Source organism: Podarcis bocagei, assembly GCF_964188305.1.
Source record: "Podarcis bocagei genome assembly, chromosome: 4".
Lineage (NCBI taxonomy): Eukaryota > Metazoa > Chordata > Lepidosauria > Squamata > Lacertidae > Podarcis > Podarcis bocagei.
This window is the reverse complement of record NC_138128.1, coordinates 609,375-679,134: the sequence shown is the minus strand read 5'-3', so window position 1 is coordinate 679,134 and position 69,760 is coordinate 609,375. Positions and strand designations below refer to the sequence as shown.

The 69,760-nt window shown below is 52.2% G+C and overlaps 3 protein-coding genes across 3 annotated transcripts; all 3 read right to left on the bottom strand.

The window, feature by feature from the left end:
* Positions 1-37,530: 37,530 nt before the first annotated feature.
* LOC308584875 (uncharacterized protein) lies at positions 37,531-44,386 on the bottom strand. Its single transcript, XM_081190126.1, has 2 exons — positions 44,283-44,386; positions 37,531-40,679 (listed from the first exon to the last, which is right to left on the bottom strand). The coding sequence occupies exons 1-2, from the start codon at positions 44,300-44,302 to the stop codon at positions 38,057-38,059; spliced, it is 2,643 nt and encodes an 880-aa protein (XP_081046252.1). The 5' UTR covers positions 44,303-44,386; the 3' UTR covers positions 37,531-38,056.
* A 2,065-nt stretch (positions 44,387-46,451) lies between these two features.
* CPN2 (carboxypeptidase N subunit 2) lies at positions 46,452-50,186 on the bottom strand. Its single transcript, XM_081190323.1, has 2 exons — positions 50,085-50,186; positions 46,452-48,511 (listed from the first exon to the last, which is right to left on the bottom strand). Exons 1-2 carry the CDS (start codon positions 50,115-50,117, stop codon positions 46,841-46,843), a joined length of 1,704 nt encoding a protein of 567 aa, XP_081046449.1. The 5' UTR covers positions 50,118-50,186; the 3' UTR covers positions 46,452-46,840.
* Positions 50,187-54,836: 4,650 nt separating this feature from the next.
* Positions 54,837-59,802, bottom strand: LRRC15 (leucine rich repeat containing 15). Its single transcript, XM_081190318.1, has 2 exons — positions 59,697-59,802; positions 54,837-56,666 (listed from the first exon to the last, which is right to left on the bottom strand). Exon 2 carries the CDS (start codon positions 56,659-56,661, stop codon positions 54,892-54,894), a length of 1,770 nt encoding a protein of 589 aa, XP_081046444.1. The 5' UTR covers positions 56,662-56,666; positions 59,697-59,802; the 3' UTR covers positions 54,837-54,891.
* Positions 59,803-69,760: the final 9,958 nt, after the last annotated feature.

Below are 69,760 nucleotides of genomic sequence, written 5' to 3'. Positions count from 1 at the left end.
GCCCACCTCAAAGGGAGCCGTGCTCCTGGCCCTTAACCTCTCCTCGGGAGTTTGCAAATCATCCATTAAGGCAGGAGCCCCCCCCCTGGATGCAGACAAATCGGCCGCCAGCTCACTCACATGCACATCCATCACACCCAGCAGGGCTTTGTGGCCTCGCTTTTAACGCGTGGAAGTTCCCGGGGCTGGGGAATGTCTGCTCTGCAGGGAGGTCGGGCCAGAGTCACCCACACGAAGGAGGCCTGCTCTGCGGGGCAGTTCAAGGCTTTCACGGTCTCTTTCCATTGCTGCCTCGTTGGTGCCGTTTATACAAATGCTAAAAGGACTTAGGAGAAAGATTTCTGCTCCTACGGAAGGAATGTCAGGTTAGCTTGGCCATGCGAATGGGTCCACAACTCCTGTTGTAAATAAAAAATATGCCCTTTTCCCTTATGGGGTATCCAAGAGCCCATATAGAGTCCTTACATAGGTTCCCTATTGGTAGGAGAAAATAACAGAGGCCAACCAGAGAATATTGAGAAGCAAAGCAGCTAGTAAGCTTGATCTTTATTGATCTGTTGCAACAGGGTACTCCCCTCACACGCAGGAGAGGAAGAGGACCCAGAACAATGGCCTGCAAGGCCTTATAAAGACTTTTGAAATTCCCCTTCTCTAGATCAGGACCACCCCCAGAAACATTATGCATACATCACAGAAGGGGTGTAACCTAAGACCACCCCTCAGATACATCCCACCTACATCACAGAAATTTAAATGTTGTTTTTCTTGGCCTGGCCATTCTTTTGTAGTGCTAAAATACTTATTTCCTGGGCCAGGTCACAGGCTCACACCTTATTCAAACACAGATTAAAGGAAGAGACAATGGGGAGGCTTTTCCATTTTTAACCTTGCAGAGAAAGGATTTGGTCAGTTTAGGAATCAAAATGGTTCCTGTGCTGATCTATGTATGTGCAGTTATGAACATTACTATATATCTAAAACCATAAAATTCCTATCACAATATTCCCCCCTTTGGGGCTAGAATTTTTCTTAAAAATTTTTGCCCCACAAATAATAACATCGTATGTTGTAAATGGATGTGTTTGTATAAATATATCATAAAAATAACACATGTTGCGTTTTGCTACTAAATTACTTGTGGCATTCTAACACTTTGGGAGAGACCATTTACTCAATAGTGTTCTATGCTTTACACCTAGCAGGAAGGTAAGGTCCACTAATGACTGAAAAGTGCAGTTTGCTTCCCCCCCGCCATTTTAGTGTTCTCAGGTGTCAAGGTAGCTCTTCTGTGGTCTCACACTGACATAGTGCTACAGCAACACATCCCTTCTGTTGAATCCCCTCAGGGCTTTCATTTGACCATGTCGCCTGGCATTCACCATAGCTGGCACAGGTTTTGGGCATCTCGTGAGGGAGAGGTCTTCGCCTTGGCCTTTAGCTATGGGATTTTATTATAGGCTGTGGTCTTGCACTCGCACAATGGGAAGTTGCTCACTTGCACTTAAAGGACCAAAAGCTAATTGCAGCCTGGATACACTTGCCCAATTCGAACTGAGTCCAATTTGAATTTATCTTGCCCCATGGTTCTCAACTCTTCAAACCAATCTGTTAAAAGAAAACCATTCTTAACAAGGGCAGTTGTCCAAATAAGTCAATTTAAGTCTATAAGGGATCATTCCTGCTAAACCAAAGCATATCCACCTTCATGTTTCTTAGAAGCTTCTCCTTGGTAAAGCAAGTTTTAGCACATTTTTTTAAAATGGGTAGGGAAGGTTGGCATAGTGCCAGGTGGGACAACGAATTGTGGTTATCTAAACATTGGACTACACAATAGTGTGAGCTATTGGAAAGTATAAAATGCATGAGAATTCTCCACTGGTGTGTAAGGAATAAGACATTAAACATAAAAACAGTTACACACAAAAATTGCCCCCCCCCCCTTTGTGGAAATCACACTGTCAGACTCATTTCAACATTCTTACATGATAACACATAATACAAAACAAAATAATTAAATATCTGTTGCATATCTGGACACAATTGTGATCTTTTACGTATGTATCTTTTGAATCCTGGAGCAGAGGCTTGAGGTTCAAGTGAAAAAATGTCCTTGCAATTTAACTCCTCCCCCCTTTGTCAGGTCCACTCCCCCCTTTGGCAGTCTATATCCTTTGAAAGAGATAACTGTGGGCACTTTGAAAACTCTGGTGTTGCAGGTCTTGTGAGTTGAGGGGTTGTTGCTGCTTTTCATCATTGCACATCTGTAGAAGTGATATCCTGTAAGGGGGCAGGGTTTTGGGAAGACTTAAAAACACAGTTACACAAGAAAGGGGCAAAAGGCAAAAAGGATGTCCTCCAGTTTCCATGGGAAGCTGCAAATATCACATTTCCATATAATTACAGTTATTATCTGCTAAGTTTGTTTGCTTTCCTTCACTTAATTTTTGTTGTTGTTGTTCTTTTCATATTATAAAATAAAAAATTACTCCACATGTATAGAAAGAGAACTGTAAAAAATACAAAGGTTAAAAAATAAAAAGGAAAGCAAAAAATTAGATTACCAGTTAGATGAAAACAAACTTGACACAAAAACATCAGATTCAGAAAAGAACTATTATTAAATATATTATCAAAACCACGCAGATTACTACTAGACTGAAAAAAAAATACAAAGGTTAAAAAATACAAAAGAAAGCAAAAAATTAGAATACCAGTTAGATGAAAACAGACTTGACACAAAGACATCAGATTTAGAAAAGAATTATTATTAAATAATACAAAGATATTATCAAAAACCGCACAGATTACTACTGGACTGAAAAAATGGGAAAACAATGGGGAAAAACTTAAAATTCACCATATGCTATCTGATAAAAGAACTTCATGAAACTGACTTTCAACATGTGATGAACATGTCCCCAAAGTAAAACACACACACACAAAATGAGCTATGAGGAACCAAAAATAAATAAATGCTAAGACACACAATTAATAAGCAACCTGAAGTAACCTGAAGTAATCTGTTTTGGCATTCTAACATCCCAAATGAAAATAAAAGTGTTTCTTGATGTGACATCATCAGCTGTAATGTTAATACTGGGAAATGAGTTAATACCAAGAAAAATGAATGGCAATTTAAAGTTGTGCAGGTACCTTGCACTAGCCAAAATGACAGAATAAGAAATGCTCAGGCAAAAAAGGTAAACAAATACCATTCCGCAAACAATGTTTGGTTGTGCTTCGATTAATTTCATATATATAATGGAAGAACTGATAAAACGAACTTAATAAACGAAAACAGATTATTTGTAACCTAAAAAAAATGTCAAAGCCACAAAGAGAAAGAACTCAACCAATATAGCAGGGATTCAGACTTGTTTTGCTGAACAGAAAGAAAGTGACTGTTTGGCTTTAAGTGAAGAAAGACAAAAGGAAAAACAAATGCATTTACTTTTTATAGAGTATTTAAATCACTGTTTGCATCCCTTCATTATCATTTGTGCTGTGGGAGAAAAGAAAGGTCACTCTGTTAAAAGGGAAAATTATTTCATGTGAGAGGTCTGTCAGGAAATGCTGTTCCTAAAATGCATAGGCATATACACACCTGTTGAAAGGGAAAATTATTTCATGTGAGAGGTCTGTCAGGAAATGCTGTTCCTAAAATGCATAGGCATATACACATACACACACACACACACACACACACACAAAAAAAAAAAAAACTTATGAAATTTAAATCCCATTGGGGGGGGGGAGAAACTACTCAAGAGAGGAACTCACAGTGGGAGTGCTTTGATATTTACCTGTGAAAAGAATTTGGCATGTCCAGTACTTAACTATTGTCTTCCTGGAGCAAAACACATTAAGGATGATTTCCCTTAATGGTTCCAAGTTTTACATTTGAAAGAAACCTCTTCTCCCCCCTTACAGTTCCCCCCTTCCTCTTTCTCTCTTCTTTAGCTGATCTAGCCTCTGTGCATGTGCAGAGTTCATGTCTCAGCAAACCTTTTATACCATTGAAAATGTTGCATCTTTTGGCTCAATTAGAATAAGGAAGGGAAAGGTAAGGAGTAGATTTTAAAAATAGGGTTAGATTTTAAAACAAAAAAGAGAAACTCAGCAATTCAAGTATTCACCATTCAGCCCAAGCAAACTGAGACTGCTTCCTTTATGTACAGGAAAGGGCTAATATCCCTCTGGCCATTCGCGGAACAATCAACCGCTCTCTTATTTATGAGTAAAAATGGCCAGGCAAGGAGTAGATTTTAAAAATAGGGTTAGATTTTAAAACAAAAAAGAGAAACTCAAAGCTAGCAATTTCAGCCCAAGCAAACTGAGACTGCTTCCTTTATGTACAGGAAAGGGCTAATATCCCTCTGGCCATTCGCGGAACAATCAACCGCTCTCTTATTTATGAGTAAAAATGGCCAGAGAGTTAGAATTCATAGGATTTTTTATTTTTTTATTTTTTAACATTCTCAGTCATGGTCAAGGCTAATTCTACTTAACTATATTGTCAGAGCTGCTTCAAGATCCTAGCTCACAGAGGATCACGCTAGCCAGCGGTCATTAAGTAAAAGTCTTTATTGAATTACAGTTTCCATTCTCACGCTGCTGTCTGCAACTCTACGTCTACTAGCTAGATCGGCGAGGCTCCGTCTGAGTCTCCGCCCCGTGCGCACCAACTTAATATCCTAGCCTTGCTCCACCTTTTCCTCCTGACTGTCCTCCTCTGGGTCCCTCTACCCCCCGGGGCTTCTTCCTTCCGGGATTCTTCTGACGCTGACCCGGACCCTTCTGCCTCCTTGCGCCGGGCTTTAGGACCTGGTTCCCTTTCGGGGCTGCTCACTGCGCCGCCTTCCTCTGCATTTGAACTTGGCGCGCGCGCCCAACCTTCCACTTTCCTCTTAACCGTTTCTTCGCTCCCCGATGGAGGTGTGGCCACTCCTGACTCCTGCCCTCCCTCCTGTGGTGAGCTGCCAGCGCTTCCCCCCTGGCTCCTTTCCTCTTCCCTGCTTCCTGGCGGTGACGCTGGTCCCGATTTCCAGCTGCTCCCCCCTGAGTCTCCTCTGGCTCTATCTTCCTGGGGTGCCTCTCTAGATTCCCCCCTTGCCCTGGCCACTGGTGCTCCTTTCTGTGAATCCTCTGATTCACTGGAAAGACTGGGAGATCTCGGGTCGTCGTCATCACTCATCCTTTCCTCTGTCTCCTCCCCTTCGCTCTCTGTTTCCTCCCTTGCCCGTGCCTCTGTACCTAAACCCCTGACATATATGAATTTTTATGTGCTTAAACTTTTAATAGACTTTTAAGTTTGATTTTTTTTTTTTAATAGTAGACAAAATGATAAATACTGTAATCACTCAACTGCCTGATATCACCAGTTCTGCTTCAAACATCATGGCTTCACCTCACACCTTTTAAAAAAACAAAGAGCAAATCTGGGCTGAATTTCAACTCATCAGCCACAAATTGGGAAAGTTGAAAGGGACCTGGGGTCATCTAGTCCAACCCTAAAATACAGGTTTCATAGCAAGATTTGAGCAAATCTGGGCTGAATTTCAACACATCAGCCACAAATTGGGAAAGTTGAAAGGGACCTGGGGTCATCTAGTCCAACCCTAAAATACAGGGTTTATAGCAAGATTTGTACTACCAGAAACACACACATTCACCTCTCACCTTTAAAAACAAAGAGCAAATCTGGGCTGGATTTCAACTCATCAGCCACAAATTGGGAAAGTTGAAAGGGACCTGGGGTCATCTAGTCCAACCCTAAAATACAGGGTTCATAGCAAGATTTGTACTACCAGAAACACACACATTCACCTCTCACCTTTAAAAACAAAGAGCAAATCTAGGCTGGATTTCAACTCATCAGCCACAAATTGGGAAAGTTGAAAGGGACCTGGGGTCATCTAGTCCAACCCTAAAATACAGGGTTCATAGCAAGATTTGTACTACCAGAGAGACACACACATACTTATGTACACAGACACAACTGGGGAAGAGACCACAAGCCATGCGCCTATCATGTACTAAGGAAGAGGAAAATAAAAGTACCCAACCCTTTTAGCAGATCTTGAAGCTAGTTTGAGTGAGTGTTTACTTCCTTAGACTAAAGAGTGCAAGTTCCTATATAAATTATCTTTAAAGACTGAAGTGAACATTTTTCCTAAGATAGGGAGAGGATCTCTTATAAAGCATAGTTAAAACAGCCATAGATTTGATTTAAAAGGAATACAAAAGTGGCAATTTTTCCTGAACTTGCAGAGGAATAGTAAGCCTAATCTATGCCCCCCCCCCTTTGCAGTTTCCTTTAAAGGAAGCTTACTCGGGAGTAAATTTACCTGGCACAGAATAAGAAGGAGAAGGGAAAAAAAACAAAAAAAACCTGAAAGAGACAGAATGAAACTAGGGGGGGCATTTTCTAAGAAAAGAGGCCAGGACGTATCAGGAGCCTTACAATAACTCTTCTGTCCAACCAAATCAAAGTTAAAACTGGACTCACATATTTTTCTTAGAAGGAACACCATACTTTCATAGGCATATGCTTAATGAAGTACATACAAGGAGGAAGACTCTTTTGAGCCTCTCTCAAATAACAAACATTTGCACACTTCATTCTCATTTTTTGTCTTTTTTAAGATTGATAAGGCCCAACATGGCTTTCTTAGATTTAAAATTTTGAAGCAAGCTTGCATTTTTATTTTAGATGGCACATTTAAGATAAGCAGCTGCTGGATGTTACCTAAGTACAATTTAAACACTGGAAAAACGCTTCTTAAACACAAATTGAAGGGGACTGTCAGAGTCCAGGCGGGAAGTAAGCACCAACTGGGCTTCTTTCCCATCAGGAGTCTGTGGGTTCATTTCTTTTGATTGAGGTGCACCCATTTTAAGAATTTTTTTTAATAGCGCTAGCTTTTACTGCAGTCAGGGTTTTATCCCCACTTTTCAGGAAACACAATAAATAACCCACAGTACACTCAATTTGGACAACTCCGAGAATTAGTACTGTGACACACCGCCGTTCGTCTGGCCTGACTTACTAGGCTGGTACAGCTGTTGGCCTTTCCTGGCTACTAAGCTAACAGTGCGGTCAGCGATCTCAACCCCCCCCCCTTTGGTCATTACTCAGCCAGGGAGCCCACAGCAACCTCCTGCCTTTTACAATCTAACCTGAGAGTTCCCTACTGGACGCTTGCGTAGCGCAGTGCCAGATTGGGACTCAGAAATGACAAAGAAGGAAAGGAATCAGGTGCCCTTGCTTTCTCTGCTCACAGGTCATCTCTAACAAAGATCGCCATGGCAGAGGTGCGGCTGCACCTGGGAGTTATAGTTTTGGGAATTATAGTTTTCAGTGCAGAAGAAATTGCACAACCTTTCTGGGCAAAACTCCGAAGGAATAGGTTGGCATACAGAATTAAGTGGAAGAAATCACACACAACCTTTGCCTGGGCATACTCCGAAGGGCTAGGGCTGGTGTTGAGATCGAGGGGACAGAAAGAAGAAGGCAATTTTTAGATGAGGAAAAAAGTAGAAATTTTAGATTTGAAGGGAAAAGGAAGAATTAAAGAATTTTGGTTGCTGTGGTTTAGAGACCCCAACCCACTACCCGTGTTTCCTACTTAATACTCACTTCCGCATGCGCTGTTCCTGGTGATCCCACGATGTCTTGACTGGTTGTTGAAGGCCGGCCTGATCAAGATTTGCTTCCTCTGGTTAGCCCCGCTGACTCCAAGTTATTGCCAGACCCTGGGACCGATGGAAGACTGGTTATTCCTCCTGGCAAACTGCCTGGTGCGCGCTGGATAACCAGTCCTTCCTCGTTTCCAGAATCCGGGTAACCAAAAGTCCCTTCGTGCGTGGTCGCCATCTGTTGTAAATAAAAAATATGCCCTTTTCCCTTATGGGGTATCCAAGAGCCCATATAGAGTCCTTACATAGGTTCCCTATTGGTAGGAGAAAATAACAGAGGCCAACCAGAGAATATTGAGAAGCAAAGCAGCTAGTAAGCTTGATCTTTATTGATCTGTTGCAACAGGGTACTCCCCTCACACGCAGGAGAGGAAGAGGACCCAGAACAATGGCCTGCAAGGCCTTATAAAGACTTTTGAAATTCCCCTTCTCTAGATCAGGACCACCCCCAGAAACATTATGCATACATCACAGAAGGGGTGTAACCTAAGACCACCCCTCAGATACATCCCACCTACATCACAGAAATTTAAATGTTGTTTTTCTTGGCCTGGCCATTCTTTTGTAGTGCTAAAATACTTATTTCCTGGGCCAGGTCACAGGCTCACACCTTATTCAAACACAGATTAAAGGAAGAGACAATGGGGAGGCTTTTCCATTTTTAACCTTGCAGAGAAAGGATTTGGTCAGTTTAGGAATCAAAATGGTTCCTGTGCTGATCTATGTATGTGCAGTTATGAACATTACTATATATCTAAAACCATAAAATTCCTATCACACTCCCTCCCGCCCCATTAGAATCTCCAACTTCTTTAAGGTTCCGTTTTCATTACTGACCATTCAAAAATAGCCTTGTTCTCATCAGGATTCAGAAAAGGTGACTGAGCTGGAGCCAAGGGCGGGCGAGGGGGCCACCCCAAGGAAGACCCTGTCTCCCCTTTCCAAGATGAAAAGGCTGTGGGGGGAGAGATGGCATACAGGACTTGAGAGGGGGCAGCACAGGGCAGGGGGGCAAGGAAGGAGGTTCCAGGGTCTGCGTAACTGTGGGCTGGTGCATTTATTGTTTTAATGAATTGCTACTTCATTGCATTTTGTATTCCACATTCGATTGGACAAAGAGAGGCAGTACGTAAGTATTTCAAACCAATAAACATTTTTAGGGGGGCATATGGATCACAGTTTTGCTTTGGAAATATGAGAGCAACCCTGTGGGATCAGGCCCACCTAGTCCAGCCTCCTGCTCTCCTGGAGGACCACCGGATGCCTCTAGGGAATCCCACAACAGGACCCCCAGTCCCACTGGGATGGCTCTGCTCTGCCCTTCCCAGATGGAGCCAACGCTGCTTCTGAACACCAGAGACTGGTGGAAACCATGGGGGGAGGGGGCTTGGATCCTGCGTGGACGTTTCCACAGGGATCTGGTTGGTCACTGTGAGAAGAGGATGCTGGACTAGATGGCCCTGGGCCGGATCCAGCAGGGATCCTCTTACGTTCTGAATCTCTCTGAGCACCATCAGCCTTGGGAACAGCCTCACACGAAGGAGCCGTGACTTGGGAGAACTTGCCCAGAACAACCTGAGGCTCGGGTCTCATCCAGACTTCCTTCTGAGCTGTGTTTCTAGGCACACGTCCAGCCTTCAATGCCGCTCCGTTTCTGAGAACCCCTTTCCCCCCGCTTTGCCACTTGCCCATGAAATTTCCCCATGAAAGCCTGCTCTTTACCACTGAATTAGAGCAAAGAGCATTTGGACATGGGACTTCAAAGCTCAGACCTGCGTCTAGAAGGTAAAGGTAAAGGGACCCCGACCATTAGGTCTAGTTGTGGACAACTCTGGGTTGCAGCACTCATCTCGCTTTATTGGCCGAGGGAGCCGGCGTACAGCTTCCGGGTCATATGGGCAGCATGACTAAGCCACTTCTGGCGAACCAGAGCAGTGCACAGAAACGCCGTTTACCTTCCCGCCGGAGCGGTACCTATTTATCTACTTGAACTTTGATGTGCTTTCGAACTGCTAGGTGGGCAGGAGCAGGGACCGAGCTACAGGAGCTCACCCCGTTGCGGGAATTCAAACCGCCGACCTTCTGATCGGCAAGTCCTAGGCTCTGTGGTTTAACCCACAGCGTCACCTGCTTCCCTTGTGTCTAGAAAGTGCTGGGCAAAAGGTAAGTGTGGATGTGTCCTCTGTTCTGCCTTGTCCAAGACCTGCTTTCCACAGCTGCTTCCACCCAGCGCGACTGTTCTCTGGGTGCGAGAGGCTGAAGCGGGTCCTGTGAGCTCAGGGGAGCAGGGAGGTAATGAACGCAGCACCCAGCTGTGACTCTCAGCTGGGCATGGCTGCACGGCTGCCCTGGTCAGAAGCCTCTGCTCTGAGAACTCCCCCCCCCCTTGCCAAAATCAGGTTCCAGTCACAAAACACCAGTCTGGGGCTGGAATGATTTACGGAGTTCAGCCAGGAGTGGAGTCAATTAAGGTCACATTTCTGTGTTGCTAAACAACAGGCCCCATTCTGAGCTCAGAGTGGGCGGCTGAAAAGACGCCAAAGCATGCCCCCCCCTTGGAACGGGCCTTTTGAGGCGGCTCAAAGAGGACAAAACAAAAGGCGGGTTCTGCGGTGTCTCCCTTCTCCCACCATTGTCCCCTCCCTGGAAAGCAAAGGGGCTTCTAATGTGGCTGGGGGGGCTTTTTAATTGTCGCCTGCAAACAATGTGGCCTCACTGAGGTTGCTGTCATTCCAGGGGTCTCCAAAACACTGCAGGAGAAGAATGCCCCTCAAGAAGCACCCAGAGCAGGGGCAGGACCCCATGGGCCTCAGGGTGTCCTCCTCTCCTCAAGGGACAAAATCCCCACCCACCAGTGGAAGAAGTCCCCTGCAATGCCAGCTTCGCAGGCCCGGCCCTGCCATCTGGCAGACTACGGCAGCTGCCTCAGGTGGCCAATTCTGAGGGGTGGGCAGTGTCTGCGGCCCCAGGAGAGCTTGCTGCCCTGGCATGGCTGGCGTACCAATGAGGCGACCTGAGGAAACCCGCCTCGAGCGGCATGCTCCTCCCACCCCACCAGGGCATGGCCCGTATCTGTGGGTGGGAAGAAACATCCATCGCATATCTTGCCTCAGGTGCCAAAAGACCAGAGGCTGGCCCTGCAACTCCACCCTAACATAAGAACATCAGAAGGGCCAACTGGATCAGGCCAATGACCCCACAAGTCCAGCATCCTGTTCTCACAGTGGCCAAGCAGATGGCCCAGTTGGTCAGACCCCTCCTGGAATACCGTGTCCAGTTCTGGGCTCCACAATTTAAGAAGGATATTGACACGCTGGAAGGTGTGAGGAGGAGGGCAGCCAAGAAGATCAAGGGTCTGGAAATCAAGTTGAAAGAGCTGGTTATGTTTAGCCTGGAAGAGAGGAGACTGAGAGGAGATACGAGAGCCATCTTCCAATTCCTCAAGGGCTGTCCCATGGAAGAGGGAGCAAGTTTGTTTTCTCCTGCTCCAGAGGGGAGGACCCAAACCAACAGCTCCACGTTGCAAGAGAGGAGATTCAAACTGAACATCAGGAAGAACTTTCTCACAGTGGAAAGGTCTCCTGCAGGAGAAGAGAAGAAGAAGAAGAGTTTGGATTTGATATCCCACTTTATCACTACCCTAGGTAAAGGTACCCCTGCCCGTACGGGCCAGTCTTGACAGACTCTAGGGTTGTGCACCCATCTCACTTAAGAGGCCGGGGGCCAGCGCTGTCCACAGACACTTCCGGGTCACGTGGCCAGCGTGGCAAAGCTGCATCTGGCAAGCCAGCGCAGCACACGGAAACGCCGTTTACCTTCCCGCCAGTAAGCGGTCCCTATTTATCTACTTGCACCCGGGGGTGCTTTCGAACTGCTAGGTTGGCAGGTGCTGGGACCGAGCAACGGGAGTGCACCCCGCCGCGGGGATTCGAACCGCCGACCTTTTGATCGGCAAGCCCTAGGCGCTGAGGCTTTTACCCACAGCGCCACCCGCGTCCCTTTATCACTACCCGAAGGAGTCTCAAAGCGGCTAACATTCTCCTTTCCCTTCCTCCCCCACAACAAACACTCTGTGAGGTGAGTGAGGCTGAGAGACTTCAGAGAAGTGTGACTGGCCCAAGGTCACCCAGCAGCTGCAGGTGGAGGAGCGGGGAATCGAACCCGGTTCACCAAATTATGAGTCTACCACTCTTAACCACTACACCACACTGATGGACTCTCCTTCCTTGGAGGTTTTTAAGCAGAGGTTGGATGGTTCGTAAGAGACCCCAGCCAGATGGAAATGTAGAGCCCATTTCAATAGTCTTTACCAAAGGGCCCCCCTTTGCCTCTACCAGGGGGCTCAAAGTAGGCCCCCTCAAAATTGGGGGTCCATGCCAAGTGGCCCACCTTCCTGCCCTCTCTTCTGGCTTGTCAGGGATTCTCCAGCTGTGATTCCTGCATTGCAGGGGGCTGGGCTGGATGACCCCTGGCCTGCAGTTCTCTGATTCTGTGAGTCTTCTTTTGGAGGGAGGGTGCCATCCTGTTGTGAAGCTTAGAGACCTCACCAGCAGTGGAGGCAAAGGCTCAGAGGGCCATCTAGTCCCACCCCTGCATTGCAGGAATCCCAAGTAAAGCATCCCTGACAGGCGGCCGTCCAACCTCTGCTTAAAACCTCCCAGGAAGGAGAGGGGTCAGCAGCAGCAGTGGCAGCAAGTTCCCAGCTGTTCCTCCCGGGCTCAGATGGAAATCTAATTGGGCGGGATGTGCAAGTCAGGCAGGCAGGCAGGCAGCTCCTTCCCTCCGAGGAGGCGAGAGGAGGCAGGCTGAGCTCTGCATCTGGAAGCGATTACAAGGCAAAGGCAAGCTCTCTCCCAGGACTTCGCTTTGATGCTTCCCCCCCCCCCCCCGTTGCGTCTTCTGCTCAGCACATGGCAGCCCAAAGCTCTTCTGGGCCTGGCAGGAGAAGCAAGGCATTCCCCACCTCCCTCTGCACTGGCCGCCCTGCAGGCCCACCCCGGGGGGGGGGGGTCTCAGGCAGCCTGTGAAGACCCCGCCAACGTTTTCTAAAAGCTGTGGCTTTGCAGATCTGAGCCAAAGTCTGTCCACACGCAATACCTCCTGACGCATTAAACTGCGGAACTGTCTGCCGCAGGAGCAACCTGGGTGGCTTTAAAAGAAGACCGGACAAATTCATGGAGGAGGAGAGGCCCATTGACGGCTCCTAGTCAGAAGGGCTCTGCTCTGCCTGAGGCAGGAATGCTTCTGAGTGCCAGGAGAGGAGAGGCTTGCTCCTGTGTTCGAATCCTGCTTGCTGCTTTCCCATAGGGACATCTGGTTGGCCACTCTGAGAACGGGATGCTGGACTAGATGGTCCATTGGCCAGATCCAGCAGATTCCTCTTAGGATGTTAGGATTCCCCCCCCCCGCCCCACCCCAGGATGTGTGGAGTAGCCTTGATCCCAAGACAGGTCAGAGCATTCACAGGACCACTTCAGAGCACGGAAATCCACTGGATAAACAGCCTACAGGAAAGGAACAAGAGTTGCAGCTGCGGAACTGTCCCCCCACCCTGCCCCCCCCGGCAGAGAGGCAGTGCAGCCCCTGGGACCTTGACAGCTCCCTGAGAGGAGCATTGGATCTCGCCCACTCTTGACCATGGCACTTGGGTGCTCCTTGAAAATGCCCAGAATCTCCCAGAGGCTGTGAGTTACACCTTTGCATTGCAAGAGGTCAAATCACCAAACAACCAGGTCGTGGCACCACAGCAAGGACAACCGACAGCCAGAATCGTGCTGTGCAAAGCAGTCATGGGTGTGTGTGTGTACACCTTTTGGGTTATCTGTTCCCAGAGGTCTGGGCAAAGACAGGAAATGGAGTTTTTTTAAAAAATCGTGATAAGAGGTGCAGACAGATGACATTTTTTGTCACCAATATAACATGACTGATTGCCAGAGAGGGCACCCACACTGAATAGGAATTTGGTCACTGGGGGGCCACGGCGGCAGCAGCAGCAGCAGACCACCCCCCTGGACCTTCACCCCAGAGCAGGAGAGATCTGAGCGGGAGGGATGGGCTGGCCTGACTCACTCCCATCCTCCTCACCTCGCGCTGCCTTGTTCTCATTCCCCTCCTGCTCCCGTGCGGCCTGAAAGGATTAGAGACCCTCAAATGCCTCTCCCAGAGTTGCTCTGTTTTCACTTGCTGCGTACTTCTCAGCTGCCCCAGTCAGCTTTATAGCATTCCCAGCAATTCCGTAGCAGCAACTGTATCGGTGTGCAAAGAATTTTTGTCTTTATCTCCTGGTGTTTGTCCCCACGGCAAACATCTGAGAAGGGTTAGCCTGAGAGAGAGAGAAAGAGAGAGGGTTTTTTGGGTGGCCACCCAGGGAGCTTCATCCCAACACCCTCCACGCACGGCCACAGGCAGCCCATGGGTGCCCCTGCGGGGGTGTCCAAGGAGCACATCTGGAAGACTGCGATGCCCAAAGCGCTGGCACCCGCCTACGGGAGGGTCAGGAGGAGGGGGATGGCAGAGAAGCGGAGCAAATCCTTTGCATCAGGCTTCACCATAGGGAAGGAGGCAAAGGCTTGTGGTGCCAACACAGAGAAGCCCCAGGAAGCCCCAAAATGGCAGGCATGCCACGTAAGACCTAGTCATGGGGGAAGGAAGATGATATTAAAAGGTACCTGCATTGGGCAAATGGGTCCGACTTCTGGGTTTGCTGACTGCTGAACAACTGAGTGTAACAGACATTGACTTATTTATTTACTTACTTCATTCCTGAAGAGCGGCGGAGAGGGGCTGCTGCTTCTTCCCATGGCGACGGCGATCCAGATCTCGCACATGCGCGCCTGCGCCGCTTCACTGCAGTCCTCAGGAGCAGAGAAGGCTGTACTTACTTCATTCATATGCCGCCTTGGTTCTCCCTTCCCCGTTCTCCCACACAACCCTGGGAGGTGGTGACTGTCCCAAGGACACCGAGTGAGCTTCGTGGCAGAGTGGAGATTCGAACCCAGGTCCTAGCCCAGCACTCAAACCTCTACTACATCATTCTGACTCCACAATCTAAAGATGCCTGGCTCCACCCCCCTCCCTGGCCAGGGATGTGCCTGTGGCTCAGCCTCTCCTCAGGCGGCTTCCAAGGTCCTGGGGTTCTGACCCCCTGCGCCCCCCCTCACCCTCGGAGAAGCTGTCCCCAAACAGCCACAAAGCCCATTGGAGGGAGCCCATTCTGGGGGACGGCGTTCCTGTTTCTCCAGCCCACTGGGCTGCTTTCGGTCCCTTTGCTCGGTCATTTCCTTTTCAATTCCTCTTCTGTGAGAAGGGGATATAAAATATGTTATTGCAGGTGCTGGGGACAGTCGGGTGTGGGTGTGTCCAGGAGTGTGTGATGGACTCCTGGCTAATTAAGCCCCGAGGAACTATGTTTGCTTTCTGCAATTTTTTCCTTTTAATGCCAGGAGGGTCTGCCTTGTGCCACACTTTCTGAACACAGTTTGGGAAGGGTGTTTTTAAAAGCATACCAGCCCAGGCAGCACACGGGAGACTCTGTCCAAGCTGCCACTTCAAATGTGTGCACAGAAATTGAAATGAAATTGAAATACTTTATTGTCACTTGTACAGTGAGATTACACGAGCACCCCCCACTCAGCTCTCTTAGTCTTAATTCCCCTCGTTCACTGACGCACACCCACCAAACCCGAAAGTCCGTTGCCCTGTTGTTATCTTTTCATTCAGCAGCCTAACAGCCCACGGATAGAAGCTGTTCTTTACCCTGTTGGTGCAACTAGTCATGCTTCTATATCTTCTGCCCAAGGGCAGAAGATCAAGAAAGTGCCGGCCAGGGTGTGAATCATCCCTGAGAATTTTCCTTACTCTCCTGAGGCAATGTTCTTCCACGATGTCATCCAGCAGATTCACGGGACAGCCCATAATATCTTGTGCTGTATTCACCACCCTCTGTAGGCACTTCCTATCAGATGATGTCAAACCAGCGTCCCACGCCGTGATGCAGTATGTTCTGCAGAAGTGGCAGAACATGAGGCGAGCCCGCAGGATCAGGCCCAAGGCCCCTTTAGTGCAGCACCTTCTTCTCAAAGTAGCCAAGCTGTGTGAAACCCACAAGCAGGAGCTGAGTGCGAGAGCTGCTCTCCCCTTCTGTGCTTCTAGCAGAGCCATCCCAGATAGAAGATATCCTGAGGCCTCCACACCACGAATGTGTCTCACCCTCCTGGATCCCTGCCCAGCTCGGCTGTTCTAGGATTCCAGGTAGCCCAAAGCTCTACCACATCAGGGTCCATTCCAAAGTCTACCCCCCCCCCCTTTAAATGGGAAGTGTGAGCTGCGCAACTTCCCAATCTCCCCCCCCCCCCCGCCTTGCCCTGGCGTGGCTACCACCTTCCCCTCCGAGCACACAAATCCGAAACACATGCTGTGGCCGCTCGCTGCGCTGCGCCAAGGCTGGCTGTGAGCCAGTGGCTCTCGCGCCTTGTCAGCTCCTCCTCGGTTTCCACAGCGGATGTTCCCTGGCTGGAGAACAGCTGGGCTGCAGTCCCAAAGGCAGCAGCCAAGACACATGAGCAGGAGATTTGCACTCGCTCACTCTTTCACACACACACACACACCCCATCCTGGACCCCCTTCTCCCCCACAGCCTTTCCAGAGGGTGACACCTCTCTCTCTCTCCTCCTAAGAACATCAGAAGAGGCTGCAGGATCTGGCCAAGGGCCCATCCAGGCCAGCATTCTGTTCTCACAGGGGCCCACCAGATGCCTCTTCCAGGAAACCCAAAAGCAGGATTTGAGAACAAGAGCAAGCAGCCCCTCTCCACCTGTGCTGTTAAGCCACTGATAGCAGTGATGTGTGGAAGTGAGAGCTGGACCATAAAGAAGGCCAGAGAATTGATGCTTTTGAATTCTGGTGCTGGAGGAGACTCTTGAGAGTCCCATGGACTGCAAGAAGATCAAGCCTCTCCATTCTTAAGGAAATCAGCCCCGAGTGCTCACTGGAAGGACAGATCCTGAAGCTGAGGCTCCAAGACTTTGGCCACCTCAGGAGAAGAGAAGACTCCCTGGAAAAGACCCTGATGTTGGGAAAGATAGAGGGCACAAGGAGAAGGGGACGACAGAGGACGAGATGGTTGGACAGTGTTCTTGAAGCTACCAGCATGAGTTTGACCAAACTGCGGGAGGCAGTGGAAGACAGGAGTGCCTGGCGTGCTCTGGTCCAGGGGGTCACGAAGAGGCGGACACGACTAAACAACTAAACAACAACAACATCAGGAACATTGTTGTCCCTGACTGTGGAGACAGAGCAGAGCCATCAGGGCTAATGGCCATTGAGAGCCCTCTCCTCCTCCAAAACTTTGCCAAATCCTCTTTTAAAGCCATCCAAATTGGTGATGATCTTTGCCTCCTGGGGGAAGGAGTTCCATAGTTTGACTATGAGCTGCATCAAGAAGGACTTGTTTCATCTAACCCAAATCCTTCAGAATGACCTTGTCCAATTCTGCCATTTCATGGATCTGCAGACCTTTTCTCCAGCGACTGCTTCATGGTCCTGTGGAGAGAAAACCTGAGGGCTGCGTCAAGAGGAAGCTCCCATCTGCAGAAGCCCAGGAGTGTCCCACTCAGGCTGGAAATGAGCCTCTGTGAGAACAGTGGACTAGGTGGGCCATTGGCCTGATCTAGCACTGGCTCTCCTCATGTTCTCATGTATACTTTCCTTCCTTCTGAGCCACCACACCCTTCCTCTTGCAGCCTGCGCTCGGGGTCCAGTTCGACTACATCTGGGAGAAGCCAAGCATCTGGTGAGCAAAGATATCAGAAGCCAACACACACACATGGGTGGGAGAGAGAGAGAGGGGGAGAGAGGAGGAGGAGGAGCTGCTGCAGCCCATTCACAATCCTCCAAACAGAACTTGAATTTCTCTTGAACATCCCAGCTCCCAGGACCTAGCAGGGAGGAAGCCACCAGACAGCCACATGTGACCTCACTTTGCTCCTGGCCGCCTTGCGGGGAGGAAACCAAGCCCAGCAGCAGGCCAGGCTCTGAGGGCCTGTCCTCCTGCAGCCAGGAAGCACATCTGGGTTCCCTCTGGCTGGCCAGAAAGTGTGAGAACCCAGGACAGCAGAATCTCCCTCGAGGTGGTTTCAAGAGATTCAGGCTGGGGCAGAAGGAGGCTCCCTTTAGCCACCACAGAAAACAACTTGATGGACTCTTCCTCCAGGAGTCTCCCCACTTGCAGGAAGTTTTTAATGCTTGATGTTCTTCTGTGTTCTGTTGTCCCAGAGGGGCTGGGGCAACCCAGTCAGATGCGCGGGGCACAAGGGGAGGTGGTGGACTCTCAGCTTTTGGTGAGGAACATCAGAAGAGGGTGTGGGATCAGGCCAAAGGGGCCCATCTGTTCTTGCAGGGGCCAGCCAAATGCTTATTGTGAGAAACAGGCAAGCAGAACCCAAATGCGAGAGCCCTCTGCCCTCCTGGTGGCCATCACTGCCTCCGATGGGAGCAAATGCCACAGCTTAGCTGAGTGAAGAAGCCCTCCCTTTTACCTGTAGTGAATCTTCACTGGAAGAAAAATCAGCAACTGAGGAAATCCTTCTTGGACGGAATAGATCTTTCTGGCTCCTTCCTTCCCAGCTGTTCTCAGTGGCTACAACCAGAAGCGTTTCCTCATTTGTCCAGGGCGGCTCTTTCCCTCCCTCTTCTTACTGAAGTTCATTGTTGATTTTTCCGTCAGGAAAGGAGCACGGAGAATCGAGCAAATTAAATTTCATCTGCAAACAGGTGGGTGTGAAATTGTAGCAGCCCCAGGCTGTGGGGCCGCCATACCCATAGAAGAACTCACGAGGGTGGGGGTGTGTGCATGGGGGGGGTGTTACAAATTGCCAGACATGCTCACCGGAGCAACTGCTCCCCCCCCCCGTCCCCCATCCCACAAAACCAATATTGAGGGCCTCCCCCTCTGACTTGTGGTTGCCTTGAGGATTTCCCTGTGAGCAAAAGAGTAGATTTGATTAAGCCAGAACGTAAAGCCTCAAAAGGAGCTCCTCAGGGGGCCCCAATCCCTCCAGCCAACTCATCTCGGCTTAATTCTCAGCTTGCTGGGCCTCCACACTCTTTGAAGCTGGATTTCAGGACTCCAGGCCTGGTCAGGAACAACAGGGCAGGTGGAACCATTGATGACCTGGTGGGTGATTGCAGCTCAGGTAATAAACAGGATGATGCCCTGAGATGAAGGAAGAATAGTTGGAGCAGCGCATAACACACACAGGGGCTGGGATGGGGGCCAGTGGCAATCATTTGCTTCCACTTGATACTTTCAATATTTGTGTCTCACAACCCGACACTCCATACATTCCTACCATTTGAATCATAGAACTGTAGAGTTAAAAGGGCCCCAAAGGTCATTAGTCCAAGCCCTGAAATGCAGGAATCACACCTAAATCGTCCCTGACATTTGACCATCCAACCTCTGCTTCAAAACCTCCAAGGAAGGAGAGCCCACCAACAGCGGCAGAACATATGCCCTCGCTGCCCAGGGCAGGTGCGCTCCCAAGGGGCCGCTCCCAGGCGCGGGATAGCAGCTTGGGGGCCCAGAGTGGGGGGCAGCCGGGGGCAGAGCGAGCCGCCGATGGTGGACATTTGGCGTGCCCAACACTCCCAAGCCTCCATCAAGCTGTCAAAATGAAGGGGGTGGGGGGAATGCCGCCGGCAAAGCGGCGCAGCTCCCCCCTTACCCCAACAGCTCGTGGTGGGCTTGAGAGTCGCAGGGTGGCGGCGCACCAAATGTCACTCCCCTCAGTGAGGGCACCTGGGGCAACCCGCCCCCACCGCCCCTCCTTCCTAGGCCCTTGTCCACCCCCTCTTGTGGGAGTCTGTTCCACTGTCAAACAGCTCCTACTGTCAGAAAGTTCTTCCTGATGTCGAGTCGGAATCTCCTTTCTTGTAACTTGAAGCCACGGGTTCAGGTCCTGCCCTCCGGAGCAGGAGAAAGCAAGCTTGTTCCATCTTCCACGTGACAACCCTTGAGATATTTGAAGATGGCTCTCATATCTTCTTTCAGTCTCTTCTTTTCCAGGCTGACACATAACCAGCTCCGTCAAGCGCTCCTCATAAGGCTTGGTTTCCAGACCTTGATCTTCTTGGTCTGCTTCGATGGCATAGCCGGGGGGGGGGGGGGAGGCAGGGAGACAGCAGCCCCCTAAATCAAGTAAATTAATAAAACACTAACTGAGGTTATGCCCCCTAACATAAAGCATGCCTTGCCCTAACCTAAATCCTACAAGGTCTTCCTCCTCTGCCCACCTTCCAGCTTCTCAACATCTTTCTAAAATTGTGGTGCCTAGAACAGTGTGCAGGACTCCAGGTGATGCCTGGGGTGGGACTGTGACTTCCCTTGGTCTAAGGGCTCATCCACACTTCTGCTTGTCTCTTGTTTTTTCACCTGTGCTCAGGTGTTACCTGTTGGCTTCCCATAATGGCCACTGTGAGAGCAAGATGCTGAGCTAGACAGGCCCTTATTCTGTTGGAAGTGCAAGACGAAAAGGGACCAGCTGTGAGAAACAGAGGTGGCCGTTCATCCTGGAAACTTGGGTGGGTGATGTAGGAGCTCCCCCCCCCTTCCCAGTGTGAAAAATCAGTGGCTTAAGGACCCCCTTGGGGAGAGGCAGCCCCTGCATTAAAGCCAGGCCTGCCCCACCCCGAAATGGCTTTTAAAAAGAAACGGATGGGCCTGCCTCCATCGGAGTTCAAGATCAAAACAGAGAACTTTTGCCTTTTGATGGCGCATGTTGGACAAAGTCTCCATTACACTCGCATTAGGTGCCCCTGTTTTGTAACAACACCCCCGGCAGTGGGGCTAAGCGGATTAGAGATATTGGCCTGCCCTTCTCTTTGCAAATGGGCTGTCAAAAGAAACTCTTGTTCCGCAGCCTTCCCTCTGAAGCCCGTGGCGTCCTTTCCTTCGGACGAGGCAGGGTGTCCCGAGACCCTCCAGCTCTTTGGCCACTGCTCCCCCCCCCCCGCCTTCTGCTCCCAGTTCTTTAATAAAGAAGGATGGAGGGGGGAGCATGATTAGCACTCGGTCCCGCAGTGCTGGGGAAAGGCCAGGATACAGGGACGCGGACTTAGAAAAAATATTGGGGGGGCCCGGGAAAGCTCATGAATAATAAATAAGCTCATGAATATGCAAATAAAGTGGCTCCGGCCCTAAATAGGGCAAGCCACGCCCCCCCAGCCAGCCGATTGGCTGGCTGGGAGGTGTGGCCAGTCGGGATTCCCCTGTTCTCGCGGGATTTCCGGCAGTGCCTCCGATTAGGGTGCGCGGCTGGCTGGCTGGCGAAGGAGCAGGTGAGGAGGAGGCGGGGGACGGCGGCGGCGCTCTGCTGGAAGGGCGCCCACCCGAGATTATTGGGGGGGCTGAGCCCCCCCAAAAAAATTTTTGAGGGGGCTCAAGCCCCCTCAAGCCCCATGGAGTCGGCACCTATGCCAGGATACCATCTTTTGCCTCTTCCCCTCCTGCCTTTGGGAAGGAGAATTGACTCCTTACAGCTGTGCCTGCTTTCTGCAGAAGCCCAGAGACGCACAGATGTTGGCATTTTCCCTGGGTTAAGACGTCTTCCAAAGCCCTTTCTTTGCGTTTGTTACTTCTTTATTATCCCGGGGGGGGGGGTTGTCTTCCCTTCTGAAGAAACCGGCCTGGGATAATGAAGAGAGCGGCCGTTGCCAGGCGCACGATGATGTGGGGCCTCCTTTCTCACCCTCCCCAGAACGAGGTCTCCTTTGTGGCAGAGCAGCAGGTAGCCGCGGCCGGCAAGGTCACTGCCCCGTCCAGCCCTGGGGGGCTCCCTTTGTGCTGCCTCCTCTCACTTGCTGCACATTTGTCCAGAGATGCGAAAGGTCAGCCGCATGCCGTGGCGCCATACCTGGGCCTTTGTCTCCCGAGCTGGAGAGATCTTACAGAAATAATTTGCTGGAAAGCAGTTGCTGGGGCAGGAGGGAAGGAGGGAAGGAGGGAAGGAGCCTTGCTTGTAACATCTGCATGGAGAGGGAGGGAGAGGAGGGAGGGAGGGGAGCAGAGAGCCAAGAGCTCAGGAGGATCACGGCAGCAGCGCTGCTTCCCCCCATTTCTGAGGTTGTGCAGGAGTTGGAAGATGTGCAAACAGGAGGTGGGAGCAGCCAGGGGCTCTTCTCCTGACATTTGGAATTAGAATCATGGAATCAGAGTCAGAGGTGTCCCCCAAAGGACATCTAGTCCAGCCCCCTGCAATGCAGGAATCTCAGCTAAAGCATCCATGGCAGGTGGCCATCCAAGCTCTTCCGGGTCATGTGGCCAGCATGACTAAGCCGCTTCTGGCGAACCAGAGCAGCACACAGAAACGCCGTTTACGTTCCCGCTGGAGTGGTACCTATTTATCTACTTGCACTTTGTGCTTTCGAACTGCTAGGTTGACAGGCGCTGAGACTGCTCTGCTTAGAAACCTCCAATTGGTTCCTAGTTCTTGACCTGGGTTTTTCTGCATCCTCTGATGTGAAGGCCCAAGGACCATTGAAATGATGCCCTAAGATCTTAATAAACTGGCACCTCAAAAGAGTTCTGGATCACCCAGTCTGAAGTCTAGAGGCAGTAGAAAGCAGGCCTGAGTCACCCCTGCCTTGTTTTCTTTACCTTAAAGAAAATTGATCTGAGGATCTGATTAATGACCTCAGGGCTTTGACAGGAATGGGATCCTTTGGCCCCCAATTAGCCAATGTAAAGGACTTCCTTCTTATCTATGTTGGATACCTGAGAGTGGCCTCTTAGTGGATGTCTGGGGTGTTTTGCACCTGAGCTAGGAGAGAAAGCCCAGGTCTCTCCCCTGGAGTGAGCTGTTAAGAAGGGGCCATTCTCCCCTAATTGGGCACTCAGGAAGCCCCCTTGCAGAGGGTGGCACAAGGGGAATGGGCTGGCAAACAGCATCCTGTTTTGGAGAGGAAAGAAGAAAAAGAAGCTGCCCCTTAGAAAGAGTTAAACATTAGGAAAGCATTTGGAATCACCTTTTGGAGACAAAAGGGGCTTAGGCCTTGACTAGCGCTGACATTAACCCCATGGAATCCTGTGGTTCTGCAGCTTTCCCCTTAATTGGCCACCCCAGGGATGCAAAGATGCTCACCCACCTTGGAAATTCATGTTCCTGGCTCCTGACCACCCCACACAAAGGCCCTCTGTCTGCAGGCATCCTGTCTGCCCAAAAATGCTGCCCATCAGATTTTGCTGCTCTTGGGCTAGGAGAGAAAGCTGCGCTCCAGCAATCATTCTGCACAACCACTGCCTCATTAACTCCTCCAGAGATGGGAAAGGAAATGCTCCAAGGAGCAAATTTCAGTGCGCAACCATGTTTGACAGCTTTCCTGTTTTATCCTGTATTATCCAAAGCTGATGCCCATCAGATTTTGCCGCCGTTGGACTAGAGAAGCAAACCGTGGTCTGGCTGTTGGCTAGCTCCTTTGGTTTGCGTGTGGCACTGATGCCAAGGTTGCAGGCGCAATCTCCATCTGGGACAGCTGCAATTCGAGGGTTTAATGATTCTGCAAAATAAAAGGAAGTCCTTCCTCATGCAGCGCTGTGGAACTCCCTGCCACAGGAGGCAGAGATGGCCCCTGACCTGGGTGGCTGTAAAAGAGGAGTAAGGAAAAGACTATCGATGGCTCCTAGCGAGGAGGGCTGGGCTCTGCCTTCCACAGCTGGAGGCAGCCATGAATCCCATTTCATAGAATCCTAGAGTTGGAAGAGACCCCAAGGGCCATCGAGTCCAACCCCCTGCCAAGCAGGAAACACCATCAGAGCACTCCTGACATATGGTTGTCAAGCCTCTGCTTAAAGACCTCCAAAGTAGGAGACTCCACCACACTCCTTGGCAGCAAATTCCACTGTCAAACAGCTCTTACTGTCAGGAAGTTCTTCCTAATGTTTAGGTGGAATCTTCTTTCTTGTAGTTTGGATCCATTGCTCTGTGTCCGCTTCTCTGGAGCAGCAGAAAACAACCTTTCTCCCTCCTCTATGTGACATCCTTTTCTATATTTGAACATGGCTATCATATCACCCCTTAACCTCCTCTTCTCCAGGCTAAACATGCCCAGCTCCCTTAGCCGTTCCTCATAAGGCATCGTTTCCAGGCCTTGGACCATTTTGGTTGCCCTCCTCTGGACACGGTCCAGTTTGCTGGAAACCACAAGAGGAGAACGGGTTCTTGGGCTCGGATCCTGCTTGTGGGTTCAGAGCAGGATGCTTGACTAGATAGCCGCTGGCCGGATCCAGGGGGCTCTCCTGGTCTTCTTCTGTGGGTTGGGGGTCCTGGCAAGCAGCAGGTGGTCTCAACATGTGGATGAGGCCAGACTCTCAGCAGAATCCCCATCAAATGGAGCAGTTTTGGCACGGATAACTAAGCAGGCCACTGGGTCACAGAGACACCCCTGATTACCACAGCCCATCACAAACTCTGCCGCCTGACCCCTCTCCCAGTGGGCCCGAGTAGGCACAAATGGGAACAATGGTAGGCTGCAGGGCCGGATTGAGGTTGGATGAGGCCCCCAGCTCCTGAAGGTAATGGGGCCCTTTCTATGTCCAGCTGTCCTTTGTCAACAACAAATTGTCACTGTTTTTTGTGTTGAATATATGCTATATGGTAATTGATGGACCTCATAGGTATCTCAAGCCATTTGCACATAGCAAATAGGAGTCAACACAACACAAAACACTGTAAAAAGGACCCCTGACCATTAGGTCCAGTCGCGAACGACTCTGGGGTTGCAGCGCTCATCTCACTTTATTGGCCGAAGGAGCCGGCGTACAGCTTCCGGGTCATGTGGCCAGCATGACTAAGCCGCTTCTGGTGAACCAGAGCAGCGCATGGAAACGCCGTTTACCTTACCTATTTATCTACTTGCACTTTGACGTGCTTTTGAACTGCTAGGTGGGCAGGAGCAGGGACTGAGCAACGGGAGCTCACCCCGTCACGGGGATTCGAACCACCGGCCTTCTGATCAGCAAGTCCTAGGCTCTGTGGTTTAACCCACAGTGCCACCTGCATCCCTTACAAAACATTGTATGTAGGTTTTATTTTATTTGTTTTTTATCTTATATTTTGGAAATGTACATCCATTTTTTTTCCTTTAATTATTTCGGGGGCCCCAAGAGAGTGGGGCCCTAAGCCATAGCTTGCTTAGCTTATACGTAAATCCAGCACTGCGGCTGCCCCCTGTCCCCATGGGCCCCATAACAGGAGAGAAAGTGCCGCCTCTGGGGCTGGGGGCAGCAAAGCAGCCTTTTCCAGCATCCTCACTGCCAGCGCCATTGTGCTGCCTCCGCCTGCCTTGTGTCCCTGGGAAGAGGCTTCCCCTTCAAAAGCACATCCCATTCTCCAGCCGGGCTCCGAAAGCAGCATGGCGCTGGTCGCAGAGGCCTTCTCCCAGCGTGAGAGAGCAGGGAGGCCAGCCGAGGTTGCAGGTACTTTTCATCCTTCCACGCAGGAGAGCTGCCACTTCCCGCTGCTAGGAATTTGTCAGGGCATTTCCCCCCTCCAGACGGGAGTAGCCAGGCCTGGACGCCCCGACAACGCGGGGATAACTTGATTAAGGCGATGGCAGGCCAGCAGGAGCCCTTGGCCCTTCACCCTCTCCAGGGGAACAGACACAATTTATGTGGCAATTAGCCACCCGTTCCTTCCTTGGCCACATTTCAGCCGCCCTCAGCCCAGACACAGGGACCACGAGGGCTCTCTCTGCGTGGCGCTGGCCAAGCAGCAAACCCAGGGAGGTCACAAATAAAACCGTTCCTAGCAGGCCCTGCTTAGGGAATGTTGGTCGTCTCAGTCCTGTAAGAGGTTTGCTTCTTCTGAATTTTACTGCTGATTTGCAAAGTCAACTCTGCCCTCTGACCCCCAAAAGTGCATTTTCAATGTTAACATGATGATTTTCAATGTTATAATGATGATTTTAAAGCAGGCAACATTAATGCAAGCCATTTACAAAAAGACACCTGCAATCAGTTATGAATTAAAGTTGAGTTTAGGAGTTAACAACAAACAAAGTTGCCACCGCTCTGTTGCATTCCTGGGCCGTTCCTGATTTTTCTCCTCCGGGGCTCCTGCAGTGATGGGGAGTGGCTGCCTTCCCTGTCAGCCCAGCCTTTCCCAACATGGCACCCTCCAGATGTTTGGACCACAACTCCCATCAGCCTCTGCTAGCACAGCTGTATGAGGACACTGGGCTTGACAAGACACCTTTCCAAGTTGGAAAATGCTGAGCATGGCATTTTCTCTGGAATGGGCACCAGTCTGTTGGTTTTTATAGAGAATCTGAGTGGCGTCATCACACACACACACACACACACACACACACACACACACACCTCCCTCTTGGCATTCCAGGTTTTCTGCACTGTCCTCAGCCTTCTCCACCCTTTCCTTTCCTCCACGCTTTCCAGGCATGGTCCATGATTTAAAGCTCCATGTCTGAACGCCCTTTTTCTTGCTCCGTAGCCTTCCCCATGGAAACCCACTCTTTAAAGCTCAGTTGGAGCAAACAGCAATCTGCAGAAAACCCGAATCGATGTTTGCCCCGATTGAGTGCCAAAGAACAGGTTTTCGCAGGGCAGAAACAAAAAACCTCTCGGATGCAGAGCTTTGATGCACCGGCCTTTGCCTGGAGAGAGCAGGGCAAGAGGCAAGGGTCAGTGAGTGGGACTGGGTGCTGGGGGGCTCTTAACGGGTTCTTTCCACTTGCTGAAAACCCCTTTGTTTCTCAAAGCCTTTGGAAACCGCCTTTTGTTTCTTCTCTCCTTTGTGTACTGCTGACGATGGGAGTGGAATGACAAGGCATCCGTTTGCGTGTCCAGATTGTACTTTATGGCATTTTACTGATTTCGTTGTACTCCATGCACACTTCTGTGGAAACCACCTCGGGGCCTGCGTGACATAAAATCGGTAAAAAGCCATCATCGCTCGGTGGGAGAGCCCCTGCCCTGCATGCGGGAAGTCCCAGGTTCAAGCAGCACCTGCAGGCAGGGCTGGGAATGCCTCTCCTCTGAAACTCTGGGCAGCTGCTGCCAGTCAGTGCGGTAAAAGGTCAATAGCATGCTTTAAAAAATAACGCACCATCACAGCTAGAATCAACTGATGCTCTCCACAGCTGACTCTCCTGAACACTTTTGAGGATGCCAACAGGCAACTTGGGAATAAAGGATTCATAGATTTTCCTCAACCACCGTGAGATTCTCAATTGCCTGATCCTGGAGAGACTCTCAAGGCCTTGCATTGGGACTCTGGTATTAGAATGCAAGGATAACTAGAAACCAGAGGCCTTCCTCCTGGGCATGACCGGCCAATTGGTGTTAAAGAAGGATAGAACTTTCTTTATGTACGCCACAACAGCAGCAAGAATACTCATCGCGAAGTATTGGAAGACACAAGATCTACCCACCCTGGAAGAATGGCAGATGAAGGTGATTGACTACATGGAATTGGCAGAAATGACTGGCAGAATCCGAGACCAGGGAGAAGAGTTGGTGAAAGAAGACTGGAAGAAATTTAAAGACTATTTGCAGAAATATTGTAAAATTAATGAATGTTAAAATGATGTTGGATTGAAATAAAACGGCTTTAGCAACAAGGTTAAAAAGAATATGTAAAAATGGATTGATAACTAGATGAAAAAACGAAGTTATAATTTGTTAAGATATAGAATTAAGATAAAAACAAAGAGGGAAGGGTTTTGCTGAATTAACCATGTGAACTGGAATACAAAAAAGGGAGGTGTGAGGAGGTCAGGAAACAAGTAAATGAAATATAAGACATGAAAATATTGATTTGCTTTTAATTGTTTTTTACTTTTTATATATTTTGTCTTTGTATTTTTGTCTTGTTATTTTTTCTTTTTTTCTTTTTCTTTTTCTTTTTTCTTTTTAATTCTGTAACTTTTTACTGTCTGTAAAATTTCAATAAATATCATTAAAAAAAATAGAATGCAAGGATAACAGCGACTGCAGAAAACACGGCCCATAAAACCAAACTTTCCCATGGAAAATAAAAACCAAACTCATTATTTTTGGCAATAGGGTGGTCCTTTACTTCTTATACCAATAAGCCAATAAACTCCCACAAGTGACATTAGGCATTTGGTTATCTTAACCATCTATTGCAAGCTCTGATACGTTGCCCAACGGCAATCAGAACTGTATCATTCTTTACATTTAGAAATATCGCTATTGAAACATGGCAGTGTTGTTGCTGTGGGAGGAGAGTGCGGAGATGTTGTGCTATTTTTCCTGTCTTTTTAAGAAAATATGGATGCATTTTGCCAAAATCTTTTCTTAAAAAATCAGCTTATGCTGTGTAGACGCTCCTGTTTCCCCTGCACCGCTGGTTTGGGGAGTGATTTCACGCATCTGCAGAGCGCCGTCCCTGGCGGGGCATCCCAGGGCTTCTTCGCTTTATGACCCCAGGATCTCTTCTCCCCTCCATGGCCTCCGCCTCCAGGGGGCCGGGGGGCGTTCTGCCCGCCCCAGCGTTAGGCCTCTTTGCCATTGTGCCCTTTCAGAGCTGCCTGGAAACAAGGGGAGGGACTTTCATGGTTCCTGGGGGGACAAAGGCAGGACATTTTGCCCGGCTTCATTACACAATCATCAGAGATGCCGGAGCAACATTCCCCACTAGTTATCATAAATAGTTGGTTGGCTGGGGCGGAGGGCAAGCCTCTTTTGGGGGCGTCCAAGTCGGTTGCCGTCACCGCCTCCTGCAGAAGCAAGTTCCGTCGTCTAATTCTGCGCTGCGCGGAGAAGTCTTTCCAGGTATTCATCCTGTATTGTCCAACATTCCACAAATGTCCACCAATTCTAGTGTTAGGAGAGAGGGAGGAAAACTTTCCTCCCCATGCCATGCACAATTTTATAAACTCCTCTCATGTCACTTCTCTCTGGGCTCGTCTACGCTTCCCCTTGTCCCGTGTGCAGGAAGCAGAGGGTCTGAGCCGTTTTCTGCTTGTGCTGTGCTTCCAGGCCTGGGTTCCTGCCACTTTCCCCTGGAAAACCTGCTCTTTAGCGTTCAATCGGAACAAACAGCAGTCTGCAAGAAGCCCAGTTGGCAGTTGTTCCGATTCAGAGCTAAACCTCAGGAGGAAAGCAGCAGGGCAAACAGAATTGAGGAGGAGACCGTCCTCGCCTTTTCTCTAAACTAAAAAAAATCCCACCCACCTTTCCTCACGGGGGTCATTCCATCTGCAGACCTCCGAAAAAGATGCTCTTCCACTCACCTGAAACCTTTACAGGTCCTTGCCTGCCTCCTGAGCACCCCACCCGCCATGGATGTGATGATGTTGTGCTAATGCTCCCCCCCCCCGCCTCCGTCCCAAAAGTCCAGGTGGCCTTGCAGGCCTCTCTCACCTGGGCTCAGCTCCGCTTGCCAGAAGCCCCTTGAAGTGAGCAGCCCACCCACCCCCAAGGGCTGGAGAGGAACATGGATAAGCTGCCAGGCATCAGCCCACCTGGCTCTGGTTACCTGCTCCTCTTCCCTCTTCTCCCCCCCCCCAACTTGGCTTCTGCTTTTTCCAGATGTTGTTGGAGCTGAGGGTTCAGCAATGCAGTCCTGAGACCATTTTCTGCCACCTGGTGGAGGGCAGGTGAGTGTCGGGTCTCGGCCTCCAGGCCCTTCCCAAGAAGCGCTCCAGCCCACGGCACCTGGACCTGAGCTCAGGCAGCCTTCCCTCCCTCTGCCCACCTAGGAGACCTGCCCCTCTCTGAGCTTGCGGGCGGTGGCAGCAGCGCAGCAGCTCCAGGGGCTGCTTCCCAAGTTGAATCCCAGGGTGAACACCTAAGAGTGGACCCCTGGACATGTTGTGCACCTGCAGCCCTGGGCAGAGGATGCCTATGGAAACCAGCAAGCCAGATTCGAGGGCGACTCTGCTGGAAACTACAGGCGGAAAGGCTTTGCAGGGAGAGCACTGGATTCCCAAGCGCACCCAGGCCTGCAACATTCACCCCTGCGGAGCGGGGCAGGCAGCATACATGGCTAGCTGGTGCCCTCTGCTGGCTCCTTGCTGAAAAATATTCATGTTTAGATAAGGCGGCCCAGATGCTTGGAAAGTGGAGGTGAATTTTAATCTGCTTTAGTATTGTACATTTCCATATGTTTTAAAGTATTGTTGTAAATTTTCCTGGTGTTTATTTTTTCTTTTTGTATACTGTTTTGAGGTTTTGAGGTTTGTCTGTTTGCAATCAACCACTGTATAAGTGTTAGGAAATAAACTAATTAAGGGTGCCAGCCGTGGCATCAGCTGGTATTGGGGTCTGTTATAAGAAAAAAACTGCTCCTTTTCCCTTATAGGGTACCCAAAAGACCATATAGAGTCCTTTGTAGTTTCTGTATCGATAGGAGAAAATAAGAGGCCAAGCAGAGAATATTGAGAAGCAAAGCAGCTCGTAAGCCTGGTCTTTTTTAAACTGTTGCAACAGGGTCCCCACTCACCCCACTCAGGGAGGAACCCAGAACAATGGTGTGCAAGCCCTTATATAGACTTTTGAAATTGCCCACCCTGGAGCCCAAGACCACCCCCAAAAACATCATACATACATCACAGAAGGGGCAGTCTACAGCAGAAATCCTGTCTGGCAGGAAACCTGTTAATGGGTTTACCTGGAGAGCCTGGCCATTCTTTTGTGATGGAAAATACTTAATTCCCGAGTCCAGGTCACAGGCTCACCCTATTCATACACAGATAGGCCCTTAAGACAGGATTTGTAAGCAAAGAGACAATTGGGAGTTTTTCCCATTTCCTTTGTCCTTGCAGAGAAGCATTTGAGGTCAATTTGGGAGAGACAAAATGGTTTCAGGACCTTTTTCCTGTGCTGTTTCAGACATGCAGTTTATGTGTGTGTTTGCCTGGTACATTTCTTTTATATCTTAGACCTTATAATTCTCATAACAGGCTCCTACCATTGCCCAGCCTGTTCTTGCGGCTGTGTTCCTGGAGCAGGGACTGATCGTGCAGCTGGACCTCAAGGTGTTTCCCATTGGTGCGTTTTGAAGCCATAGAAGAGCTGGGAGTTGTAGTTAACCTGTGGAACTCCCTCCTGCAGGAGACAGGAATGGCCACCCAGCTAGATGGCTTTCAAAGAGGATTGGGCAAATCCATGGAGGAGGAGAGGGCAACCACAGTTCTGCTCTGCTTCCACACTTGCAGCAGCGATGCTCCTGAATGCCAGTTGCTAGAAACCACAAGAGGAGAAAGTGTTGCATTCGAATCCTGCTTGCGGGTTTCCTTTTGGGTTATCTGGTTGGGCCCTGTGAGAACAGCATGTTGGACTAGAAGGGTCACTGGCCTGATCCCTGGTCAAGCTCTTCTTATGCTCCTGTGCTGAAGTCTCTTCCCAGTTAATTCAAATCTGATTACAGTCTTTGTTGCTTAGCTTGTGTTATGGAAAAATCTAGGTGTGAGGCTGCTCAGTCACCCATCTCGTCATGAGTCCCTGAGGAATAAAGGAAGGAGTCCAGCCACCAACCGGAGCAAATAGCTGTAGACCAAAGTTTATTGCGCAACAGGTTCAAAGAGGAATTTTGAACCCCATGGATGGGGTGACAAAGACTTTTAAAACTTTCCCACCATATCCCAGAATACAGTTCATACAGAATCATTGCTACATCACTGACATGTCACAAAAGGGGAGGGGTAGACAGGGTTTACACTAGTTTAACCTTGGCAAACTTGTCCAGACAAGTCCTTGGTACAAGATTAGCCTAAGCAGACATGGCAGGGCAAGACTCAGGTATTAGATTAGCACAGGCAAACACCTCTGAAGTCCCACCACCCAAAGTACAAGAGAACTTCCTTTGCATGTCTGGCCCTTGGCAAGTCTGGTGATGGGATTAGGCTTTCCTTGGCCAACAATCAGCTCAGCAATTGTCACCTCTGGGAACTTCCTGGAGTCCTCTTTCAAGGGGAAAATAGCTTTGGAATGGAGGAAGCTGGCAAGGGAGTTGATTTTATATTATTTTTAAAGCTAGGTAACTTCCCTGAGCTGTCAAGTTGAAAGGATACATTCAGGCATAATATTTGTAACATAAAACTTTAAAGATGTGCCCCCCCCCGTAGTTTCCATAACAGCTTGCAATGAGGTGGGAAAGGGTCATTATCCTGCTAAGTGACCAATAATAATTCTAAGAAAGCTTGGCTTAGGGATGTTGTACTTAAAAAAAAAGTCCTTCAACAATATATTTATCCAGGGATGGGCATTGTCTTAACAATGACTAACACAGATTCCTGCCTTGCAGGGGGTTGGACTAGATGACCCTCAGGGTCCCCTTCCAACTCTACAATTCCATGATTTTCTGATTCTAACTCCAGAACTTTTGCTCGAAAAAAGAGTAATCCTTCCCTCTTTGGAATTTGTCCTCCGTCCACTGGGAGGCGCTGTCGCACAGCTAAAGCCTCCAGGCAGGAGTCATTGGGAGAGAACTGCTGAGAAGCCCTTTGTGTATTCTCAGGGGTGCTCCTTCGCCCACCACCTGCTGCAGTTGCTGTGAGCATCTCTGGTTATTGCAAGGGAACATCACCAGGACCACAGAAAGCGACTGCATTTAAATGCTTTTTGGCATGACTTTTCCTCAGTTTAATCTTGAATTCAACAGCAACAACAGGCCCTTCCACCTTGCTGTGCATCGAGCTCCCACCTGCTGGCATTGCCTCGTTGCCACCCATGCTTTGCCAGCCTTGCATTAAATGACTGCCCCTAGCTGTGATTCCTGCCTTGCAAGGGGGTAGACTAGATGCCTCTTGGGGTCCCTTCCAACTCCTCCATTCTAAGATTCTAACTACAAATTTCTCCCCTCCCCTGGGGAGCCTGAGTTGTGGGGGGGGGCAGCCAAAGCCCAGGCATCTGGCCAGGAATCTGTGGGAATGTCCAGGGAGGCAGGAGAGGATATATTGTTGAATTATATCCTTCCCAACTTGTGTTAACAAGTTCTACAATTTAGCAGAGTAACATTCCCCTTTTAAACTTGTACAGCGGATAGTGTCTTTGCCAGGCTTGTTTAAGCCTCTAAAACAAGTACCCTGGTAAATCCCCTTTTATTCCCTCCTAAAAAGAAGGCAGACTTAAGTTACAAAATACATACACCTGGAATCTATCCCATAAGGAGATAGTTCCTTTGGAGCCAATAGCATCTCAGGCTGATGCTTCTTTGATGAAAGCAAAATAGAGATGAGAGAGATGTGCTGTCCTGCCCTGTGCTTTTGTTACCTGCACAGGTGAGGCCACACCCACCTCTGGTCACATGCAGAGGAAGTTTGTCCGAGCCCAGGAGGAAACAGGAAGTTTATCTACTAGCTGGACAAACATCCCTCCTCATGTCTTGATACGGAACGGAAGGGGGGGGCTCCTTTCCCCTTCCTTCTAGGAACATCCGAGGCCCCGCTTATTCCTATGGCCCCGCTTTAGCCAATCACAGCCATGCATTCGTCCTGCAGAAGCTAGCTCAGGGAGCTCCTGCACGCCTCATTTCACCCCTGACAAGCTGCTGACGGCCCCCCCCCCCCACGGCGAGAACAATGGATCCGAAACCAGGGACCTCCTGTTACAATGTATCCATTCTGCTTTTGCCCTATAGTACAGAATGGGTTTGAAATCATTGAAATCTTTAGAAATTGATATAAAATCAACCGTAACTCCGATTTCTTCGCTCTCAGTGTCATTCAACTCAGTTCCCCGTGGACTCCATGATGCTATCCCTACTTCCATAATCCCCGAAGCGGCAGGTCACGTACGCAGGAACTTCTTAATTTGCCAAACCTTCCCTCTAGGCCAGTGTTTCCCAACCGGTGTTCCGCGGCACACTAGTGTGCCGTGAGACATCGGCTGGTGTGCCGTGGGAGGAAGGCGGGCGAGTCGGGCGGTGAGAGGCGGCGGCGGCGGCGAGGATCCGCGTCGAGCCGGGGGCGGCTCCGCGGTGGTGGTGCCGAGCGGCGGGGCAGCGCGCGCAAAAGGGAGGATCGCGAGACAGCGGAGGAGGAGGAGGCCGGCATGTCCGGGCAGCAGCAGCAACAACAGCAGCAGCAACTCCCGCCGCCGCCCCCTCCTCCGCCCGCTATCGCCGCCACCACCACAACAGCCGCCGCCGCCTCAGCTGCCCTCGCTCTGCTGCCTCCTCCCACCCCGGCAAGGGGGAGGGAAAAAACTTTCGCTTTTGTGCGTCCCTCCCGGCGTGACGCTGCGCGCTGACGTCACGGGGCGGGGCTTCAATGGTGGTGTGCCGCGAGATTTTTTTCCGGCTCACAGGTGTGCCGTTGACCAAAAACGTTTGGGAAACACTGCTCTAGGCAATATTAGGTGGCAGACGATGCATATCTCTGACCCATTGTCTTGCCACCACCGGTACTCAATAAATGTGTATCTATGTATATTTCCCGCTCCGCATATCCCCCCTCCCTCATCCGAAAATGCTAATTAATGTAATCCCACCTTTTCATAATGTATTCATGACGTGTAAAGTATATTCATGATGTAACTTGTGAAACCCAACCTTCCCATAATGTATTCGTGACGTTTCATGCACTGTATTCTGGGATATGGAGGGAAATTTCAAAAGTTCATGTCACCCCTTTCTCTGGGTTCAATCTCGCCTTGAACCTGTTGCGCAATAAACTTGGATCTTCTGCAGTTTGCTCCTGCGTCCGGCTGAGCTCATTTTCTTCCGCAGGGACCCACGGACTTAGTCCGATGAGCTGGGTGGCAGAGTAACCCCGCACCCAGATTTTAGCCGTAACATGTCTAAACATGTCTGCTCTAGGAATGTTGTGTTTAATTGCTCTGTGTTTCACACCCCACAGAATCATCTCCTGGCACACTCCAACTGGCAAAGGCTGGCAGCAGGGCATGACCCTGGGTGCAAATGTGCCTGTGAGAGTGTCTCTTGGGATCACACTCAGCAGGACCTGTGTAATAAACGGAAATCTGCCCTTATTTCCTTATGGGGGACACAAGAGCTCTTTCAGAGTCCTTTGCAGGTTCTCCATTGGTTGGAGAAAAGAACAGAGGCCAACCAGAGAATATTGAGAAGCAAAGCAGCTTGTAAGCCTGATCTTTATTGAACTGTTGCAACAGGGTGCTCCCTTCACACACAGGAAAGGAGGAGGACCCAGAACAAAGGTGTGCAAGCCTTTGCCCACCCTGGAGTCCAAGACCACACCCAGAAACATCATACATACATCACAGAAGGGGTGCAACCTAAGACCACCCCCCAGATACATCATACTCACATCACAGAAAGGGCTGGTCTACAGCAGAAATCTGAGTGCGTTGTTTATCTCCTGTCTGGCAGGTTACTTGATTGGATTGCCTGGGGAGCCTGGCCAGTCTTTTGTAATGACAAATACTTAGTTCCTGAGCCAGATCACAGGCTCACACCCTATTCAAACACAGACATACCCTTAAGACAGGATTTGTGAAGGAAAAGACAATGGGGAGTCTTTTCCATTTTCCTTTGACTTTGCAGAGAAAACATCTGGTCAGTTTGGGAGCAAAAATGGCTCCAGGGCTGCCCTCCTGTGCTGCCTCAGACATGTGGCCCATACATTTATGTACGTGTTTGCCTGGCAAATATATATAAGACCTTAAATTTTTATTTCAATAGTCATACCTAAGATAAGCCTACAATTTAAGCAAATTGTTGCACTGGTGAGGGAGACCCCTAGGACTCATCTACATTAGGAAAAACAACATTTTGAATGCGTTATAAACATGCAACACCAGATGGCGGCAGAGAGCAAACTATTTCTATGTGATATTTACCGGTACATAGCTTTTTCTTTTCTTTTGTAAGAATTTAATTTCTGACTTAATAATAATAATAATAATAATAATAATAATCTCTTATTATTATTATCCCTTATCTCTCTCGTCCTGACCTAGCCACTGTGATCCATGCGACGGTCACCTCCAGACTGGATTATTGTAACTCGCTCTACGTGGGGCTGCCCTGAGACTGACCCAGAAACTCCAGCGGGTGCAGAATGCTGCAGCGAGACTCCTTACGAGGTCTTCGCTGCGAGATCACATTCACCCGGTGCTATACCAGCTACACTGGCTCCCGGTGGAGTACAGGATCAGGTTTAAGGTGCTGGTTTTAACCTTTAAAGCCCTATACGGCCTAGGACCCTCGTACCTACGGGACCGCCTCTCCTGGTATGCCCCACAGAGAAACCTACGGTCTGCAAATAATAACATCCTCAAGGTCCCAGGTCTCAGAGAGGTTAGGCTGGCCTCAACTAGAGCCAGGGCCTTCTCGGCTGCAGCTCCAAACTGGTGGAATGCTCTGTCAAAAGAGACTAGGGCCCTGCGGGACCTGACATCTTTCCGCAGGGCCTGCAAGACAGAGTTGTTCCGCCAGGCCTTTGGTCAGGGCGCAGCCTGACTCCCTCCTCTGGCAACCTGCACATAATTCTACTTAATTGGTTGCCATCAATTTGATTTAATTAATTTTTATAATGAAATATTTTTAGATTGTGTGATTATTTGATTGATTATTTTATTGTTGTTAGCCGCCCTGAGCCCGGCTTTGGCTGGGGAGGGCGGGATATAAATAAAATTTATTATTATTATTATTATTTATACCCCGCCCTCCCCAGCCAAGGCCGGGCTCAGAGCGGCTTACAAGCAATAATAAAAACAAGTTAAATGATTACAATTTAAAAACAAAATTAAAAAATACAACATTAAAATATTGAAACATTAAAATATTAAAATGCAGCCCCATCACAGGAGGAGAAAGGAAAAAGGAAAAAGAAAGAGAGGGAGGGAGGGAATCAAATTGGCTCCAAGCCAAAGGCCAGGTGGAACAACTCTGTCTTACAGGCCCTGCGGAAAGAAATCAGATCCTGCAGGGCCCTGGTCTCATGAGGCAGAGCGTTCCACCAAGCCGGAGCCAGTGTTGAAAAGGCCCTGGCTCTGGTTGAAGCCAATCTAACTTCCTTAGGGCCCGGGACCTCTAGGGTGTTGCTATTTATGGACCTTGAGGCTCTCCGTGGGGCATACCAGGCGAGGCGGTCCCGTAGGTACAAGGGTCCTAGGCCGTGAAGAGCTTTAAAGGTCAAAAGCAGCACCTTAAACCTGACCCTGTACTCTACTGGAAAAGCACTGGGTGAATATGCTCCCCTGGCAGAGACCCCGTGAGGAGCCTCGCTGCAGCATTCTGCACCCGCTGGAGTTTCTGGGTCAGCTTCAAGGGCAGCCCCGCGTAGAGCGAGTTACAGTAGTCAAGCCTGGAGATGACCGTCACATGGATCACTGTGGCCAGGTCGGGGCGGGAAAGGTAAGGGACCAACTGCTTGATGCGGCGAAGGTGGAAAAATGTCGCCTTGGCTGTTGCTATAACCTACGCCTCCATGGAAAGGGAGGCGTCAAGGATTACACCCAAACTCTTACCGGAAGGTAATGGCACTAATTGGGCCCCCGCAAGAGAAGGGAGTTGGTCCCTCATCCCCATGCCATCCCAACCCAGCCATAGGACCTCTGTCTTCGAAGGATTTAGTTTCAATCGGCTCGAACGAAACCATCCAGCCACAGCTGCCAAGCATCTGGTCAGTGTGTTGAGCAGATAGAGCTGAGTGTCATCAGCATATTGGTGACAGCCCAGCCCAAAGCTCCGGATAATCTGGGCAAGGGGGTCGCATAAAGATGTTAAAAAGCAATGGGGAGAGGATTGCGCCCTGCGGCACTCCACACACAACAAGGAGTGGCGTGACGACATTTCCCTCCCTAGTGCCACCCTCTGTCCCCGACCAGAGAGAAACGAGCACAGCCAGTTACGGGCTATGCCCTGTATCCCCACGTCTGAGAGGCAGTGGTCCAGAAGATCATGATCAACCATGTCAAAGGCTGCTGACAAATCTAAAAGGATCACCAGTCCTGACCCGCCTCAATCCAGCTGTCTACGGAGATCGTCTGTTAGGGCAACCAGAGCCGTCTCGGTCCCAAAACCAGGACGGAAACCGGACTGAAATGGATCTAAAACTTATGGCATTTCCCCCTGTGTGTAAATCCACCCCTAAAGCAATGTCAGCCCCCCAACCCAAAGTCTCTGCACACCCCTGCTGCTTCACCTCCCTCATTTAATTTGCCATGATTCCTGCATTGCATGGGGTTGGGCTAGATGACCGCTGGGGATCCCTTCCAACTCTGCCAATCTAGGATCCATTGGAGGTTTCTAAACAGAGCTTGGAGGACCACCTGTCAGGGATTCTCTAGCTGCGATTCCTGCATTGCAGGGGCTTGAGCGAGGTGACCCCTGGACTCCCTGACAGCCCTGCGCTTCTAGCATCCTGTGAAGGTCTCTCCTGTCGCCAAACACCATCACAGCTTCATCCTTCTGGGCTTCACCTTCACCAGCTTGACTGGCACAGTGGGTGAGTCCATGGAGCGCGTGGCTCTGTGCAGGGCGTAGACACACCTGGCCAAGGCAGCGGTGCAGCAGATTTCAAGACACAGCATGGACAAATACATCATCGCAGACAGCTTGCAGTACCGGTAGTTGGAACTCAGCGAAGAGCCCCAGGCCTGGATTTTCTGGGACGGGGGCTGAGGGGGGCTGGCTGGTTGGCCGGGCCTTGGGCTCGGAGGAAGGGAAGCCCTGGCTGGCGTGACAGCCAAGGAGCAAAAGGTGCAGCTGGCAGCAGCTGGAGAGGTCGTCACCCAGCCAGTGGTGGGCAGGGGAGCCTGTGTCACAGCAGAGGTGGGTGACGGGGACGTCTCAGGACGTGTAGTCGGGTCCAACCTGGCTGTCGGTTCTGGAGACAAAGACCCGGACCTGCATTCACCTGGAAGACTGACGTTGTCAAGGCACATTGTGGAAGCCGCCACTGAAGAGAATGTCTCCGTAGGGGTGGTCTCAAGCTGTGAAGGTGTGGTGGCAACTGCCTTGCTGGTTGTCCCAGGCAGCACAGGTGTGGTGGCCGATGTACCAGAGCGGCTTGTGGTGGCTTCAGAAGTTGTGATGGTTGTCCTGGCAATGGTTGTGGAGATCTGAGCAGTTGTGGTGGCACCAGAAGGGGTGGTGTGTGACATCCCAGTTGTAAAGCCAGCTGTGGCAGCCGCAGTCCTGGCACTGGTAATTTCAGGGACCGTGGTCTGAACCTTTGTTGTCATTGTGATCTGAGGGGTTGTGGGTGGCAAGTGAGCGATGGTCGTGGCTGCCTCGGGGGTTGTGGCCGGGGTTGTGATGGACACAGAGGTTGTGCTTGAGATCTCAGTGGTGGTGGCAATTTCAGGGCTTGTCTCGGCTGAGGTGGGACTTGGAGTGGTGATGGTGGAGATGTGAGGAGTTGTAGTTGGAGCCCCTGTGCTGGTGATGCTGGTGGTTTCAGAGGATGTCCCGCTGGTGGTCATGGTCTGTGAGGTTTCAGTGAGACTCTCAGAGGTGGTGATTTGAGGAGTTGAGGTCAGAGCCTCTGTGGCTCGGAGGGTTGTGGCTGCATTTGTGGTGGTGACAGGCTCAGAAACTGAGGTGGTTGCAGCAATGGTGGCTTTTTTAGGAGATGGGGGGAGTGTTGTGCTCATCCTTGTTGTGACAATAGGAGGGAAAGTGGTTGTGGGCAGAGCGGTGCTTGAAATGGGCACAGTCGTTGGGCAAACCAGCTGATCTTCTGCCAAGGAACGGACTGCTTTGCCCTGCAGATCCCTGGGGCTTCCGCACATGACCTTTGCAGCGTCCTTCACTTTTTGGGGATTGCTGCTCATCCATCGGTGGAGGTAGAGAAGGAGGCAGTCACACCTCCACGGATTCTCCCCGAGATACAGGGAGGTGAGCTTCGTGAAGCTGTCAAAGAGGCCCGGAGGGATGGTCTCCAGCTGGTTCTGGCAGAGCCTCAGGGTCTTCAGCCCCGGGAGGGAAGATGGCAGGAGACCCTCCAGAGACGAGAGCTTGTTTGCCTCCACGTTGAGCTCAGAGAGTTTGCGGAGGCCTGTTAAAACACCGAGAGGGAGGCCTGCCAGCTGGTTGTGGGACAAGGTGAGCTTTGTGAGCCCCGTGAGGTTGGCAAAGACCCCCGCTGGAAGAGCCTGCAAAGCGTTCTTGCTCAGGTCCAGCTGGGTGAGCAAAGGCATCTGCCCAAAGAGCCGGCCGGGGAGACCTTTCAGCCGGTTGGAAGCCAGGGTCAGCTGCTTCAGCTTCCTCAGTCCGAAGAAGGCCTCATCCGGGAGGGTCTCCAAGAGGTTGTGCTCCAGGAAAAGCTTCTCCAGGTTGGGCTTGTTCCTCAGCACCCTGGGAGGCAGCGTGCGGATCTTGTTCTTCTGGAGGCCGAGCTCCGTCAGGTCCTGCTGGCTGTCCAGGCTCCCCTCTGGGAGGTCTCTGATCTCGTTCTCGTACAGCCGGAGGACCTTCAGCCGAGGAAGTTCCTTGAAGACGTCCTCTGGGATGGCAGCGATCTTGTTCCTGGCCAGGTGCAAAAAGGTCAGGTTGGAGAGCCCATCAAAGACGCCTTCGGGGAGAGAAGGGATCTCGTTCATATGCACGTAGATCTCCTCCAGCTCCCCGAGATCCTCAAAGAGTCCTTTCTGGAGGCCCTTGATCTGAGAGTCCCGCAGATTCAGCTTCTGCAAGCGAGGAAGAGAGCGGAAGGTGCCCACAGGGAGGTCGTCCAGCTCAGCCTGTGTGATTTCCAGCTCATCCAGTTTCTCCAAGTTATCAAAGGCCCCCACCTCTACGGTTTTGATCTTGTTGCCAATGAACAGGACTTTCTGCAGGCCGGGCATGTTCCGGAAGGCTCCGCTCTTGATCTGTGTTAGGCTGGTTTGCACAAAGATCATTTCGGTGATGATGGTGCTGGCGGTCTTTGGGATCTCCGTCACGTCCCTTAATTTGGTGTAGACTTCCTGGTGGGCCTTGGGGCAGTCGTAGGCCCCTGTGCAGGCCTTCGGGCTCTGGCCAGTTCCAAAGGCCAGGCAGAGGAGGAGGACAATGGCCACTGTGGGCACCATCCTGGAAGAAAGCAAGAGATGCCCATTAGCCTTTTCACCAAGAAAGAGCACATCTGGCAAGCCTCTCTGCAGCTGGAGCGTCTGGATTCCTGGGGTCTGCTGCATCACGCACACCCTCAGCTCCTTCACAATCTGCTGTTTTGTGGGGTGTGAAACACAAGAGCAGTCAAGTACAACATTTCTAGAGTGAACATGTTTACACATGGGGAGGAATGTTTGTCCAGCCAGCAGGTCAACTTCCTGTTTCCTTCTGGGCTGGGACAGACTTCCTCTGCATGCAACTAGAGGTGGGCGTGGCCTCACCTGCGCAGGTAACGACAAAAGCACAGGGCAGGGCAGGCAGCCATCTCTCTCCCTTTGACCACATGCATCGAAGAAGCAACATCTGCTTAGCCAAAGATGCTCTCTTGGCTTCCAGAGGGACTGTCTCCTTATGAGATAGTTTCCAGGTGTATGTTATTTTTCTAATCTAAGTCTGCCTTCTGGGATCCGATTGTGAACAGAATGTGAGTAAACTCTTTTTATACTTTTAAAGAAGGCTGTGCCGTGTCTTATCTTTTATGAGGAAATAAGGGGAAAATACCAAAACAGTTATTATAGAGGCTTTAGCGAGCCTGAGCAAACGCATCCGCTGTGAGTTTAAAAGGGGAATGTTACTCTGCTAAGTTGTGGAACTTGTTAACACAAGTTGGAAAGGCTTAATCAAACAATATATCCTCTCCTGCATCCCTGAACATTCCCACATGTTTTCCCTCACAGAGCTCATTCCAGGCAAAATTGCCATCAGAAACGTAGGAAGAGTCCGGCTGAATGAGGCCTATGGCCCATCGAGTCCAGAGTCCTCTTCTCACAGGGGCCACCAGATGCCCTGAGGGAGAGGGTCTAGTGGGTAGAGCTGGGGAGACCAGGCTTCAAATCCCCCACCTGGCCATAAAGTTCACTGGATCTGACCTTGGTAGTCGGGTGGGGTAGCTGAAAAGAAGGCTAATATAGTTCACAAATTTGTGAGAAGTTGGGTCCCGGGATTTTTAGACTTCTCTCCCCATGTACTATTTGCAACCAAAGGGGGAAATTGGTTACCAGATGTGATTCCCCCCCCCAGCTCCCCTATCCCACTAGGGGATGGTCAGTCACTGCCTCCCAGCCTAACCCACCTCACAGGGCTGTTGGGGGGATTAAATGAGGAGAGGGAAGAAGGCTAAGTAGACCACCGTGAGAAAAAGGAGGGGTGGAAAGGCAACTTGTTAACCAACAAGCGTGCAAGTGGGATTTCTCCCTCCTCTGTGGGGCTCTGACAGGAGAGGCAGAAGGCAGTTGTTGTGGTTAGGAGCCACTGATGGCCGGATCCTGCAGGATTTGAGCTCACCCATCTCAACCAGACGCTGAAAAATGAAGAAACGGGTTCCCCAATGCACGTCTGGGCGGAAGGAGCGTCTGAGAAGGCTGGAGGCGGCTGATCTAACTGGTATTGCAGGAAACCCCCCCCCCCATCATTCAGTTTGTACAAACCCAACACACACACACTACATATGCTACGCTTCTGTTATAAATTCATAGAAAATCAACCATACATCGGATCTGCACTGTTCAACTTTTATTTTACTCCATGAAGGAAGGACTACAAAACGGGGAAGGTTTGATACAGGCCAGCCATAATGAAGGTACCAACACATCTGCAGGAAACCTGCCCAGTTGGCATGCCAACCTTGATGGTCCTAGACAGAAGAGCATCACACTCACAAAGGACCTGCATATGGGAATGGATTCAGCACAGACTGAAACAAAGGACAGTGACCAGCCCTTCCCTCTGGGGGCAGGAAACAGTAAACTCCTCTTTCTGCTCAGGAATGTAATCATGGGGAGGGGAAAGGAGGAACCGGACAGGTGACAAGACACTCAGGTTACCACCACAACTCCTCCCTCAACCCCTCCTCTTTGTGATGTGTCAATGATGTAGTCATGATGTAGTTGTGATGTAATTCTAGGGGTGTAGCTTGGGGGATTAGCAGCTAATAAAAGTTGGGGGTCTTCTTTTGTTCTGGGCTTCCATCTTGTTCTACCTGGTGGCAGGTGGGAGTCCTGTCGCGAGGGTCTTCAATAAAGACCCTCTGGTATTCCTGGCTGTTGTCCTGGTTTTTGGTCCAAGGGAGCCCTCGGATTTCTCCGTTAACACTGGGGAGTCCAAACAAGGAGCAGACCCGGCCCCTTGACTCCGGGTGAAAGCTTTCTCCCCTCCAGACCCCTGAGGCTCCATTCCCCCCACAACCAGCCTTCCGACCCCAAAGCCAGGACTTTTGGCAAAGAGGAAGAATCGTGGTTAAGAAGGGGAGGGAGGCTGCCGCCTCTGACTCATGGCTCTCTTATATTTTCCCTCCCAACCACTAGAAACAACTGTTGTTTTAAAATACTCAGAAGAATCCTGATCCTCCCCACCACCCTTTCCCCTCCAGCTGGGTCCTCCCACCCCAAAGAGAAGAGGCAGCTGCTGTCCCTCTAATCTAGCCCCATACAGCCTGCGCTGACTGGCAGCAGCTCTCCCAAATTTCAGCCAGGGGACGGAAACTTGCATGTTCTGAATGCACAGCAGCTGCTCTAGCTTCACACGAACACACAAAACACACACACACAAACGTGCACAGCAAGGGAGCTGACAGGTGGAGATCCATTATTTAGTTCACGAAATTTATACACGGTTTTTGTTTTCTTAAAAAACAGCAACCTCAAAGCAGTTACAGAAAGATAAAATAAGCAATTCAGGCAGACATACAGAAAGTTAAAATGCTAAAATGGATTCACATTCATACCAGCATTTCTAAGCAGCCGGGCAGGCTTGCCTAGACAAGGAGGCTTTTTAGCAGGTGTCCCAAAGAGGGCAGCAAAGGCACCCAGTGGTGTAGCGTGGGTTGTCAGCACCCGGGGCAAGGCAAGTAATTTGTGCCCCCTAACCCGTGGATTTGCGCCCCCTAACCCCAACCCCCAAATGTTGAGCCCGGTGCGGCCGGCCCCCCCTGCACCCCCCACGCTACGCCACTGAAGGCACCCGCTTGATCTCAAGAGGCAGGGAGTTCCACAGCCCAATAGATCAGATCTTGAAAATGCCGAACAGGGATTACACTGCCAATTCCACCGCTGGAGGCGGCTGAGTGGATGCAGGTGAGCTTTGGCACTCTTGCGGGTGAGCCGGTCTCTCTGAAACAGGGGTCTTGCCTGGGCCGGTTCACTCCAGCAGAGATCCCTCTGTGGGGTGGATTGTGCATGTGAGTGAGCATGCACACCCGCAATTTACAGCAGTGTCTCTGTCTGCGCAGACACTATTTCCAGCGCCGTAGTAACAAGTCCCTGTGCCATGCTGTGCCAATTTAGCGCAGCGTGGGGGAACTCACCGAGCAGGCGGCTCAGTTTGGGGGTGGCTCGTGGGCCGGTTAAACGACCCCCGTGGGCTGCTTGTGGGCTTTAGGTTGCCTACCCCTGCTCTGAAGCTTTGAGCCCCCTTCAAGGCAGCAGGAGCCCAGAGCAGAGCAGCAGCCTGGTGGGCAGAGAGATGGGCCGGAGAAGGTCAGGGAAGAAGCTCATTCCAAGCCCCAGGGAGCCTTTCAGCACTTACCAAGATCGGTTGCCGGACATTTTGCTGAGCCGGGAGAGTCGCGCACAGGCTGCCGAGCGAAGCGCCTCCAGCCTTATCTGAGGGAGGCATCCAGCGCCCGGGAGGCGAAGATCTGCCCTGTGCAGATGTTGGGCAGGTCTGCCTGGTGAGATAAAGGGTCCCAGGTGACAAATTCTTGTCACGAAACTGGGCATCAGCCAAGGCCTGGGCCCGGCTCTTAACTGGGAAGGGTCCCTCTGGGACCATAGAATTGCAGAGTTAGATGGGACCCCTCCAGCACAGGGGTTCTCCGAGGGTGGGGCAGGCCACCCTGGAGAGGCAGGAAAAGGTGGCAAGTGGACAGGAAGATTTAGGGACAACCCAAGAAACATTTAAGCATCTCAGTATAGTATAAGGTAAAGGGACCCCTGACCATTAGGTCCAGTAGTGGCCGACTCTGGGGTTGTGGCGCTCATCTCGCTTTACTGGCCGAGGAAGCAGGCGTACAGCTTCCGGGTTATGTGGCCAGCATGACGAAGCCGCTTCTGGCGAACCAGAGCAGCGCACGGAAACACCATTTACCTTCCCGCCGGAGCGGTGCCTACTTATCTACTTGCACTTGCCGTGTTTTCAAACTGCTAGGTTGGCAGGAGCTGGGACCGAGCAACGGGAGCTCACCCCATCACGGGGATTCGAACCGCCAACCTTCTGATCAGCAAGTCCTAGGCTCTGTGGTTTAACCCACAGCGCCACCCACGTCCCAGTATAGTATAGCCTTTTCTACATGCTCACAGACCTACTGTGGAATTATCTGTTCTAGAACCTTTCCTGGTATCCAGGTCAAGCTCACCTATTGGTAGTAACCTGGGTCTTCCTTTTCTCCCCTTTTTGAAGATGAGGACACCATTTGCCGCCTCCCGTCTGTAGGGTCCTCACCTGTTCTCCAAGAATTCTTAGAGATAATAGACACAGGCTCTGAAATTACACCTGCAGGCTCCTTTAGTACCCTTGGATGCAGCTCATCAGGACCCGGAGATTTGAATTCCTTTAAAGTAGCTCGGTGTTCCCTTACTACCTTTTCCTATCTTGTTTTTCATTTTGTATTTTCAAATACAGGAAGAGAGAGTATATTTAACCCCTTCCCTCCCGTCCCCCTGTCCCAATTAAAACTTCGTATCAAAAACAGCATGTACAATCATACCTCGGGTTACAGGCGCTTCAGGTTGCATTTTTTCAGGTTACGAACCGCCAAAACCTGGAAATACTGGAAGGGGTTACTTCCAGGTTTCAGTGGTCGCACATGCGCCGAATTGCAACCTGCGCATGCGCAGACGCGCCGCTGCAGGTTGAGCAGCCCAAGCATCCACTTTATACATATACCATATGACTTCCCTTCCGCCTTTTTCCTGGTTCCTTTGCTTTTCTGCTGCTCCGCATAATCCACATCTTTTTAATCATCCAATTTGTTATACACATGGAATCTATCCCATAAGGAGATAGTCCCTTTGTGCTCTGTTGGCTGGAAGCAACAAGGCATCTCTAGCTAAGGAGATGTTGCTTCTTCTATGAATGGAGCCAGAGAGAGAGGGGGGGGCTTTGTGCCTTGCCCTTTTGTGTTACCTGGACAGGTAAGGTCACGCCCATCTCTAGGCACATGTAGAGGAAGTTTGCCCCAGCCCAGGAGGAAACAGGAAGTTGACCTGCTGGCTGGTACAAAGCATCCCCTTACATGTCCACTCTAGGAATGTTGTACTAGACTTCTCCACCTTTGTGCCAAGAAGGTTCTAGCTGTGGACGTAGTGTATAGTAGTAAACTCTCTTGTTTTTTGGGGACCTCTGTTGTTATCATCCCCATGAGAAAAATGTCAGGTGTTTGGGGAAAAGATTTTTAAATATCTTTTTAAATTCATTATATATATTCCTTAATTATTTTACAGGACATGTTAATAAAAGATCCCGCAAATTCATTACACTTCCAACACATACCTTTTTCTTTTTTTAGACATTTTCACCAATCTGGTAGGTGTTAAATACTGTCTGTGGGCCATTTTCCTAATATAGTAGTAGTAGTAGTAGTAGTAGTAGTAGTAGTAGTAGTAGTATATTTTGCTAGAGTTATAACCTATGCCCAGCTATGAATGTGTGTCTACCCTTACCCCATGCCCACAAGAAGCTCCCACACAAAAGGAATAAAGAAAGCTTGGTTTATTATACGAAATGAAAGTGACAGAATATATAAATGCTGCTTCAGGCCGCAAATCCTGCAAGACGTACACCCCCACCCTGCCCTGGGAGGCAGTGGATCCATGCTTTGAGAATCCCCAATGGGTGACCTTTGGGATCCTGGGGAGACCAGCAGATAAATCTACACAGACAAAGCCTGATTTGGGTCACAACGGCTTCTGTTTCTGTTAGCGTCTGTGATGATACCAAGCACGTCCTGGCGACATCCCTGCAGTGTAGGCCTCCCTCGTCCCCATGAGGATGCAGCAAGGCTCAGGTGGGGCTGGAGCCCCCTCTCTCCGGAGGGCCCCCCCCCAGCTCTCCGGGTCACACTGGCAGGGCAGGGGATGCCGGCCTCAGGGGGCTTCCGAGGGGGCTGCCACCGCCTCCCCTCCGGGCAGGGGCTCAATGCTCACAGCCACCTGGACCTTCACGGCGCCGCAGCCCGAGTCCAGGATCCAGCCCTTGCTGAAACTCTGCCCTGCCTCCTGCTGGCTCTCTCCCGGCGGGAGACTCAGGCTAAGCTGGTGGCAAGCGTCGCGGTCGCACGCCAGGTGGATGGCACCTGCCGGATCCCGGTAGGTGCACGGAGGGCGGGCGCCGGGTTCCGCGGAGGTCTCCTCCATCCCCGGCTCCGCCCGGCACCGGGAGGGCGCGAGGCCCCGCCGACAGACCAGCTGCTCTTTCTGCACGGCCGGCAGGCTCAGCCCCTGCAGGTGAGCCGGGCTCCTGCACAAGGCCCGCGCGTTGATCAGGGGGTCCGTGTCCTGGAGCCAGTCTTTCAGGGGGGCCAGGTGGCAGTCGCACGTCCAGGGGTTGCCCTTCAGGGCCACATTGCCCAGGATGACGTTGCCCTCGAAGACCCCCTCCGACAGGGTGGCCAGCTGGTTGTGGGACAGGTCCAAGGCCTCCAGGGTGGTGAGGTTGGCAAAGACGCCCCTGGGCAGGGCGGTGAGGTTGTTGTGGCTCAGCTGCAGCCTGGCAAGGGCGCTCAGACCCTGGAAGACCCCGGCGGGCAGGTGGGCGAGGCGGTTGTGCGATAGCCCCAGGAACGCCAGGCTGCCCAGGTTGCCAAACAGCCCCTCGGGGATGCTCTGGAGACGGTTGCCCGCCAGGGAGAGCTCGGCGAGGTGAGGGGTGCCCTGGAAGAGCCCGTCGGGCAGCTCCGCCAAGCGGTTGCCGTCCAGGTAGAGGAAGGTGAGGTTGCGCTGGGCGGAGAAGACGGCGGCTGGCAGGCGCTCCAGGGCGTTGTGCTGGAGGTGGAGGCGCGTCAGGGCGCTCAGCGGGGCGAAGGTGCCCGGGGGCAGCTCTGCCAGGGCGTTGCCGTCCAAGAAGAGCTCCCGGAGCTCTCTCAGGGGGCCGAAGAGGCCGGCGGAGAGGCCAGCCAGGCGGTTGTCGCTCAGCTTCAGCACCCGCAGGGCCGAAAGCGGGCCGAAGACCTCCGCGAGCAGCTCCGCGAGGTGGTTTTGGGACAAGGTGAGGGTCTTGAGGGATGACAGCGGGCGGAAGACGTCCTGGGGCAGAGACCCGACCTCGTTCCCCTGGAGGTGGAGGGCTTCCAGGCGCGGCGTGTTGCTGAACAGCTCCGTCTCCAGGCTTTTGATGGGGCTGAACTTGACGGCGAGGCTGCTGAGGTTGGCCAAGCCCAGAAAGGCCTCTCCGCTCAGAGCGCTCAGCTGGCTGGACGAGATCTCCAGCTCGCGGAGCTCCGGCAGCCCCTCGAAGGCCGCGCGTCCCAGAGATTCGAGGGGGCTGCCCAGGAAGGCGAGTTTGGCGAGGCGGCGGCTGCCGGTTCTGTTGGCGAAAGCCCCGCTCTGAAGCGAGAACAGGGGGGCTCCCACGAAGAAGAGCTGGGTGGCGCTGGCGGGGACCTCCTCGGGGATGTCCTCCAGACCTTCATCCGAGCAGAAGACGGTCAGGTTCCCAAAGCACTGGCACAGAGCCGGGCAGGGAACCGCGGGGCCACCGGGCTGTGCCAGGGCCGAGAGGCAAAGCAGCAGCAAGTGCCCGGCGGCCACCCATTTGCCCTGCGGGAGAGGAAGGCAAAGGAAGGCCAGTAAGTGCGGGAATGCTCAGGAAGGCAGGAGAGGATGTGCTGTTCGACCACTGAGCGCAGGAGAGCGCTGAGGCCAGGCTGGCCCAGGAGGCAAAAGAGAAAATGCTGCCCACTGTGGAAGGACGTGCGGATCCAAAATTGGCCTCCACAGTCACTTACGGACCCACTGTTAAAACCGTGTTCACGGAAGAAAATCTTACTCAGCTATGAGAGATCGCCAAAGAAAGAAGTAGAAGTGGCAGCCCCTACCCTCTGGAACTCCCTGCCACTTGATACCACACAGGCACCTTCTCTGGTCTCTTTTTAACACCTTTCTAAAAACATTCTTGTCTATAAACATTCTTCAAGTCTGTCCAGATGCTTGAAAAGCTGGTGTGGATTTAAAGCTCTTTCAGTATTTTAACTTTTTATATGTTTTAAAACTGTTCTTGTAAACTTTTCTTGATTTTATAGTTTTATCTTTATGTAAACCACTTTGAGGGTGTGGGTGGTCTTGTGCTTTCTTTACAGTTAAGAAGTGTAGACATTTTATGAAATCATAAACAGTTTATGAAATCATTTTATGAAATCATAAACTGCTAAACAGTGTCACTGGCTGGGGGCTTGTCGGGGCTTCTGCTCCCCCCCCCCAAAAAAGCACGGATCCAAAGGGCACTCGATTCCTTTCTTTAGCTCTGGCTTTGAGTTCTATCCCATATCCATATCCTCATCTAGGTGCCCTTTTTCTGCCCCCAGAAGGGGCACTAACTTGCTGGCAAGAGCCCTGTGTCTTCCTACAGATGTGAGAGACACTATTGGTGGTTTTTTGCTGTAAGGGGGAAATCCTCATTTCTTTGCTGGGAAAGGCCTCTGACGCCAGGCAGAGAATGAGGAGGGAATTTCATGTTTTAGAAAAATGCCAGCGATGGACAATGGCACCAGGTCGCCCCTGCCTTTCCTGTAAGCCAGTGGCTGGGGGGTTTCCCTCTGCCCACTCCCCCTGCCATAACAAATTGGGGCACGGGGTGTTGGACCGTCCTTGTGCAATGGCACAAGGGGCACCAGCCTCTGCCTTACCCTTAAAGCACGTTCAAAGTGCATTCCACCCCTAAAACACACACACACACACACCAGTGGGAACAGTAGTTTAGCCCTCGCAGAGCTACAATCCCCAGCACCCTTCACAAACTACAGTTCCCAGGATCCTCTGACCTGCTTCACATATCTGGTGCAGGAACGGCCTTAGACCAGATTCTCACTCCCAGCTGGCAGGGCTCAAATCTGAGCAGTCGCACCCAAATCACAGAATCGTAGAGTGGGAGGGTGATCTAGCCCAGTTGCCCTGCCATGGAGGAATCACAGCTTCAGAATCCGCCCCCCAATTCTGCTTAAAACCCTCCACCACCTTTGAGGAGCGACCTTTGAGGAGACCCATTGCTCTCCCCAGCAATGAGAGAACCCCCTCAACTGAGAGCCCAGACCCCTTTGCCCTGCCCACCCCACCCTCTGCTAAAAGGGGGGCTTGGTTTGCTCCTGCCCATTTTGGGGGACCCCTGGGCACTTACCCTGGGCGGGTCCAGGCCCTCAGGCAGAGCCATGCTGCCGTCCTCCCTCCTCTGCCTGCCAGAAAAGCCTCTCGCTCTGCGGTGTTTGCCAGCCAAGATGGAAAGTCACTGACCCGCCAAGTGGGACGGGCCTGGCGGTCCTGCTTATCGGAGGCCCCGTCCTGGGTCCCCGCAGATTCCGGGCAAGGGCCGGTGGCCTCAGAGGGGGCGGGGAGGGCACTGGCCTCTGGGCAAACAGGCAGCAGGAAGGACTGCCTGGAGGTAGCAGAGGCACCTGGGGAGAGGGGCACGACTCTGCCCTTGCCGAGAGCGGGCCCTGCCATCCCAGGGTTTGGCAAGCTGCCTCTCTCAAAAAGATCTCTCTCAAAGTATCACAGGACAAGTTCATGGAGGAGAAGAGGGCTGTCAGTGGCTCCCAGCCAGGAGGGCTCTGCTCTGCCTCCACAGATAGAGGCAGCGATGCTTCTGAAACCCCAGGAGGGGAGAGTGTTGCTCTCGTGTTCGAATCCTGCTGTGGTTTCCCTTTAGGGAATCTGCTCAGCCCCTGTGAGAACCAAGCGGGGGAAGGAGGGGAAGCTGGAGGTGTAAAAACGAGACTTCTTTGCTGACTTAATTATGCTGAATAGTTTTCATTGGATTTTGAATATATGTGCAATTAATTATCACAGCTTTGCATTTTAGTGCGCGGTTGTCTTCTTTGCTGGTTGTGCAATCCTGCTATTCCGAATAGGGCTTTTTAGAGTGTGTGTGGGAGAATGGGGCACTGGCAACTGGGCAGGGCTGGCCCCTAAAAGCAGCGGCGGAGCAAGCCGATTGGGCGCCTGGGGCAGCACCCATGCCCTGCGCCCAGGGCCGGGTCAGGTGAGCCGGGGCCGGACACATTGTGGGGTCTCCGAGGAGTCCGCCTGCCTCCTCCCCCTCAGCCACCCTACAGCTGAGGGGGAGGTGGCAGGCGGACCGTTTGGGGCAGAGCAGAGCCTGCGGGTGGCCAAGCCTCTGCATTACTCCCAGGAGAGACGCGTGGCTCAGGCGCACTGTAGGCCCCCCAGCGAGTGCCACCTGGCATTTTGTCACCCCCTCAGTGGTGACACCCGGGGTGACCTTCCTCCACCCTTGCCTAAGAGTTAGGGAACCACTTTTGGTGCCTTCAGTACTGGAGGGGAGCGAGTGGGAGCGACTGAGCAGCTTCTGCTTCTGAGCAGGAAAGTTAATAGTGGTTTTGCGTCCTCTAAAGAGCAGCCCCTACGAAGGGCCTCTCCTGCCTTATCTGGTGCAGAAAATAAAAGGGAGAAGAGGATCCCCTCCCCGTGCTTAATCAGTATGTTTTCCGCTTTTTGGAGAACAGCAAATAACAGAGGAAGGTTTGATTTTGCAATATGCGGAGGCCGGCCTGGCATGCGGCAGAAACCGCCAGAGTCGTTCCTTAATTCCTTCCCTCCAAACACTTCTGGGCTGCTCTTCAATTAAAACTACCCAGAGCTGTTTTGCCTTCAAAGGACCAGATGTGGGATGAGGGGAACCACCCCACAAGACCTGGTATCTCAGGGAGCCGGAGTTGCCATGCCCGCCTGGGCACCAGGACAGTCGCTCACTCATTCACTCACACACCACTCCTGCTGCCACGTCCAGAGGACTCTTGGCTGGGCCCGTGGGCAGGAGAGTCAGCCCTGCTGCCGCCTGCATGCTGGGCCCTCGACTTGGACCCCGCAGCAGCCCCCTGAGTGCAGGAGGGATTTGCGCAATGGTGGGAGAAGTGCGGGGCTTGGGAGATTCTCCACTGTTTGGCTCCAGAGAGTTCACAGCAGCCACAGGTCTGGAAGTCAAACCAGCCCCATCACCCAGCTGAGGTCCAGCTCCGAGGGCCTTCTGGCGGTTCCCTCACTGCGAGAGGCCAAGTTACAGGGAACCAGGCAGAGGGCCTTCTCGGTAGTGGCGCCCGCCCTGTGGAACGCCCTCCCACCAGATGTCAAAGAGATAAGCAACTACCTGACATTTATAATCCATCTGAAGGCAGCCCTGTTTAGGGAAGCTTTTAATGTGTGATGCTGTATTGTTTTAATATTTGGTTGGAAGCTGCCCAGAGTGGCCGGGAAAACCCAGCCAGATGAGAGGGGTAAAAATAATATATTATATTATTATTATTATTATTATTATTATTATTATTATTATTATTATTATTAACCTGGAGAAGTACCGTACATCCACTGTTTCATTCAGAAATTTTTTTTCTTGTTTTCCTCCTCTAAAAACTATGTGCGTGTTATGGTCAGGTGCGTGTTATCGAGCGAAAAATACGGAAGGTGTCTTGGAGGCAGCAGAAGAGTCGTCTTCCAATATTCCAATATCTCAAGGGATGCCACATGGAAGGTGGAGCAAGTTTCTTCTCTCCTGGTCCAGAAGGGAGGAGCCAAATCCACAGATTCAAGTAACCAGAAAGGAGACCCAGCATTGGAAAGGACTCAGGAGGTGGGCATTCTCCTTCCTTGGAGGTTTGGCGCTGGCTTGGATGCTTGAACTGGGGGCTGGACTGGATGTCCTTTGGGGGTCCCTTCCAACTCCACAATTCTATCATTCAATTCTGTGTGTGCTGGATGTGCTTTAAATGTATGGGGCAGATCCACTCTGAGATTTGGGTCAGGAGGGGGCAATTGAAGGACCCTGAACTTCACGGCTGCCTGAGAAGCAGTTTATATATCGTGAGTTTCAGCCTGGAAATGCATACCAGCCTCAGCCCCGCCTCCAACCTGCAAAATTATCAGTGGCCTACACTGCAGGGCTGTTGTACCCAATTCACCACCATATGTACACTGATGTCAGAAGCAGACCTAAAAATATCCTCCTGGCCTGAGAGTCACTGGGTGCAACACTCTTCCCCCCCCCCCCCCCAATCAGGGTGTTTGATTTCAGGGGAAGAGAAGTGAATCATAGAATCATAGAATCATAGAGTTGGAAGAGACCACAAGGGCCATCGAGTCCAACCCCCTGCCAAGCAGGAAACACCATCAGAGCACTCCTGACATATGGCTGTCAAGCCTCTGCTTAAAGACCTCCAAAGTAGGAGACTCCACCACACTCCTTGGCAGCAAATTCCACTGTCGAACAGCTATTACTGTCAGGAAGTTCTTCCTAATGTTTAGGTGGAATCTTCTTTCTTGTAGTTTGGATCCATTGCTCCGTGTCCGCTTCTCTGGAGCAGCAGAAAACAACCTTTCTCCCTCCTCTATGGGACATCCTTTTATATATTTGAACATGGCTATCATATCACCCCTTAACCTCCTCTTCTCCAGGCTAAACATGCCCAGCTCCCTTAGCCGTTCCTCATAAGGCATCGTTTCCAGGCCTTTGACCATTTTGGTTGCCCTCCTCTGGACACGTTCCAGTTTGTCAGTGTCCTTCTTGAATTGTGGTGCCCAGAACTGGACACAGTACTCCAGGTGAGGTCTGACCAGAGCAGAATACAGTGGCACTATTACTTCCCTTGATCTAGATGTGCAGGGATCCCTCAAGCCCACCCAAAGTTCACAAAACGTAGCCGGGGCTAAAACCGTAACCACGTGTGTTTTTTATTGAGCATTCCACAAACAGAGTGGCTTCGAAAGAGAGTTCTTTCTCCAAGGAATTTGACGCCCCCAAAGTGAATCTGTCCGGAGTATTTCATCTACAGAGAAAGGAGTGGCGGCCGTCCTCCAGTGGCTGACTGCCCCAAAGAACCTGGGAAGGGAGATAGACTGCCTCTGGACAGGGAGGTTCTATAAGATCAGAGGAGGCGGCTGGAGCAGCCAAAGCAGGTCCAGCATCCTTCCTTCACAGTGGCCAACCGGATGCCCCATGGGAAACCCACAGGCAGGATTCGAACCCCAGCCTAGGGAGATGCTGCAGGCCAGTGTTGCCAGCATTGAGCTAGATGGAGAGCAGCAGCCTGGCTTCTTTTGCCCCCTGACTTTGCAGGGATCCCAGTCTGGCTTCCCAGCAGGGGCCTCCCCTCCCCCCGCTGCAACCCCCACCGGCCCCTGAGCTTCCCCTGCCCCCCAGGGACTGAGGACCCTCCCTCAGCAGAAGCAGCATGTGCCTCCGCCCAGGCCAGTGGCCCACAGAAGGCAGGCCCAGGAGCCAGGTCTCCTTCTCTCCTCTGAGGGGGTGTCACCCGTTACATTTCATATATTTCATGGCATTTATATAGCACCTTTTGCTCCAAGGAGCTCCAGCGAGTGAGTGTGGTTCTCCTCACAACAGCCCTGCAAGGCAGTCTAGGCTGAGAGGCAGAGACTGGCCCCCAAGGGGAGCATCACATGGCCGAGAGGCGATTCAAACCCTGGACTCTCCCGGGTTCCTAGTCCAGCGCTCTAACCACTACGCCACCGCTGCCTCTCCCGAAGAGCAGGGACAGCAAAGCTGCCCACATCCCCCCCGTCGCCCAAAGAGCAGCCCCGCTCTCCAGCCACGGAGGGTTGCCCGCATGGCTGAATGACCACGGGATGCAGAGCACCTGGCGGAGCAGGACAGACAAGGGCCTCATCCTGCCCAGCTAGTCTGCACATGAGTGGATCTATGGAAGAGATTCCTTCGTTGCAAGGGGTTGGGCTAGATGACCTTTGGGGGCCCCTTCCAATTCTCTGACTCATCCATCGGCCCCTTGCTTCAGAAGGGCATGTGCGTGAGCAGGTGGGAGGGTGCCCGTTGTGCCCGAGGGAGGGTGGCACATCTGGGGAAAGGGATACAGAGCCCAGCATCTCCCCCCCCCCGCCCCACTGCCCTCCCCCCTGACCCCATCCATCAGTCTGGTTGGCCAGCTCTCCTGAGCGCCCTTCTATGCCTTGGCGAGGTCCCGGCGGGCCTTCCTCCTGTACCCGTAGACAGCCGCCGCCAGCAGCGTCCCCAGGAGCAAGGCAGAGCCCACCACCAGGCAGGTGACCACCACCCCCGTCTGGGTGCGCGTCAAGCCCCAGATGCCCCCCTCGGCCGGCGCAACGCCCGGGGTGAGCACCCTGGGGGCTGCCGTGGAAAACTCCTGCTCTGCCTCTGCGCTGCCGCCTTCGTGGTCCAGGGGCGGCTGGGCACGCGTGGGCATCACGGTCTCTGGGCTCGTGTCCTGGTCAGGGACCTCCGCCTGGCCCGAGGTGGCCATCGTGGGCCCCTCGGTGGCCTCTGGGCTCTGGGCCGGACCAAAGTGCTCCTCCTCCAGTTCGGCAACAGGCTGCCCCTGCAAGGGGGGAGGCCAGGCGCAGACAGGGCGGCTGCCCCCCAGGCGGGCACCGTTCTCCCTCAGCCAGCGCCCGAGGGCCAGCAGGGCGTCGTCGCAACGCCAGGGGTTGTCGTGCACCTTGACCTCCCTCAGGTGGGGCAGCTGCTCGAAGATGCCCGCCGGGAGGCTCTCCAGGGAGTTGTTCTGCAGCTGCAGGTTCACCAGGTGGGGCGTGCTGCGGAAGAGGCGCTCTGGCAGGGAGGCGAGCCGGTTGTTCTGCAGGGAGACGTTCTGCAGCTTGCCCAGACCCCGGAACATCTCCCCGTCGAGGGTGCGGAGCTGGTTGGTGTGCAGGGAGACCTCCAGCAGCTCCCCCAGCCCCTCAAAGGCCAGCGGGGAGACGGAGCGCAGGCGGTTCCTGCTCAGCACCAGCAGCTGCAGCTCCGTCAGGTTGGCAAAGACCCCGGCGGGCAGCTGGGCCAGCTGGTTGTCGTAGAGCCACAGCTCCTTCAGCCGCGGCATGGGGCCAAAAGTGGCCGGCAGGAGCTCCTGGAGCGCGTTGCCGAAGAGTGAGAGGCGGGAGAGCTCCGGAAGCTCCAGGAGCAGCCCCCGCGGGAGGGACTCCAGGCGGTTGTTGGACAGGTGGAGCTTCTGCAGCCGGCGGTTGGCCGAGAGGAGCCCGTCGGGGAGGCGCCGGATCCGGTTCTGGTGCAAGCCCAGCTCCTGCAGGTCCGGGAGGGCGGCGAAGGCGCGGGGGGCCACGTCGGCCAGCTGGTTCTCGTAGAGGCGCAGCACCTGCAGGCGGCCCAGGTGGGCGAAGAGGGCGGGCGGGAGGCGGGAGAGGCGGTTCTTGGCCAGGTTGAGCTTGAGCAGGGAGGGCAGGTGGTCAAAGGCCCCCGGAGGGACGGACGCCAGGCTGTTGCCATGCAGCTGGAGTTCCTTGAGGGTGCCCAGGCGGCTGAAGTGCGCCGGGTGAAGGCGCAGGAGCTGGTTCCCCGAGAGCAGCAGCGACTCCAGTTTGTCCAGGCTGCGGAAGACGCCGGCGGGCAGCTCCTGGAGGCGGTTGCTGGAGAGGCTCAGGTAGCGGAGGGAGAGCAAGCCCCGGAAGGTGTCCGGGTCCAGGCGCGCCAGGCTGTTCTTCTCCATCCGCAGGGCGATGAGCAGAGAGGCGTTGCCAAAGGCCCCCGCCCCCAGTTCCGTCAGCTGGGTGCCAATCACCTGCAGGCTCATGGCGTTGGCGGGCAGGGGGCCGGGCATGGCCGAGATGTGGGGTCCCGAGCACTCCACCTGCGCCGTCCGGGAGCAGGCGCACTCCTCGGGGCATTGAGCCCACGCCAGGGCCAGCGCCAGGCAGCCCGCCAGCAGCAGAAGAGGGGCACGGCCTCTGGGATCCATGGGGCCTGCGGGCAAAAGACAGGTCAGGCGTTAAGAGCAGAAGGACATAAGGCAGGCGTGCCCAAACTTTTCCAAAGAGGGCCAGAATTGATGAAGTGAGCATGCATGAGGGCCAACCTTTCCCCCCGATATTATTTATTACGATATTATTTGAGCTTTTTTTTAGGGTTGAAGCTGTTGAGCTTTGTTTTTAGGCTTGAATTTGTTGAGCTTTGGGGCATTTCCCCACAACATTGACACCAATACATAAACTGCCAAAGGAGCCGGATAAAAAACGGTCCCCAAAACGGACTTTGGACATGCCTGGCCAGGCCAACGCAGCTTTGTCTTGGACGGCTCTGTTGTCACGGTCAGAGGACCCAGCTGGATGGGCCGCAAGGTCAACAGGACGGCACCATCGCTTGCAAACCCTCTAGCCCAGCGGCCCTCACCACATCTAGTGGCAGGTGGTTGTTCCCCAGGATAAGCAGTGCCTTTTCTCCCCATAACGTCCCAGGCAAGTCTTGGTGTGGCATCGTAAGCCCACCACCGTCTCCAGCGTGGCCCAGCTGCGTCGGCCACCACTCAAAAGAACAGCAAGCAGGGCAGGGGTGGGGTGCTGGGGGGGGGGGTGGAGCAAAGATTAATTCCTGCATTCGGTAGCAATTAGAACTGGCTCCAGCTCCTCAAGGCCTTTGAAATGGAGAACTCAAACAGGCACTCTTGGCCAGTGGTTGGAAAGGGACAGCTCAGGCGTATTAATTCATGGAAAGAGCAGAGGACAGTGCAGAAAGGAGATGCGGGGGGTCCCCTAGCCCCTCTCCCTCTCTCCCCACACAAGAACTCCTGGACATCCACGGAAGCTGAATGCTGGAAGATTCAGGGCAGATGAAGGAAAGTCCCTACTTCATGCAGTGCAGAGAGGAACTTGTGGAACTCCTTGCCACAGGAGGGAGTGATGGCCGCCAACTTGGATGGCTGTAAAAGAGGACTGAGGAAATTCACTAAGGAGGAGAGGGCTATGGGGGGCTCCTAGCCAGGGGGGCTCTGCTCTGCCCTCCCCTGTCAAGAGGCAGAGATGCTTCTGAGTCCCAGTTGCTGGGTGTTGCGAGGGGAGAGAATTCCTCTTGCACTCAAATCCTGCTTATGGGCTTTTGCAGAGGGGTTTTGGAAAGGAAAAACGCTGATAAAAGAGTAAGGAAAGGAAATGGGCAAGAAATCCTGCAGTCCACACGCTTCAGAGCAGCCGGGCGGAGCTGCTGCCACTGAACTCTTCCCCCCCCCCCCCCCCGGAAAAGGCCCCTTCCCCCTCCCTGGGCCTGGATCTGAGAGCCAGAGAGCGGTGGTGGTGACAGTCTCACACCAGGACCAGGGAGAGACCTGTGTTCAAATCCCCCACTGGGCCATGAAGCTCACTGGGCGTGACCCCAGGCCAGTCGCTTCCTCTCTGCCTAACCTCCCTCACAGGGTTGTTGCGAGGGAGGAAAATTGTGGGCTCATCCACATGTAGCTTTTGTCCCACGCTTTCCAGGCACAGGCCTGAACTTTGCAGATCCGTGTCCAAGCCCCCTTTGTTTTCCCTGAGTTTTCCCTGTGGAAACCTGCCCTTCAGAGCTGGGGTGCAACAAATGACAATTTATATGTTTTCTGTGGGTTGCCAGTGGCTCTGATTCAGTGGTAAAGAGGGGGGGGGGGAATCATGGGGAAAGAAAGTGCAGAGATGCCAGCCAGCCCATTGCCAACAGGCATTGTCATAGAATCTCAGAATCATAGGGCTGGAAGGCACCCCCAGGGGTCATCTAGTCCAACCCCCTGCAAGGCAGGAGTTGCAGCTACAGAATCCCTGACAGGTTTGGCCCCTGCTTAAAAACCTCCCGGGGCGGAGAGCCCACCATTGTGGTGCCTTAGGGCAGAGTGGAAGACCTCCATCCGCCCAGCACTGCTTCAGCCTTCCTTGGTGCCAGAGGCAAAGATGTAACCCACTGGGAGAAGTCAAATACAACATTCCTTGTTTTCCTAGAGTGGACATGCAAGGCGATGTTGGTCCAGCCAGTCAAAACTTCCTGTTCCTCCTGGCTAGAGCACCCTTCCTTTTGCATGTGATAAAAGGTGGGCGTGACCTTACCTGTCCAGGTAATAAAAGAACGAGTCACGCAGCACTCTCTCTCTTTTTGACTTCCTTCTTTGTAGGACCAGCTTTTTAGCTTGGGACTGCTATGCTCTCAGCTAGCAGAAGCACTGGGATTATTCCCCCATATGGGGTAGATCCACATGTACATATTTGTAACTAAGTCTGTCTTCAGGAATCCAACTGTGAACTGATGTGAGTAAACTTCTTTTATTGACTTAGATTGTCGTGTCTTTATTCTTTTTAAGAGGGATTAAAGGGAACTTACCAGGAACGTGCAATTCAATCTGAGACAGACTGAATTGTATAGTAGTGAGAGACTCACACGAGCCTGCGGCCAGCTATCTGCTGTGCATGTAAAAAGGGGAATGTAAACTCTACTAAGTAAAGGAACTTGCAAGTGCAAGGAAGGATATTAATAAACAATATATCCTCTCCTGCACCCTGGACATTTCCACAAATGATCCGCCAGGAAGTCCAGCAGAGCTCAGCGCTTCCAAGATGAGAAAATTACGAGGCTGCCTCCCTTGGTGGGGCCTGAATGTGCTCCTCATTAGCGCCTGAGGCCGAAATGTTCCCCAGAGCGTCTGGCGCGCTTGAGGGCTCGGAGCGGAATAATATTCGCTGGTGAGGCTCCTGGCTGGAAACTCTGAACGAGGCTGGTGGTCAGAGAAGGCTTTGTGGCTGCAGTAATTGCACACAGCCAAGGCATGCTCTGGAAGCGGCACTGAGTGCTGCGCCTTGGCAAGCGCATGGGCTGCCGCTCTACGTTCAGGGCCCAGGAGCTCATCTTCACTGGCCAGGAGTAGCGCATGATGCCAGGGAGACCCCATCACAGGAGCACCAGCAGTAGCCAGCCAGCCCCAGGCCTGCAGGAGAGAGCTGGGAAGGGCAGGGTAAATATGGTGTACGGTTCTGGTTGCCTCACCTCAGAAAGGATATCGCAAACACGGGGAAGGTTCAGAAAAGAGCAGCCACAATGATCAAGGAGGTGAAGCCCCTGTGAAAAAAGATTGCAGCACCTGGGACTTTTAAAAAAGAAAAGACGGAAAGGAGAGTTTTCCTCAATGCTAGAATTCATGGGCAGCCAAGGAAGTTGAATGTTGGAAGATTTCAGGACAGCTAAAAGGAAGGGCTCCCTCACACAGCACCCAGTTAACCTCTGGAACTCCCTGCTGCAGGACGCAGTGGTGCCTGCAAACCTAGATGGCTTTACAAAAGGATTAGAGAAATTCATGGAGGAGGAAGAGGAGGCTGCCAAGGGCTCCCAGCCAGGACGGCTCTGCTCTGTCTCCACGGTCAGAGGCAGCGATGCTTCTGAATCCCAGTTGCTGGAAACCTCAGGAGGGGAGAGGGTTGCTCTTGCATTCGAATCCCACTTGCAGGCCTTCCACTGAGGCACCCTACTCTGCAATTCTGCGAAGGGCTCTCATGCTGGGGGGGGGGGGCGGCAGCAGCAGCGCTTTTCTCCTTGCAAGAGACCATTTCAAGGCAGCCGCTCGTCAGAAGGAAGGGCTGCAAACTCAGCCAGGCCAAAGCCGACAGTTTTATGTGGCCGCCTGCCAGCTTGGAAAGAAACGCATGCAGGATCCTCTTGGGCTGGCAGACAGCCTGGCGGGTGCAGCTGGTGCCACAGGAGGCATTGCAGTGGGTGGGGCCGCTGCCTGCTGGTGTGGCCCCCACCCCACTTGCAGGCGCCTGTGGCCCCAGCCTTTTCTCTCTGCCCTGGGGCAGCTCAGCTTGCCAGGCGGGGCAGCTGCAGTTTCCCCACAGGGGCTGCAGCGCCAAGGACCTCCCCTCCCTTCCTCTTCTGGACCAAGGGTGTGGGGCAGTGTATCTCCAACTTGAGTCCCCAGCTGTTGCTAGACTACAACCCCCATCATTCCTGACCACTAGCTAGGGATGATGGGAGTTGTGGTCCAACATTTGGAGACCCAAGTTGGAGAGTGAATGGAGGGGCGTCTTGACCTGGAAGTGCCTTTTCTGGACTGTTGCGCCCCCCCCCCCCGCACCTTGAAGTGCTTTCCAAGTGGTTAGAGAGGCATATGAATGGGAGAACCACCAGCATCCTGTTCCCCCAATGGACACCCATTCCTGCTTGGCAGGGGGTTGGACTAGATGGCCCTTGGGGTCCCTTCCGACTCACCCTTTCTAGGATTCTCTGCCCCAAAGTGGAGCCCACAAGCAGGATCCGGGCCCAAGAGCTCCCAGCAGCTGCTGTTCAGAAGCAGGAGCCTGGCCCTTGTGGCTGGCAGCCAAGGCTAGCCTTCTCCTCCGCCATGGACCACAGCTGGAAGGGCCCTCCAGGGTCATCTAGTCCAACCCCTGCAATGCAACCTCGGGAACTTGTCTCATCCTCTTTTAAAACCACCTCGGTTGGTGGCCATCCCTGCCTCCTGTGGGAGGGAGTTCCACGGTTTAACTCTGTGCTTCCTTCTATCTATCCTGAATCTTCCAGCTTCCAGGGGAGTTTCTCGTGTTATGAGGGTCGGAGAAAAACTTCTCTCTATCCGCTTCCTCCTTGCCAGGCAACGTTTTACAAACTTCAACGGCGATAGCTCAGTTGGTGGAGCATGGGGCTCTTAATCTCAGGGTCGTGGGTTCGAGATTCCTGCATCGCAGGGGGTTGGACTAGATGACCCTGGTGGGCCCTTCGAACTCTACGATTGCATGATTCTGTTGCCTCCTCTTTCGCTCACTTTTCCTAAACACCTCCAGCCTCTGCCCCTTTCTTCCTCGGGGAGTTGCTCCATCCCCACTGCCCTCCTTTCTGAACCTCCTCCAACTCCACGGCATCCTGTCCGGGTGGGATCCTGCACGTCGCCCACGCCGCCCCAGAGCGAGAAGAAGGGGGCGGAAATGGGGGGCACTTGCTGCTGCCCACTCCTGCTCCGCGGCTCCTCTGCCAGAGCAAACAGTGGCTTCAGGAGGAAGGAATCTCTGCAGAGTCAGCCCCCCCGGCTCCCCCCCCCCGCCACCACAGGCTCCCTTTCCCTGGCACATCTGGAAACGGTTTTCCCTGCAGAAGAGCCTTGTTTACAGAGAAAGGGCTTGCAAAGCGAGCCGAGCCCTCCCCGGGGAGGAAAACTTCAAAAGGCAGCGGCTCTCCCTTGGGAAGGGAGCATCCCAGACGCGGGAGAAGCAGCGCTGCAGACAGGAATTTCGCTGCCTGAGGGCGCTCCGAGGATTCAGACCCGCGGCTGCAGCCGCCTAGAGTTCCGCGGATATTCCCGGCCCTTTCGCTTCTCCTTGCGCCCCTTCCATTTGCCAGGTGCAGAGTGGAATGGCAGAGCGGGTAGGGGTCCCCAGGGGTCATCCAGTCCAACCCCCTGCGATGCTGCAGGAGTCGCAGCTACAGAATCCAGCAGGTTCCATCTGGGGATAGTCCCCTTCCCCGCGGGGGCTGAGGAGGCAGCAGCTCCCCTTACGGAGGGGAGGCGACACTTACCTGCTGGAGGAGGGAGGAGGGCGGAGTCCGGCGGTGGTTCCTCAGGCGGCCGCAGAGGCTGAGCAGGATGCGCTCCCCGTCCCGGGCTGGGGCTGCTTCTCCGGCTCTCTGGCGCTCTCCTCCCTGTATTTAAACTCCCCAAACCAATGAATCAGCAAAGGGGGGAAGCGTCACAGGTTCCTGAATTCGCCTTTCTGGAACAGAAAGAGAAGGACGGGGGGAGGAGGAGGAGGAGGAGGAGAGTGGGCGTTTGGGGGCTGGCTGGCTGGGAGCGACTGAGGAGGGGGCTGCCGCCTCCCTGAGCCCCACACCCCGCCTGCTGGGCTCCGGGACGCCCTCCTTGATCTCCTCCCCCCCCCCCCGAGGGCCGCCTTCGCTTAAGAGCCAAGAGGGATGAAGTCGAGGGACCAGCTCTGGGAGAGAGAGAGAGAGAGGAGGCGGCGAGGGGCCACCGGCCTGATCCTGGCAGACCCTCCCCACCCAGCTGAAATGGGCAGCGCAGCCCTGACCACAGGCCACCCTCAAAGAGAGAAGGACGGACAAAGAGGCTGCTGCTGGATCAGGCCCAGCGTCCACCCCAGTCCAGCATCCTGTTCTCCCAGAGGCCAAGCAGAGGCCTCAATGGGAAACCCATAAACAGGATTCAGGCAGGAGAGCAGCTCTCCTCTCCCGCCGTCTCAGAAGCTTCGCTGCTGCCAGCTGAGGAGACAAGCGCAGCCATTGGGACCGGGGGCCACAGAGAGCCTTTAACCTCCCATGAATTTGCCCAATCCTCTTTTCAAGCCATCTAGGTTAGTGCCCCCCCTGCCTCTGGTGGGAGGGAGTTCCATAGGTTAACTAAGTCCTGCATGGAAAAGTCCTTTCTCCTCCTCCTCCTCCTCCTCCTCTTCCTCCTCCTCCTCCTCCTCCTCCTTCTCCTCCTCTTCTTCTTCTTCTAGTTTATATTGCTATACCTGCAGGTCTCATAATAAAATCAGAATATAAAACCACAAAATACATAATCAAAATAAAAACAACCACAACCCAATCTTCCACTCTTCATTGGATGTGCATCAGTTTGAGTGTTGTTTGCTCTTCTGAGGGTGACTTTGTACCCATAGCCACACCCAGGACTTGTGTGGCTGTTGATGTAGTTATTAACAACAGCAACAACTCCCATAGCGTCCCAGGAATGGTGGTCCTCTGGGAAGGGGCTGGAAGTGTGTCTGTGAGCAGAAGTTTGGAAGTAGGTGAACAGGTGAAAGGTTCAGGTCAGGGGTCAGCAACCTTTTTCAGCTGGGGGCCAGTCCACCATCCCTCAGACCTTGTGGGGGCCAGACTATATTTTGAAAAAACACACAAACAAATTCCTATGCCCCACAAATAACCCAGAGATGCATTTTAAATAAAAGGGCATATTCTACTCATTTAAAAACGCACTGATTCCTGGACCGACCGTGGGCCGGATTGAGAAGGCGATTGGGCCAGATCCGGCCCCCGGGCCTTAGGGTGCCTCCCCCTGGTGTAGATCATGAAAGAGCCAAAGGACTAGCAGCCCTAAGCAAGATCTATCCTGTCCTGGTCTGGCTGGACTTCCTGCACTGCAAGGGGTTCATTGGACGAGATGGCAATTCTACGATTCTGTGAGAAGGATATTGTGAAGCTGGAAAAGGTGTAGAAAGGGTTAGAATGAAAGAGAATACACACACACACACACACACACACACACTTAAAATATAGATAATGGCAACAACACAGCACTATTTTAAAGCCATTTGTGTTAAAAAAAACCAAAACCCTTCCGCTCCCCAAAGGCCTGTTGGAACAAGAAACTATTATGGTGTCGGCAGAAGGACAGCAAGCCCTGCCGTCAGATGTCAAGGAAAGAAACAGCTCTCTGACTTTTAGAAGACATCTGAAGGCAGCCCTGTTTAGGGAAGTTTTGAATGTTTAATGTTTTATCGTGTTTGTAATATACTGTTGGGAGCCGCCAAGAGTGGCTGGGAAAACCCAGCCAGATGGGTGGGATATCAATAATAATAATAAACTTATTATTATTATTATTATTATTATTATTATTATTATTATTATTCATTTCATCCAAGGAACCCTGGAATTGGAGAGGTGTGTGCGAATCATGCCTGTCATGGAGAAAAGTCTTCCACTCTCCTAACAGCAGAAACCTCAGACATTCAATGAAGCTGAATGCTGTTGGAAGATTCAGGACATAGAAAAGAAAGTCCTTCTTCATGCAGAAGAGAATTAAACAGTGGAACTCCCTCCCACAAGAGGCAGCAGTGGCCACCAACCTGGACAGCTTTAAATGGGGATTTGACAAATTCATGGAGGAGGAGAGGGCTGTCCATGACTGCTGGCCACCCTTGGGATGCTCTGCTTCCACAGCCTGAGACAGTGATGCTTCTGAATCCCCATTGCTGGGGATCACAGGAGGGGAGAGTATTGATCTTGTGTTCGAATCCTGCTTGTGGGATTCCCACAGGCACCTGGGCAGCCACCGTGAGACCAGGATGCTGGGATCCAGAGCTGCTCTCCTGCTCGGATGTTCCTACAATGTGGGAAGGAAGTTCCGGACATTCTGAGGGCAAAGGCAAATTTCCTGGGGATGCAGATTAAAGGGGCCCCTCTAGTTAAGTCAAGTCACGATAAAAAGAAATTTTTAGCTTGGGGAAAATAGCAGCTCTGGAGCTAATGGTTGAAGACTGATTGTGTATGGTCTGCCTCAGAGGTGGGTGAATGGATCAGACCTTTAACTCCCCCACCCCCTGTGGCGGAAAACAACATCCCTGTGTGGTAGGTTCGGAAGAGAGACTGGCACCCAAAGTCACCCAGTGAGTGGGGGGGGGGTTCATCCCCTGGTCTCCCCCTGGTCCTAATCCAACACTCAAACCCGTTGCTGGTTTGGTGCCAGGCTCCCCGCCTGGAGAATTGTGGGTGCACAGCAAACTCGGGGCATGACCTTGCACAACACCACGGCTGGTCCTGGGTTAGGGAGTAGGGGAATGGGAGGGGCAGCGGAAGAGGAGATTGGGAAGAGGAGAGGAAAGAGAGAGGGGCAGCCCCTGCACCCCCAGCCCCACCGGTCCTGTGCAATGCACCAGCTCCCACAGAGAGGGAAGAGCAAAGGACCCCAATGTGTGGGCTGGTCCATCTTGCAGATTATGGGACCATTCCTCTGCAAGGACAGTAACCTTCTATGGAGTTTCTCTGGGTGGGGGGCAGTGCCCTCCTGTGAAGGAGGAGGAGGCTGCCTGATAGAAAGCTGCAGAGCGCCTAGAAGAAGCCCAGCAGAGATCGCTGGATCAGGCCAATGGCCCACCTAGTCCAGCCTCCTGGTCTCATCCTGTGAGGAACCTGCAAGCAGGATTCCAACACAAGACCACCTTTCCCCTCTGGTGGCTTCCAGCAACTGGTGTCCAGAAGCATCCCTGCCTCCGGCTGAAGGAAGAGCACAGCCACCATGACTGGTAGCCACCCACGGCCCTCTTCTCCTCCGCCATTATCTTGTCCAATCTGTGGGATGTCAAGTGCAACCTTTTCCTGTTGCCTAGAGTGGACACTTAGGGGAATGTGGCTCCAGACAGGGGGGACTTCTTGTGCGCGACCTTCCCCTGTGTGTGACCAGGTAGGTGGGTGTGACCCTAGCTGACCAGGTAAAAGGACTGGCCACACAACCATCTCCCTCTCTTTTTTAAATGTATTTTTATTAAAGATTTCTTGGTTTACAAAAGTATGTCTCTTTTTTCATGTTACATTTTCTACAGATCAGTTTCATTTGTTAACCATCTCCCTCTTGGCCCCTGACACTCTTCTTCTTGGACTCTCCTGGCTCTTAGCCTTCACACAGGATGGAGCCCACAAGCAGAAAGCCTGAGATGTAGCTCAGACTTCTTTTCACTTTAACCACAAGATAAAACCTGCCTTCAGATTACTGCTGTGAACTGAATGTGTACAAAACTCTATTCTTATTTTTAAAGAAGACTGTGTTGTGTTGTTATTATTTTAAGAGGGAAATAAAAGGAGAAACTTACCAGGAACAATCCAGACAGGACAAGCCAGACTGAATGGCTTAATTAAAGGAATGTAAGGAATCATCAGCTTGCTTCCGATAAGTTGCAAAGGGAATGTGCTCTGCTGTTTACTCACTAGCATTGAGTGAGGAGGGATAATAACAAAACAATATATCCTCTCCTACCTTCCTTAACATTCCCACACAACCCTCCTGGAAAGTCATCTCAGTTGGTGATCATCACCGCCTCCTGTGGCAGGGAGTTCCACAGTTCGTCTATGTTCTGAGCTCCCCGTTTTGCTAAGGGCTTGCTGTGCACTTCTCACAGCAGCCAGTTGAACTTTTGCTCCTAAAACTCATGGTGGCATTTCTTCCTACCGCCCTGTGAGAGGAAGCAGAGCATCTCCTCCCCCCCCCCCTCTCTAGGGCCCAGCTGGTCCCATTGCCCAGCCCTTGCTCCTCCAGCTGAAGGGCCCAGTCTTCCCATCTGCATCTCTCTCTGCCTCCATTGCCGCAGCTGAATAAATAGTCGGGACATTTTTGCACTTGGGTTTTGCTTACAAGAGCAAATGTAGTATAAACCAGAGTGCGGATCCAGGTGGCCTCATTCTCCCCCTTCATCTTCCAGCAGAGTGATGCGAGAGAGTTAAAATGCAACCCTGTAGAGTTGGAAAAGACCCAAAGGGTCATCTGGTCCCCCCCCCCTCCATGGGCTGGAGGGGAGAACAGCAGGGGGGGAGGACAAATTGGAGGAATCAGCCCTGCTGGAACAAGCTGGAAGTGGGAGGATGGTCGCAAGGCTGTCCAAATCTGGATGTGTGAGAGAGAGAGACCCGTCCTTCTCCCCTTCTGCCCCTGAATTCTGACAGCCAGCCCCACCCGCTTCCGGAGCAAACCCCCCACCCAAAAGACCGGCTTGCTCTCGCCAGCAAGGGGGTTGTCCCTGGACCAGACGAGGGCCTCGTCTCCCAACACGGGCTCCGCGTGCCAAGAGTCCCTGTGAACAAGGGAGCTCCCTGTGGCTGCCAATTTCTGGTCCTGGAGAGCAGCGAGTCCTGGATGACCCTCGGGGTGGATGTTCTCCTCTCTCTTCTTGGCAGCTGGGAAGAAAGGAGACAAGACTCCCAGAGACTCCCAGCTCCAGTTCAGAGCCAGTCTCTTTCTTGGGGTCACATTCCTCAAACTTCTCAACACACACACACAGCAGACTTCCCTTCCCTTTCAAAAACAGCCCCCAGTGGCTTATTCATCGCCGAGAGTGGAAACAAAAATAGAAAGCAGGCATGAGCTTCGCTGGAGCTGTTTTGGCCTCATTAAACCCTGGAAGAGGCTGGCGCAACATGCGCTGACGTGGCAACGGGAGGCGATGGGGCAGCCAAGAGGCTGGAGAGGAGCATGAGCCAGAGGCAGGAAGGAGGCCGGCTTGTCTGGGGGGGAGCAGGACACCCTTTGCACCACTTTGTGTCTTCCGGCTCCAGCGCAAGGCCTGGCAACCGCAGCCCAACAGAAGCAACACCGCCCCATTCCAGAATCCAGAGAAATGGAGAGGAGCCACCGGTTGCACGCTGAAGGAGAGGGAACAGGGGAATGAATAAGTGGAGGAGGGAAGGTCAGCCAGAGAAGCCCAGTGGGGGCGCCTTGGCATTCAGAGGCAAGCAGGGGGCAAAGGAAGGTGCTCCTCTGTGTCCTGGGAAGCAGCACACTGGTCCTCATCTAGCAGGACCCCTCTGCCCCAAAGCACCTTTTCTGCTCATGGAAGGTCACTCTAAATGAGTCTGGCGAGATTTGGGCTCTCCTTGCTGACTCCCGTGAGTGGACTCAGGAAGGGCTGCTTTCCTCTCCCAGCCCAAAGCCAACACCAGCCGTCCAGCCCACCACAGGCTCTCTGGTCTGAATAATAATAATTAACAACAACAACAATTTATTTATTTATACCCCGCCCATCCAGCTGGATTCCCCCAGCCACTCTGGGCTGCTCCCAGCAGAATATTAAAAATAGAATCAAACATTAAAAACTTCCCCAAACAGAGCTGCCTTCAGATGTCTTCTAAAAGTCAGGTAGTTGTTTCTTTCCTTGACATCTGATGGGAGGGCGTTCCACAGGGCAGGCGCCACCACCGAGAAGGCCCTCTGCCTGGTTCCCTGTAACCTCACTTCTCACAGGGAGGGAACAGCCAGAAGGCCCTCGGAGCTGGACCTCAGTTTCTGGGCTGAACGATGGGAGTAGAGACGCTCCTTCAGGTATATAGGTGCAAAGGTGCTTGCCTACCTGCACAGCCAGGTGCACAGAGCCCACGGGGCTGATGGGTCAGTGAGAAAGAGGAAGAGAAGACAGAAGGAAATGAACGTCCCCCTGGCCTTCCTCTCCGCTTGCCTGGCTGTCAGGGACAGCAGCCTCCTTACAAGCTGAACATGCATTCCTGCCCTGATTTCCAGATGTTTCACTGGAGAGGCTGCAAATCAACAGCAGGCGCAATGAATTTCATTTTGGCACAGGCTCCACAAGAACGAGTTGAACAGACATACTTGGATGAGATCAGCAAGTCCTACTTTTAGAAGTCACGGCAGGACGGGGAGGGAGAGGGGGAGGCGGCATATTGTTTTATACTAGGACTTGCTGTGAACCAGGCCGCTTTGTTGTTGATCTGCTAGTGCCCTGGTTCACCCATTTGCACGTCTTACAAAAAAATCAGTCATGCTCATCTTGAATTGTTCACTGGAGGCAAATTGCACGAGTTCTGATAGCCTCACTTTGTTTGGGAAACTTAGCATGGGCCAGAATTAGTGGGCTTGTTCCAGAGAGCCCGAAATAAGCAGACAGTAGCTGCAACTAAAATACGCATTTATGAATGAATGGAGGTTTAAAGGTGGCAACATGCCCATAGGAAACTATCAGAAAAACAAAAACAGTTTTGCAGCTAGAAATGCCACTGTAGGAACACACCAGAGGGAAGGGCTTCAGGCCACCTGCACAGGTGAGTCCACCCACAGGTCACCTGCACCACTGGCTTAGCAGAGAAATGATAGAGGGGGAGGCAGAGGGGCAGAATCCCCCAGTGAGGAAGTGTCAGGTGGAGACTTGGAAGTCCCAGCTCTGCTGTGGGTAAAAGGAAAGAGACAGGAGGCAGAGGACGATGGAAGAGTTGGGGTGCAAGCATTACCCGTCCTGCAAGGGGAAGGAAGGAAGGAAGGAAGGAAGGAAGGAAGGAAGGAAGGAAGGAAGGAAGGAAGGAAGGAAGGAAGGAAGGAAGGGAGGGAGGGATACGGAAGGGGGGGCATGTCGTCCTCACCTTCTTCTTCGCTACAATATATCCATTTATTTCCGTCTGCCAAGCCCTTCCTCCGGGTGATGCCAGGTGACAGACTATGCAAACATGGACCATTGTCTTCTCAAAATAAAAAAATTCCTTCCAGTAGCACCTTAATGACCAACTAAGTTAGTTCTTGGTATGAGCTTTCGTGTGCATGTACACTTCTTCAGATACCACACGAAAGCTCATACCAAGAACTAACTTAGTTGGTCTTTAAGGTGCTACTG

Coding starts and splice junctions, on each gene's coding strand:
- LOC308584875 (XM_081190126.1), bottom strand. CDS start 44,302: ATGTCCGGCAACCGATCTTG. Junction 40,680..44,282: donor ATGTCCGGCAACCGATCTTG/GTAAGTGCTGAA, acceptor GCTTTCTTCCAG/GATGGTGCCCACAGTGGCCA.
- CPN2 (XM_081190323.1), bottom strand. CDS start 50,117: ATGGCTCTGCCTGAGGGCCTGGACCCGCCCAGG. Junction 48,512..50,084: donor AGGGCCTGGACCCGCCCAGG/GTAAGTGCCCAG, acceptor CCTCTCCCGCAG/GGCAAATGGGTGGCCGCCGG.
- LRRC15 (XM_081190318.1), bottom strand. CDS start 56,661: ATGGATCCCAGAGGCCGTGCCCCTCTTCTGCTGCTGGCGGGCTGCCTG.